This window comes from Watersipora subatra, chromosome 5 (genome assembly GCF_963576615.1).
Source record: "Watersipora subatra chromosome 5, tzWatSuba1.1, whole genome shotgun sequence".
In the NCBI taxonomy this organism is placed as follows: domain Eukaryota; kingdom Metazoa; phylum Bryozoa; class Gymnolaemata; order Cheilostomatida; family Watersiporidae; genus Watersipora; species Watersipora subatra.
In genome coordinates this window covers 45,496,523-45,560,508 of record NC_088712.1, presented here as the reverse complement: position 1 = coordinate 45,560,508, position 63,986 = coordinate 45,496,523, and the positions used below count along the sequence as shown (strand labels likewise).

The window sequence follows — 63,986 nt, the reverse complement described above, 5'->3', positions numbered from 1 at the left end:
GAACTTTCCGTTACTACAAACTTTACTTCAGCATCCCGACGCCTTCACAGTGTTTTCAACTTAACAACTTTCAAAAGGTTAGTTCAACTCATTCAATAGCTCCTAAATTCTGTGATTTCAATTTTTTTTTGTTCTTTTTTTAGACCTGTAACATAAAACATCTTTTGGTTTATAAGTATCAACAGCACTAAAATGTTATACATGCGTACAAAATAAAAACCTACAAACAACTAGTGCTGGGACGATATTACTATATTTCGGTATACCGTCGATATCACTTTCTGATACCGACCGTACCGAGTGCTTTCTGCCCATATCGAAATATCGGATATCGTCGATCTTTGACGATATCAACGATAATATAGATCCATCGGTTTTTTTGACGTCATCGCCCTGTTTGCACATGCGCTCGTCTACGAAAAAGCCGCCATTTTTGTAGAAAACGATCATCATTCTCTTGATTAATAGTATGTTAGTTAGTAATACTTAATTTTGTTGATAACAAGTTAACAAAAAGCCTCTATTTGCAAGCATATTATCAAATGAAATGGAAACTGTAAAAGTATCTTGAATGCAACATAGTAGTGAACAATTCATGTTTAGTTTAAGATTATTTGTGTAAAAATTACAAGAAAATTTACATGAGATGATGACTTCAAATAAGTAATGCAGGATAACTTATACAAAAATAAATTGATTGATACTATATACAAGAGTTCAGGTCTGAAGAATAGATCTTCTATAAGTGTTGATTTGGTTGTGGCAAGATTGATTTTTATTAATAAGTGGATGACTATAATATGGTCTGTATCATCTGTTTGTGTAAGTATCATTGATGTTTAAATGATTAATAGTATTTTTTGGTGTTGTTTTGATACTAAAACAAAAAATTTGCAAACAAAAGCATTGTTTGCAAATTTTATTTGCAGAAGCTTCGTGTTTTTAACGATAAAAGTTGTCCATAAAGATGGCAGACAACGATAGAATGACGTCACGAAAATACAAAGGATATTCTATTCGATTTGATACCCGATTCTTCAAAGAATTATACTGGTACATAGATTCATTATGGAGTTGTTTTCCGATGGCAGTTTTTCTTGACAGGTACGACAACTCCAAATAACATAACCGGTATTTCGATATATCGGTTGACTACGCCATCATATCGTATCAAAACGAATTTTTGATATCGTTCCAGCACTACTAACAACTATGATCTAACCGAATGTCTAAAATTTATTTAATAAGAAAATAATGTGATCACAAATATGTTAATAATTTAATCACTTTATATAAAAAAAGTATTAGATATATATACACTGTAGAGTTTAAAAAAATATCAAATGTGCTCAAATTTATCAATTTATATACATGTATCTATTTATATACATGTACCGTTTTATACACATGTTTTATACACATTTTTATACATGTATATGTTTCTATATATACAGAATCGTGTAATACGAACCATGTATTTTAGCTCACTTCACTCCTACACATCACAAAATCTATTAAAACCACAATATCTCTTGCTTGCTCATTTCTGCAGTTGTCTTACAGGTAAAAAACTCTGCATAAAGCATGCCCAAAATATTTGCATTTATCTTCCACACATATTAAAAGTGTCGCTTTCTATTTCGTGACACAAGTACATGTTAAATGAAAGCTTCTGTATTATGCACAAAATTAGGTGTTTGATGTTGAATTTCTTGACACCGTTATTTGTGTTAAGTATCACATTTTTACAAACTTGTATATCCAAATAATTTAGTATTGTTAATGGGTGTTTAAAATTTTCCTCATACATTCTAAATTTTAGCAACATGAAATGAGGATGAAGTTACATGTAAATGTTAATTGTATAATACTTTATATGAGCTTTTGATTAAAAAATTTACTACAATGAAAATATACAATCAATTGAAGTTATACAGTCAGAGTGATTTTTTGCATGTTTTATATGATGTGCTGTAGAAATAATTGATTCTACTGGAGAGAGTATAAATTTCTACTTGAATTTCCACAAGTGCACAGTTTGGTTGCTGGTGCAAGTATGAGAAATAGCAAAGGAAATAGAAACCTTATAAACCATCATTCATACAGTATGGGTGACATAGATGTCCCTGAGATACAAGCTGTCCACATCAACTAGATCAATATTAAATGGTATCAGTTTATAAAAAACATAAGTAAGGCAGGACATAATAAAATGTACCAATATAGTACAACTTCTGAGCATTAAAAACTAAAACTCTGAAAGTTTGAAAAGGCCGCATGTTTTTAATGAATATGACATTTCCAAGATTGTCCATTTATTCTAGCATTGCTCGGAGTAGGTCTACTTTTGTACATAAAATAAAAGATAGCGAGTCTTCTCTTGTAACATTTCCATCCTACGAGCATTTTTTAATCATGAAGCATCCCTCTTATTGCAAAACAGTGGAACGAGGTTTAGTGGCGCAACTGGTGATGTCACTCTACCGATCTGAAGGCCTTGAGCATGAGCCCCAAAAAACAATATTTTACTAAGCGCCTTAGTTACCACCTATATCATTTCTGTTAAATATCTGTTATCATATCTTCAGTGCAACGATTTTAGGTGAGATTACATAGTTGTTTAAATCTCCATATTGTTAATAAGTCATTTTAATTGCCAAACCTTCTTACAGTATCAATATAGAACAACTTATGTACACTTAAAACTAAGGCTATGTAAATTTGAGCATGATGTTTTTCGGTATTCAAACTCTTCTATGAAATCAGTTAATACATCAGCATGCATCAGTCTCTGATTCTTAGCTTAATTGTTTTGAAAAAATACTTAAAAAGCATAATGTTGAGAAAATTTGTAATAAAATAGAAAAACAGACTTTCACGGTTGGTTTTTACAAGAAAACTTTGAATGCTGAAATCTTATCAGTTTGTTGTTATAGTAAGACTAATGACTACATGAAGTTTTGAACTTTTGAAAGTCTACTTTCAAATCAATTTATAAAAAACTGACTCAATTATTTACAATATATAAAAAGATATGTTGCTCATAGAATCAGCATTAAGGTGGTGTTAAAAGTGATATCACTATAGCGCAACACTCCGACAGCAAACACCTTTGGCAGTTTGTTATTTTGGAGAGCCTACTGAATTGTTAACAGCGAATGAACCGGGTCCAGGATGGTAAAATCTTTACAACAATTATAAATGTGTTTGTCAAACCACTCTATAAAACTAAACAGCAGTGACTCTGTCAGGTTAAGTTAATGAAACCAAACTTTGAGAAAGCTCATCGTCTACACGTACATTAATAAAGCTTACTTTTTCTTCGTTTAGGTGCGAGTTTGTATGCGCGCATTTGTTTGCTAGTCTACGTAAACATTATGAATTTCCACATTTTTTGCCAGTTTTGACCAAGCTTCACCTACATATTTCTCTGCTTTCTGCCAGGTCGATAGAAGTATTGGAATTCAAAATTGCCAAGTCATCCTGGTTCCTGAGGACCAACTTCTTAAGTACCTCTCAACAGGAGACCTTAAGAACCTCTCCCAATCTTTCAAGCTCCTACCTGTGGACTATTGGATTAAAATGAAAGAAATCTGAGGCTAAGCCAATCTTCTTGCTAGTTATAAGTACAGAAGCTTGAAGTAAATAAGTAATCTATGTCAATGATTTCTTGTTGCCAAAACTTTTGATTTTTAACCTCACCTAAAATAAAAGCAAACATCTGAATAGACAAACTTTATCTTAGTCAAGTTGCTGCATAATAATTCAACATTAACAGCTGAAAGTTTTTAAATAATAAACAAAAAATATAAAGTATAAATGCTACTTAAAAGGCAATTGTGTTGTTTTAAAAAGTTTTATCAAAAAGTATAGATGTTTGTATATCATTTTTTATTGTCCCAGGTGATCTGCACCAACTAACAATTTTACGTTCCCAGAACGTTCCAGGGAGGTTCCGAAAAGTCCCAGAAACGTTACATCGTAACGTTGTCACAAGATTATTTGTAGACACATTTTCAACGTTCCAGCAACGTTGTGGGAAAAACATTGCTGGAACGTAACTCTCAAAACGTTCCATCAATGTTGTGGGAATTACTTTGCTGGAACATATTTCCCATAATGTCCTTACAACGTTGTGGGAAATACGTTGCTGGGACGTATTTCCCACAACGTCCCAGCAACGTTGTGGGAATTACGTTGCTGGAATGTTAGCAAATGATCCTGCATAACATTCCCACAATATTGGGAGAACATTGCGTAATATTCCACGAACATTTCTTACATAATATTGTCTCAAGGCTATTAGCTAACATCCCAGGAAGGTTACGCATAGAACATTGGTGGGACATTGATGCGTAGGGATTTCCATCTTTATTATATAATTTTCCTAGCTACTGAGCATCGCTTTCCATGCCGCGGTAATCTCGTTGAGCTAAAACGAAATATAATTATAAGGGCATACAAGTTAATGAGCAATGGCTTCGCTCTACTAACGAAATGATTTACAAACGCGTCGGCTTGTCAGACGACACGTAGCGTTAATCAATCCGTAGATAGACTATCACCAACCATCTGACACAACATGTATATGTGGCGACTTGGTCAGTTGCGATGAGTTCACACTGTCGCGTCTCACTTTGACCCGTTTAGCGGATGGACAGAGCTAATGGAGCCTAGTCATTTTTGCGATATGTCTAATGAAGTGCGAAAATTAAAATTTGTAGTGACTTTTCATTTCATTTACATAAATCATTCAAATTTATCATTATTTTTTTTCATTATTTTGTTTGTTTTTATATCTGTAATGAAAAATCTATAACATTTTTAATTTATTTCATTTTAAATAATTTTTTGTTATGAAAGGGGGACAACTTCCAAAAAATGAATCATGCGTTTTTGTACCATTCTAGCTAGAACGTTAAAACGAGGAAAAGGTTTGCTAACGTTATTATAACGTTGTTACAAAACATTGTTATCGAATGTCCCAGCAATGTTACAGGATTGCTACTTTGAAATGTCTGGGTATAAGCATTCACATAATATTGTCTTCTAATATATTCGGAACAGTATGGCATTTCACCATTATGGAACATTCAGCAGATGATCTGGTGCAAAATTCCTGCGACATGGGGAGAATGTTACAGAACATTCCACAAGCATGCCTTTCATGATGTTGCCTCCAAGATATTAGCTAACATCCCAGGAACGTTTTCGTGCAGAACATTAGTGGGGTGTAACTGTGTAGACAATTTCTAACATTTTGATGTTTCACAGAATGTTCCTCTAATGAATTGCGTACAATGTTACTATAATGTACCGAGCATAACCGTCGACAATATTCTTTCCTTAAGCTATACAACATTCCACCAACATTACGTCTCCGAAGCAACCTAATTTTTCTATAATGTGCCATGCTTAACCTTCACACAACATCTCTTCTCAAGGCTGACGGACATTCAACAAATATTGCACCTTAGATATATACGAAGACTTTTACTAGATTATTCTTAAAATAATCTTTGTGAGCATCTCAATAGTTAGGGCATGGTTCCGAAGCTGTATATTTTGGTACAAACAGTTGCATGATATAATAACAAAAAATAATATGAAACACAATAAAAATATAGCTATAAAATGACTAAACTCTATATATATTGTCATCATCAAAACATGGCAGAAAAATACCACAACCTTTACACCAGAATAAATTATATATCAATGATACACAGAGACAAACAAGCAAAGCTATGATCATATTTGTGAATAATGCTACAGTCCACCAAATGCTTTACCACATTAGACTAAAGTTTTTCCAGCTCGTCCGTCCTTGGATTGTGGTGGCGAAGGCTGTTCTTTCATCCAACAATTCAGATTACAGTACAATCCTTTAAGCCCTGAAATGTGAAGAAGCATTTATATTAGCAGATGAGAACTGCTAAAAAGTACAGAATACAAACAAAGCGAATATGAGTATAAACTAAATATGGCAACAACCTGTTAACAAAGTAATTATGAACATCGAGGTTGATCTGCCACATCACAGTGTCACTTGCTAGATACATGAAATAGTACCAGCAATACTTTTCTTTTCACTATTTGTGGGCACTCTATAATAAGGTAATATTGTCCACTCATTCAAGCTTTTGGAATCGCGATTCCTCATAATAGGCACAGGTGGATACAAGAGTGCACAACCACCATATTTTCAAAATCATCCTAATCAGCTTTTTATTTAATGGCTTCATAACTGAGCTTCCTATAAGGCTGCAACTTCAATATTATGAAAAATGCACAAGCATATCATATTTAGGGTTGCGCTAATAGTAAGTTTCTTCAGAAGCAACTAATGTCCTAGTCGCATTGTTCTTATGCTGAATTATCATTTTAATAATTTGAAATTTAAAAAAGAGTTGTTGTAGAATAGCAATGCGGTAAATTAATTAGTAAATCTCATGTAGCAAAAAACACGAACTTGGACATATCCATTAAAAAATAATAACAAACTGTAAGCTAACAACTCCGCATTAGTCGAGTTATTTACTTGGAGGTTAACCTTTCTGATGAGACGCTATAAGTGCAAACAGCTATATACGCAGGTAAATGAGAAGCACTGCTAATGCTATTGCAGATTGTTCCAAAGCTTTAAGAAACGCCGTGCAGATATTTAATGAAAAATTAAACGATAAGATTTTGTAAGTTTTAGTTGATCTAGAAGTATGCGAGCAGCCTGCCTTTTCAATTTCCTTTATAAGCTTGTTTGAATTAGCGCGTACACTCTTTTAAAAATACATAGTCAATCGGCTATTGTTGCCTCTTACATATTGTCAAATTCTTCAATCATACCTATCTTATATCACAATCAAATAGCTGAAAATCATGTCATAAAAAGAGAAAAAGAAATTACATCGCACTACTAGCTCTAAGTTGACATTTTGGTAAAAGGCAGCACGATTCTCAACCTAACATGCTTATCACAAGTTATACATAATCTAACACAATGCAAACTTTCAAGAGTTGCTTTCTTAATTATGTACACGTGCACACAACTCTTAGATTTCCATATTTTCTCTGCTTAAAATTCTGATGTGCTAGGTAGTTAGTGTTGAAATGTGCTTCCAATCTGCCAAAAAAATCTACGTTTTGTACTACAGCATTTCTAAATTTGAAACTAATTTTTCCAACTTTCAATTACAAAAATCACAGTTAAAGGGAGAGTAACTATAGATCTATCGTAAATTCAAGGGTACAAGTCGAGATCTGAAGTTTGGTTCGAAAATCCTGGTTTTGACATGTACATACCGTGACCTCTTCCATGGCTCAAATCTTTTATTCGCTAATAGTTCAATCGGGATCAGAGGCGGGCAATGCGTAGCTGAAGAAATGGCATTCAAAACACCATCAGTAAGGACGCCTTTTTTGGCGCCGTCGGGAATACTACAATTAACAAAAGCCTGAGAGTAGCATGTTATAGTGAAGATCACAGAGAACAAAAAACAAGCACTTAACCAACGTACTGGTTCACCTCAATACAAGAACAAAACCGCTACCTCGGATAATAGGTATTCAACAGAGTAGCAATGCCGCAAGACAGATTTCTGTCAGAAATCGTGATTCATGTACAAGAAAAAGGTGTGAATGCCCAATAGTGGATGTGTCAAATGGATTACTGAAGTGTGGCCTTGTAGGCAGATACTACAAAAACCAACATCAAATTCAAAACATATCACGTAATTCCAGAGAGAATCCTAGTGATGACATTTCGAATGGTGAATAATGGGGACCTGGTGTTCCAATCAGCTCACATTGAGTAGGATTACTGGTATTTCACTATTTTATAAATAAATTCCTATATGTGATATCATGTAATTTTGATTTGCAACGGTTTTTTGAAGTTGAATTTTACTAGAAATCGTGCCATGAATTACATTACCGTCATATTTTTGTGCAGACACCGCAGCAATACTATTTAAATTCATGGAAGAAACGAAGTCACTGTTGGGATTCAAACACAAATGCTCTATGGTAACATCTTCCAGCGCAGCGAGCTAGAAGCTTGTAGGTGTAGCATAAATACACACTGGTCAGTGCGCGAGGCGACATTGCAGTAGAAGGACTGGTCTTATGTACTGAATATTATATGGTATGTTTATCGAATTTGATATGGTTGTCACGACGTTAAGGACTTAGGGCACAAATAAACAAACTTTCCATGTAGCTGAATTAAAGCATATTGATAACATATTAGTAAGCCTACAACATGTATAATAAAAACACAGACATGGAAAATTTGCAATAGTGATGGAAAAATGCAAGAAATATGTCTAGATCTCACCTGTCCCACATTTATTGATACCGATTCAATTGGTTATGGAGAATTTACTGTTGAGCCGAACCGGTGTATGGTTGGCAAATTGACCATAGTAGTGGTGATTGACTAAATAGCGATTAGACGATTAGTTGCAAGGATAATGGCCAGATCTTGTGAGATTCATTCTAAAAAATCGCAAACAAACCACATTAGAGATCTTGCAAACAACAAATCGATAAACTATCTATATGGTAAGAATCTAATGGTTATGGACTTGGACTGAGATTGAACCGATAACCTTGTAGTTGCAAACCCTAAATCTGGCCACTAAAAACTGCTGGTTGGTCACTACTAATATTGCTCAACATTTTCCAACTGAATAACAAGTTTAGTAGCTCAGTGACTAACAAACATGTCTTTACTCATTTGATATATGCGTATAGATCTTCATCTTTATGAAATTTTGGAGACAAAAATAATGGCAAAGAAAGAATTCTTCAAATTAAGTTTAGGAAATGGCGTTCAAACTTGTATCAGAGTTTGTCACATCAGAGTTGTCTTCTCTATTTTATGGCAGTCAAAAACTATTAATGATTCACCATTACTCCGTTTGTACACAACACACAGTCACTCGCAATGAGATTTATTATCAACAATGCCTCTGAAGTAGGTAATGAAATCAAAAGATACATGCTACTACTCAGTAACATGCTTTACACATTTTTCTACGCATATATGGCTTCAAAGCCATTTCAATTCTATTAGCAAAAGCTCGCTCAACCAGCAAAAGTGTTTTTATCAGTTATTAAGACATTCGATAACATCGCTGTGATACGTGAAAAAAATCATATTAAAAGTTGTACTTCTCTTAAAGCACAGGGGTACAGTTAAAGAACGAAAGCAATATGTAACCCTTTTAGTGCCATAGGCCTACTCTTTTTGATGAATTCCTGTTTACAGAAGCGTGACATTTTAAAGACAAATTATATCCATTCTATGACTCGCAAATGCTTTTCAAGCTGTTTTCCAACGTCAAACGCATCCAAGAACGATAATCCACTGCAGTTTACCACCATGGAGTGCAATTATTTAGAAACACAGTCTTTAACACTCGGTTTTATTTACGGAGAAAAACTTGAATTTGTACCAATGCAAAAAACTTTACTCACCGGCAATAACGATCGCAAAGAGCGTCAATATCATTTATTACTATATTGTCAATTTTATTGCAAGTATTGCAGATGAGTTAAGCATCGTTAAATCATTAATTAAACTACAACAACTGGAAAAATAAATCAGTATGGCGGATATTTCCTCCTCCTAGTTTTGCCTTGTCCGATATTTTCAGGCATAATACGATGTAAATGCATACCTTCGAAATCTTTCGAAGGAGTACGATGCGGATTTTTAGCTTTCCCACGCATCGAACTTCATAAATTCCGAAAAGTTATAACTAAATTCTATGTATATGCCCACAAACAATCTCGGTTGATATTTTAGTTCATTATACAGTAATACAAAAACGCGTTTAATCTCTTTGTAAAGATTTAATAGACGTAAACTGACAAAACGTCGTAAAACCACGGTTATGGAAGACCAAGCGAGTCATACTTAACGCCGAATACCTGTTGGAGATTCCGACAAGTTGGTGATTTTTTCTGAAACTACCGATGTGATTACCGCTGCCTATACTCATGATGTTGTGTTAAAACTGCTAAAAGAGTTCTGAATAAATATCGCCGAGTGATTTATTCACTACTAATGGACGTGATTTGACGCTATTTGGTAAGAAACCTCAAATTGTTGATCAGTTACAAAACTGCCTTACACAAAGCCACTGCACACTCGCAGACCTGCGAAAATGGTGCCCGAAGGGTTGAAATCAACTTGATATCGAATAATGAATACCATATTAGCTTTGTGGTGACCGATTTAACTCATGCACTACTATAAGCCCCTCTGTGGGGCTTACAGACAATTTAAATCAGACGGAAGCCCCTCACTGGAGCTTTTTTATATTATGTGGTTTGGTTCTCTTTTTGTAGCTACAAGTGAATGGATTCAAATTTTCTTGGTTCAAATGCTTAGTATGGAGACTATTGTAGTGTGTGCTCATGTGAAACTGTCAGTAAAGGATTCTTATAAGTATTATATATATAGCATTTGTATTCATTTCATGTGAAACGTTAATTGCGGATGATTCCCAACATCTATAAGCACAAAAGCTCTGAAACGCGCTCGTAGAGAGCATAAGAATTTCATCGCATCTGACGAAGACTTGTCTTGTTTGGCCTGACCCATTTTGTGAGCAGCTGTTTGAATGGCTTTTTGTTGATACAAATTAATTATGTTCAACCTAAAATGAATTACGTAGTGAATAAGTTGAAGACCCTTTTATGAGAAAGAGATTTTGAGGTGATTTTTTGTGAGCAGTACATCATGTTTATGTTACACAACTATTTATTGTACTGACTGAAAAGAAAAACGAAGTTGCAAGTTGTCAGTCAAGACTCAATAATCATTTTTTATTTACAGCATGAAACTTTGTTGAGTCCAAAAATAATCCATCAGACAACAAGCAAAGCAACCTTTTCACTTCTAACATTCCTTGCAAAAAAACATAATTTTCAGTGATTTGTCTGCTAATATGTTACACAATTCTAAGAAAATTTATCTTTGCCAAAATTATTTAAGCATCGCCAAGTGGAAGTAACTTTATGCGGATCCATGGTCTATTCTAGCAAATACATGTAGACTAATTATTATGACATGACCATGTAGTAACTGTAATTTTTAATTTCTGTAATTTATCTAATTGTGATTTTTACAATTTGATATAAATGAGATAATCTCTCTTCGAGTTAAATTCAACAACAAGATTGCATAAAGGTTTGGAAATTTTTTTGAAGGTGCATCCCCCTTTTTCTTATTTTGTAAAGAGCAAATCTGACAATACAACAATCATTTCAACGGGTATGTGAACTGACTGTTTGATATAGCCGCGTAATTGCCTTTAAGCTGTATAAATCATCTATGTGAGAATTTTCTGCAAGTTGACAGGCTCGGTTACGATGGTTGTTTCTTATGTCATTACTGACCAATGCCCCAGATGGGCGCAAACTATTTTGTAATTGCAAAAGGAAGATTTGTTTAGTAAATTGACAATGTCATATAAGCAAGCTAATAACAATAACTGAACACTTCATTGTTTTGTTAATTATTTGTAATATCTACTGTGACAAGCAACGACAAAAACTGAGCCAAAGGTTTCAAAAGAACAGTGAATATCACACTGTATTATTTAACACTGTTTACGAAAACCTACAATAGGTGTTCTCGTCATTTCATGAACAAAAAATAAGATTGTTATATATGACCTATTGTTAAAGGTTGACTTGCAACAAAATTCACATTACAGTTATTTGATATCAAAAGATTCACCATGTCTTATTCTGTTGTGTTGTAGGTGCAAATTATATGGGAATGTGATTAAAAGCTTTTAAAAGCTAAAAAAAACCAACAGTTAATCGCAGCCACATGAGACCGCCGTAGTTTGAATTCTCTTTCCAAAGCGGCTCAAATGGGACGTAGTTGTTACAGGATGGTTTCTGTTTACACTTTCATGCAACCTCATTCGTCGAAATATTTTCACAAATATATTTCACACATTCAATAAAACCAGGTCTATTGTTCTTACGCGTCTATTTTATCGTCATTGTAATGCAGTCACTTTTAGCTCTGATATATTATAACTTACCGTAAAAAGTCGTTAAACTTTCTATCCTTAGTTCGAAGGCGTACATATCATTGTCTGATAATCATGACGAGCCTGTTGGTCACATGTGATATTCGAAAATTGCTGCAAAAATTATTTGCGAAGTATTGGGTCACATGATCAGATTACGACTTGACGATTAGATCAAGCCAAAACAAAATTGAAAGTAGCGCGCATCTATATTTGATATGGGGTCTTCGGTAAAACCCGAAGTGTTTGTCATAAACTAGTGCTACGATAAGTTTTATATGGAGCTTTTTATTGGCCTTTCAATTCACATGAGAACATCACGTAACAAGACAATAACCAAACTGTCAGAACTACGTCAGAGAAATAAACAGATTCCAATTTACGGCGGCTTTTCGTTTTTGAGCTTTCAAGAGCTTGTAATCACATTTCCACATATTTGGCACCTACAACACAACAATGTAAGACATGGTGAATCTTTTGATACCAAATAACTGTAATGTGAATTTTGTCGCAAGTCAACCTTTAAAACTAAAACTAAAGCTTTGGAGGCTAAGCTGCTTTTCATCAACAACAAAAACTTCAGCTTTTTAAAATTCACTCTCAGAGTCGTAGAGCTCACATGTGTGCTATACGGCTCTGTTCACGTCTAGACATACTGTTGCAACAATAAAGCTATCTCTCCTTGGAGCAGACAATTCCACTTCTCCGGTAACTTTTAACTACTAAACAGCTATTGCATTCGTTAAAAAGTATTAGTCAGCCCAGCTTTTAGCTCTATGGTGACAGTTTTGTCTTATTAATAGAAACGCACATGCAATAGATTGAAGGGGAGTCTATGGGTGATCGATCCGCATGATGCCACACTATCACAGTATTATCCAAGAATTGTATTTCAATGGGATTATCGCTCAACTGAGCAGTTACCGGTGTATCTTAGACTCGCAGCTTACAAATTTCTTACTCATCAATACTCTTTAAGGGTGGTCAGTGGTCACGTGAGAGCCGAAACGAACTAAACGACACAAAACAACGTCGCTGTCAGTTGTAAACTGTTCAGCCGAAGACATTTCTGGCTGAAACGAACCATTTCGATCCTGCTCGAAATTTTGTGGTCGAACCCTTGCGTTTATTGGCTGGTTAAAATTCTACCGAGCACTCGTCACATTTCTATTTACGTGCGTGTGAGCAAAGGTAAATAGAAATGGGACGATCTTTTTATTTGGTTAAATAAACAACATCAAACAATTTATGACAAGGCTCTCCCGGACTTGTGATTGTGTTGCATGAATGTAAGATGTTGTGCTTGAGTTTTGCATAAATGTTAAAGAATGGTTGTGGTTTTATTTCCTGTAGAATATAAGTAATGTGTCATACTCATCCTGATGAATAATCGTTGCCTGTTTTATTTATGTAAAACCACAGTACTATGATGAAGACTGTTTTTGTTTGTTATGTACTCAGCATAGAAAAACATTCATATATTAACAAAAAGTATAATTTTGTTGATGGAAGGTTCGGCAAAATTTTTCTATCGAGTGATTTATTCTGAGCAGCTGAACGATCTTCTGATAAGTCTGCTGTGTAATAATAATTAATAATTGTTCCTCAAAGTTTTTTGTTTACAATAGAAATATTTAGTTTAAATACATAAAAACTACCAATGAAACAGTGTCCTGTCTCCATGCGTATGGTATCTAGGAGGCGAACTGACTTCGGATGCCATGTGACATGTGGTTTAGCCGACCCAAAGTAAACTAACCTCCAAACCTAAGTCAGTTCGGTCATCGCGTGACCACGGCTTTAGCGTGTCACCTTTGCAACATTACTAAAAGGCTGTGTTTCAAGTAAGCGAATCTTTTACTGGTGCACCTTCCATTACATCACGTGGTCCATACATGCATACATAGCTGAGAGGTTCTATAGAGGTCCGAAGGGCTATACAATATTACATAGCCTTTTGCAGAGGTCTCTCCAAAGTCGTTCTGTTATTGAAGATGTCATTGGCAGCTGACCAAAATTAAAGTAAAACAACCATGATAGTTAGTGTAATTAATATAATTATTCAATAAGTTAAAGCAATGGTAAAATAAATTGTGGCAATATGTTACAATGCAATACTGTTAGCAGCGGACGACATTCAATCTATATATAAATGTGAGCGTTTGTCGGTCGGTCCAGTTGTATACGGATAGTTTTAGTAATAAAAAATTCGCTTCGCAGAGGATTTAAACTTGCGAAGATTGTAATCGCAAGTTTGCAAACGCGCATAACTAACCACAAGATTGTGATTTTCGGCCATCTTTTTTTCAGTATCCGTATTGCGATTGTAGGTTACTAACTAAATGTATATGTAATTTTTACTATTAACTAATATTACCATTTGTTTCATTTTTATAAAGTCATTTTAAAATCCATTACCTCTCTTTTAATGTGACGTTTCAATTTCAGATGTCCTGCTACACTCCTATTTTCGGTTTCTTATAAAGCAATCGCTAAATCTACAAAGTACCGTGGTGCGCTTCATTGCTATACATTTGTACTGGTATCGTCCATAAAAACTTTTTCAATAGTTTTTCAAAGTAGCTTCTGCTGCAGCAGTAACCTTTGTATACACACGTTTCTACATGTATATAGTCACTGTTATTAATAATTCAGCCTAGTCATGATTTTTATTTTATTTTTTCAATTAAATAGTGCAAGTGCTCTAGAATATCGAATATCAGAATAGGATGAGGTTAAGCACTTTACAAAGAATCACAGCCATCTTTGGTACTAAAAATGATCAGTGCTTGTCCAATTACTACATGAATTATGATGTTATACTTATTTCTTTGGCAATTAGGCTTATTTGTGCTGTTTGTCCGAGGTTGGAAGGAGCAGAAAAGCCTCTGACCTCTTGTATAGAACGCACTAGAGTTTGCGCAAGCAGAGTGCCTCAATAGTTTAATAACCTAACCAGTATGGACAATCATTTGTGTCGCTTTGGTTGTCCACTAGTTTATTGAATGATTCATAAGCAGTTTGTTTGTGTGTGTGTATGTGTGCTCTGGTCACTGCCTGTTCCCATACACGTCGCAAAGTACTGGCGACAGCACCGCATGCTATTAGCGGTGAAATGGGAACCTATGCGCCGGGTACAGCCAAGGACCGCCGATGGCTGCAGACGGCCTCGCAATAGTTTAGGGCTGTTCAAATGTCGCAAAAGGCCGCAGGCAAAACCTTCATGTAATGCTCGTACAGGTGAAGGTCACCATTATAGAAACGGCATGACGAGCGAACATTTTATGTGATTCCTCGATTATGTTTACCGATGTAGCTTATATGTGAACATATGCCACCGAGCCTAGTGCCGCAAGCGTTTTGCTGCGCAAGTTACCGCCAGAGTTTCGCAATCGATATGTGAACCAGGCTTTAGTATTAAGCTGCGTTCAGATCAGCCATTGTGCAGAGGCCAAGTTTGATCTGAGAGTGGGTGATTTTGTCCGTTTTTTATTTGCAGGGTCAGATAACTTTAGCTGATATATTTTAGTGAGTCACTCCTTGAATTTTGCTGACTGTTTCCTACAATGTTTTTAGTGAACTTTTTTAGCAAGCTGCCTGATTATTTTGCACTGCTCATCGCTAATAATGGATAACCATAAGGAGGACGATCTTTTGCTAACATAATGTGCTTCAACTATTATAATAACAGCAGATACTTCAATTAGCATGTGGTTGCTATGATAATTGAACCTGAGCAACAATTCCACAGCAGTTTTCCGGGTTGCTGTTACTCATGAGTGAAGCTATGACAATAGCATACACAAGTGTGAAGACAAATATGGTGTTCATATTAAAGCCTGATTTCCATATGACAGCACAAGGCCGCGACGTCCTGCGTGCGTAGGCCAGCTGTGATATGGAAACTTCAACACACGACGATAGCGCGACGTGCGTACGCTAATCGCAAGGATCCAACAGAATGGGTCCTTGCGATGGGTGCGCACGATTATGTATCCCACAATACACCGCTAGACCTTGTCAACCCATCCCATAATTCAAACGGAGGGCTGTTTTCCGAAGAAATCTGTCTCTCCTACGAAAAAGTAAGGAAATTATCCACTCTGTCCAATGCAAGCGTGGTGCCCACGCGCGATATGGAAACACCGCATCGCGGCCCATGAAATGCATTGTGCACGATCACTGGGCTGCGCACGATCATTGTGCTGTCATATGGAAACCAGGCTTTAATGACACTATGACTCACGGTAAAAAAGATGTCATTGGCTACTCAAATAGAATATCGGCTTTGAAAAAAAATTTTCTCTTTGGACTATATCGGTATCAGGCTTGTTTGCGCTGTTCACACGATACGATTCTCTGTCAGTAGAAAAATTGGTCAGAGAATTGACCCAAAATCGGCTGCTGTGACCGCAGCTTTAGTCTGTTAGATTTAGCTTTCTGCTTTTAGGAGGAAACTTATGTTATGCAAAAGCTATTATAACGAATATTGTTGGTTGGTCACATGGTGTATCTGCTCTAGTAGGGCAGTGGTGTCAGGTTTAATGCTTATTAGTTTGTTGTAGGGGCTTAATAGAAACTGATGTTTTTTTTCTTCTCTAGAAGGTATTCTCAGTAGAAGCATATATCTGACTTTAGTTCATTTTTGGCAATTGTTTCCAGTTCTAATTTATTGCAGCTTCAGTGGTAGTGTCTGCCTTTGAATTTTGAGCTAATATAATCGTGCATTGTGGTGCCATTTTGTGAAGCGACCAGCATTTGTAATCTTTAGTTACACACCCCATGAATACTTGTCATTGTGAAACAAAGGAACTCATCATGTTATTCAACTTCTATATTAGTATTTATGCATCCTGTCTTAAGAGTATTATACACCTCTTACATAACCACTCATCCCCTTTTATTTAACCATTTCTGATGTGATTAGGAAACAGCTTTCTGGACTCTTGCTAGCTAGCCTGGGCATGGCTCTCGTGGTGGATATGGAGAGAGAGCCTGGGACACATAGCGAAAAAAAGGTAAGATAACTTCTGCAAAACGAGCGACATATGTTACATATGACGCTCAGACTGATACTAATGGAAGCGTGTCGTTAGATTCGTATCTCACCATGTATTAGATGTGGCGCGTTTAAAAGCCTATTGTCACGGTAACGTGACTTGATCTAGTAAAAAGCGCTATTTTTTTGATAGGCTGGGTGGTTACGAAATACCTTGTTTAATAATAAAACGATAGGAACCATAGGCTACTATTCTCTTGCGTTTTCACGTTAGCAGTTTCATTTCCTATACTGATAAAAATGGAGCCATTCAAAAATTACTATCAAAGCTAGGCATAGTTGAGACCAGAACAGTCTCAAGCTTTACAACATATTATCGCAGGTCTTGACCAATTTATAGTTCTTCCTACTGGCTTCGGAAAGAGTATTTGCTTTCAGATGGCACCGTTTTGCAGTGGTAGGTCTGAGTTGTTCATAATAACTGTCGCGAATAATAATACTCGTGAGTAGAATAAAACTGAGATTACTTTTTACTAGATAAACATTTCTTTACTAGCAGCGTGCAATTCATTTTTGTTGTTCTATTGCTATTCGTTTGCTATTTTTGTATTGTTATTGTGAATTTTTTTTATTCAATTGATTCAATTTTTTATTATAATTAAATCAAAATATAATGAATTGAACATATGAAATAATATAACTGTCGTTATTGATTTATTATGCAACCAACATTTCGTACTTACTAACCAGCGTTTGTTTGCTGCCAATTCAGATTAAAAATAATACATAATACTCGCGTAGATCATAAATAAGACCGTCACATGATACTCCTTCGGAAATAACGATTGTGATATTAGTGACTTCAGAAGTCGGCTTTTAGAGTTGTCTTCCCCGCGTGTTGCGATGTGTCCCAGGCTCTCTCTCCCAATCCCCACGAGAGCCATGCCCAGGCTACTTGCTAGCCTGACACGCAGATTTATTATTCCAACTTCCTAGCACCTGCTATTTTACTGCTTAGCATAAATGTTATCTGCTTCCTTGTACTTACTCGCTTACTGCCTAGGAAGCTTTGCAGCGCCCAATCGTCTGTGATCTACGGATGTGACGATTGCCTGACTGATTAGGCAAACATATATAAGCCTGTGTAGATCAGAAACAATTCGAACTCCATATTTTACTCACGCTCTACGTATCACTCTGCTCTTGTATCACTCTTTATATTTTTAGACTTGCGCAATGAGTATCGGCCATTGACTTGATTAGCCTTCATATATTTTATGTTTTTGCAATTGAAAGTTTGAATTCTTAATAAATATATTCTGTTTTAAAGTTTTTTAACTAAAACAAACCAGTCTAATTCTTGACATTAAATCTACACCTAAAATACAGTCCTTTATAAATTCGCAAATCATAAACCAACTACTTGAACCACCAATCCAGCACTTATAGTTAATAATCCTTTAAACAGAGGGTCATTACAATTTCTATGTCATCAGTCAACTATTCAATTGACAAGTTCATTACTGAAGCAGCATGTTTGTGGTGGTTGTAGATAGTAGTTTGTGATTTTGCTGCCAGCAACTTTCTAACAGCAAATTGTTTCCAGCAAAACTGTTGAAAATCTGAGTGTATTGATCTTAACTATATACATTGTATAATAACCGCAAGTACATCACTAACTTCCATACTATACTCCACACAAGTTGCTTGTAAAACTGTGTATCTCATAACTGAATATTGTAAGATGGCAGATCTCTTCATGAGTGTTTCTATTGTATTCTCAAAAATCTGGTTAATCATTGATTGGCTTGGTTTGCTGAGCATTAGTATCTTTGTCAGACTTATTATTGTTGGCATAGGCCTGAAATCCTCAATTGCTTTATTTGTTTTCTCTATAAAACATGTTATAATGGAACTCTATACATAACAACCCAAAGGTAGACAAATGTGTTTTATTTTATAATTTTAAAAGTATAGCACTATGATTCTTCGTCTTAACTTATTAGTATGCTGGACTTGGTAGATGGCATCGAAATCTGCAAGCAAACACATTAGCAATCAAATATATTACAGAATAGGAGAATGTGTTCTAAAAATGGTAACTACCCTTGTTGCTAAGCTCGCACCTATTTTTTGGATCAGCTTTAAAATGGCTTTTTTGCTAGAAAAACAGCAATACTGTTTCTAGTGCTTTTTGATTCAACTTAACTAGCCCATGTTTATTACATTTACTGTGACTAGCATGCTCACTTATCACCACTTGCGACTCTACTACATGCCATTCAGCCACCTAAATGCTGAGTATTATTTAATGTCATACGGCAACCAGCTTTATGGATGCAAAGCTTTTATGTGAATTTAATAATATTTTTAAAATTAATTGCTATTAAATCTAAGTGGTAGGTACAATGGCTGGTTTGGAAACTTTGGATAAATTTTGGCACAGTATTCCGATGTCACTCATGAAAAGATCCTGAGACCTACCGAAATTTATTAAAAATAGCATTATTTGCAATTGTGTTATGCAATTAAAACTTGATTTTAATGACACAGATGGCTCCTGCCCCTACTTCTCTCATCTAAACCAAGAAAGAGTCATGTAGAAGGTGACGATGACTTCCATGATGATTTGGAATCAAGCGAACAGCTGGAAATCGAACTGTCAAGGTCTGGCTCGAACATAGTGGAGTGCATCGGTAGGTAAATATGACCAATATATCCAGGTTTTCTACAAAACAAAATATCTGGCACACATTGCAGCCTTGCTGCATATGCTAAACTGCATGGCTGCTCATATTGTGGTGCATAATTTGGGTATATAAATGTATTTTGGTATTAGCTACTTTCACTTATTGTTAGTGTATAAAGCAGATATACAGAAAGCAGAGTGGCTTGAAATAATACTGCAGCAGATCAGCGATATGTAGTTAAATTTATTTTATGGTTGATACATATGCTTTTTATAACAATATTAGCATATGATATTTATTTAGCAGGTTATGAGGTACAGAGCTTAAAACTCAACTGCAATGACTGCACCAGCTTTATAGCCTCCTGTCCAGGTTTACGCATCAGGGGATGATGCGATACTAATCAGTGTAAAAGATAGAGGTGGTATGTTTCCACCTCATCCTGTCATCACAAAGATATGTCTAGGCTCAGAACTGAGCATACGGCAGGGTGTCGACTTACAAGGAATCACTGCAGACATACACAAGCTGGTGGTCACTCAAACTCTTTCATCGGTTTTACAAAGCAATTTGCATCAGGGATTTCCATGCTCGTTCCACTGCGCAGCGCAACGTTAGTTAAAATATTACCTCCAGATATTTCAGGATTATAATTCATCAGGAGGCTACAAAGGTAGCAGCTAACAAGGGAATCTCAGATCAAGGCTCAGCCGACTGGTCGTCTTTAGTCATGTGTAGCCTTTCACAGTATGTCTAGAAAAGTGTACCATTTGTCGCTTGTTTTCTACGAGTTTGCTGATGCTGTTTGCATAACACCCAAGACCCAACATTTATATTCATGGCAGACTGCAATCAGCGTACGATGTACCAGTGTGTATGCATTTGAAATCAGTTTGTACACCTAGCTATCTGACATGTTAGCCCATAGCATATGGCAACATTGATAATTTTGCAATATCTTTTGGAATACATGTGCATCAATATACACTTTTACTCGCACTTTTTATATGAAATATTCAACTTTATGTTTATAAATTTGCAGGGTAGGAAATACATAGTGTATAAGCGTTGTATCTAAAATTTGAAACAAATATCTTGTGTGCTTTAGTAGTTATATCAAATTACATGTAGCAACAAAAATGTCTCTTGATTCTTTCAGTGTAAACAATGATGACTCACTTGCCTGACCAGCTGCAAGTGAACAAAGCATTGCCCTTCTGTCACAAAGCATGCGGCTATTTATGTAGGACATCACGGCTTTGCATTGCCCAGTCTCCTATAGCTAATAGGTCTTAAATAGGCTCGTAAATGTCATCTTCAAGAAAGGGTAGTGAGCTTCAGCCAGCGCATTGGCATTTAAAATACACCAAAGGTCAAGCTGAGAATTAAACATGAGTAGCAGTACGCAGACCAACACACACAGGCACACATACATATTGAGCTATCCCTGCTACTTCACTCTGTATGGGGTATAAGTGGTAACATCACTTATGAGTTCAATATAGTGTCAGGGTCAGTCATGTAGTAGGACACTCCCCTGGTCATGAATATAATCTCCAACATATCTATGGCAAAACAGTCTTCAGCCATTTTGCAGCTGTTTAACTATGTGAATACAATTGTGAGAACTTTGCAAATTTTATGCAATTCAAGTTAGTTTATTTTTATCCTGCAAAGTTCTGATCAGACATCAGCTGTAATCAGCAATTTGGATTTAAATGCTCTCTGTTGTGTCCTTATGAGGCTTACAGCGTACCTGTACCCGTGGTTTTATAGGACTATTTTGACTATTAGGACTAAAAATGGCTTGAGACAGCTGGAACAAACATTTACTGAACCAAAATGAATCGAACAATATTAGAGCATGAGCGTTTAAGTAATCTAGCAAAAGGGCTACCCAAATATTGCAGCAGTAATATTAGGTGCTCAAAATTAGCCAGTTCAACCTTCTTAGGAGGGTTTTTGACATACACTATTTTCCCATGATGCGCAGTGCTTCGGAGTTGCGCCCTTTCCGAATCATGGAAACGGCGTCTTCGCACTGAAATCACTGCGCACTGATCAGTGCGAAGTCTGTGCAAATTTGCAACAAGGAAACAGCAACTGCGCAGTGGCTGCACATATCTCCCATGCCATGAAAACGGATTCTTCGAGGGCCATGAAATAGTACAAAAGCTATCCTGCTAATCTTGTTTTTTTTAATCTGATTTTCTTTCACCTATATTTAATTATGGTCTGCGCCCACAAGGATGAGGTGATTACTTTCCCAGACTTTGTTATCGATGCCAACACCTTTCGAAAAACAGGAGGCACGTCCTAAATAACGTTTAAATAATATATTGCTTAAAAAATTCTTATTAAAAATATATTACTTTGTAAAAATTGTGTAAAGTTTTGTAAAACATTGTGATTGTGTATTGTAAATAAAAGTATAATGATGACAGAAGCATAAAAAGACCTTTTCTGATGTTCGGTATCCATGATCGATTCAATTTCTCCATCAGGCGATTCGATTTATACAATGTCTCTTCTCTGGCTAATTTGCTGAAAACCACTGCGCAGCATGGTAACGTGTCAATCCCTTCGACTTCGGAGGGGGCTGCATCGCAGTACTGCGCACCATGGAAACATAGTTATAGTCCTTTTAACATTGCCCTAACAATAGACCGATCTTTAAACAGAGCAGCTCGTTTATTGTGAACGGTATTTGCAATAAGGTTTCCTTTTATGCATTTGGAAAATTTGCAGGTATTTTATAACCATAAAACAGCTAAAGATTTTTGCTTAGATTTTAAAATAATCTATCTAAAGTTTTTTAAAAATTCTGCAACTGAATAAAGCATTGTTGCAGAAAAACAGTGATATCTTATAGAGAAGTTGTTTTCATTGCATGAAGCAAGACTAAAGCTGAATAAGGATACTTCATTAATAATAATTTTGTTTGTGTTTTAAAGAGCCTTGTTAAATATTAAAATGGTTTTCTATTCTGTGCTAAAGTTTTGCATGCAAACAATAAAATAGAAGGAACTTAAATGACAACATAGGTGAAACAAATGCAGGCCTCGATTGAGTAAAATGTTGGTGTATTGTACCTAAGTTCACTTGAAATGTAGAAAAGAGTAAATTGAATGTAATAAAATCCTGCAAAATTGCTCTCAACTTCAATGAGGAATTAGTACGAGTGACTGCGCGTTACAATCAGAGAATATGAATAATTAAGCATTTTGCTATGTACACACTGTACTCTGCAATCGAGCGTTTCAATAAACACTTGCTGATGTGGATTTAACACCAGGCTTGACCTCATAGGTCAAGTACTAGCCTAATTAATGACTCAATAAATAGCTAACCAGTCTTGTCCCCGCTAAGCTTAGCAGCAATGATTCGGAAGGTTGGCACATTGAGACTGCTGAAATGGAAATAAAAACGACTGAATCGTGAAAATGTTTTTAATGTGATTGTCATCGATATTCTAATGCACATTAATAACACTAGTGCCGTTTCCATAATTGGCAAGAACAATGGATTCGATAATGTTTTGTAGATCGCAAAACTCGCTTAGCTTGCGGATTTATGCCGTTTCCATGACGCAGATAACTTGTGGATTGGCTCAGTTTGCAAATTATGAGCGTCATGGAAACGCAGCTATTGTCTGTTAATTCTCTAGCATGTTGAACTCTTCTCTAGTTGAGCTCTAAGAGATGAGCGAATTAATCACATCCTTCAAATAGCACTACACTAGCCGGTCTCACTGTCAAGGACTGTTACACAGGCTGAGGATGTCTGACTGCTAACACGAGCTCAGTCCGTTGACTATCTATGCGTTGACTATCTATGCCATCTCACCGTGCGGCGCATGGGCCATCATCTTAACCATAATGTTTTGGAATGTTGCATATATGTTACAGCCATTCTGAAAATAGAAATACACACAAATTTTTAATAATCATTTTGATACTTATGTGGCTACAACATATAATGGCACTGTTTTGAAGCTGTCTTCCATTATAGTTGCAGCTGTGTCAAAGGTTGGCTTGCAATAAAATTTACATTACAGTTATTTGGTATTAAAAGATTCACCATGTCTTACTCTGTTATGTTGTAGGTGCAAAATATGGAAAAGGGATTACAAGCTCTTAAAAGCTCAAAAACGAAAAGCCGCCATAGCTTAGAATCTCTTTATTTCGATGACGTAACCACGAAGTTTGGTTATTGTCTTGTCACGAATGTTCTCACGTGAATTGAAAGGCCAATACAAAGCTCAATATAAAACTTATCGTAGTATTAGTTTATGACAAACACTTTGGGTTTTACCAAAGACCGCATATCAAATATAGATGCTCACTACTTTACAGTTTTGCTTCGGCCTGGTCTAATTGGCAAGTCATAATCTGATAATGTGACCCAACACTTCGCAAATAAATTTTGCAGCGCTTTTCGATCATCAAAGGTGACCAACAGGCTCGTCATGATTATCAGACAATGATATGTACTCCTTCGGGGTAAGGTTAAAATATTTAATGAACTTTTGCGATAAGTTATAAGATATCAGTGCTAAAAGTGACAGCATTACAATGATGATAAAACTGACGCGTAAGAACAATAGACATAGTTTGATTGAATGCGTGAAGTATATTTGTGAAAACATTTTGACGAATAAGATTGCATGAAAGTGTAAACAGAATCCATCTCTCACAACTACATCACGTTTGAGCCGTTTTGGAAAGGGAATCCAAACTACGGCGGTCTCGTGGGGCTGCGATTTTATGTTCGTTTTTGAGCTTTTAAGAGCTTGTAATCACATTTCCACATCTTTTGCACCTACAACTCAACAGAGTAAGACATAGTGAATATTTTCATATCAAATAACGGTAATGTGAATTTTGTTGCAAGTCAACCTTTAACAACTAAGCACCTGGCCAGACATTTAGTTGTGCTGCCAAAATAGATGACTATGGTATATTTACACCCACCAGTCTCATGTGCATCGCATCTCCATCATTCGCTCATTGAGCAATGCTATGGCTGTCCCAAAGTAGGTATTATTCATGGAGTAAGCTCTATGACTGCATGAACAGTAATCAATCAAAAGTTTACTATTTTAGTCATGTTTACCAGTTTGCCTCTTCGCTATGACATCACTCAATAGGCTTACAGTGGAAATGTCTTACGGTGTGTTTACACTGCAGCAACTACTATCAATTTTAGTTGCACATGAAATTGGCTGCGATCACATAGCTGCAACTTCCTACAACTCCACCGATGATTGCACAGTAAAATTTTAGATTTACCAGACTTATTTGTTTTTTGAAACATGTAAACAGTTAGAATTTATATTTTCAAAGCTTGATGCAGTTGCACGAGTGCATTGGACGGAGTCATTGACTATCTTTGACATCAAACATCTTTGTAAGCTTTTGCCCTTACAGATGTTGTTACCCGCAGCTAAAGCTTGGAACATCAGCAGAATTTATAACAGAATCTTTGTGATTGCTTTTGTCATGTTATGGAGGATTTTGTTCACCCAACCTCAGACAAGCTGACTATTTTACAGCGCTTACTGCTTGCTGTTTGAATTTTTCACCTTTATTGCTCTTCTATATGAATAAACATGTTTCACCAATCAATGCAAATGCTAGTTGACTTTGATCATGTCTCATCGCTTTTCTTCTTTTCACAGTGTATGACTTAGTATGAGGCTTCCTAGTTCATCTACTAGCAAAGTTATGGTAGGGATACTTAACAATCACTTTCAATACGTCTACTTCATTTAAAAGCTACAGAGTGACAAATCTAAACATCTGAGGTATGCATGAGTTGACATTAACTGACTTGCCCTTAATTCGATTATGGAGCAAACTTTGAAGGCATGGTATCAAATGAAACCATATACATGTACCTCTGAAAGGTGTTATGAGGTCACTTAAGTTGAAGTTAAACTAAGCCAAAATAAATTTGGGCCTACAAAAACAACACTTGAGCTAAGGTTAAAATGGTCCGCTGCTTCTGTAAAAAGTATTCACAAAATTAGCCATTATTCTTCTTTGAGGTAGGTTTTCAGATAATATGTCACATATTTCAAACATTCATCTTGTTCATTGCTAATAAGACTAATATGCTCATTACTAATATGATTAATTTATCTCTGCAAAACATTCCAGTTCATTAGAACATTGTCAAGACATGCACAACGCTTCATTTATTACTAGGTGAATGCCCTGCGTTGCAAGGGTAATAGAACTGCTTATAAACACTACATTACCTACTACATTACAATTACAGTACATCATCTGCAACTGTTTATAAGTTGTTTTATTACCCCTGCAATGCCAGGCATTCAGCTAGTGAGGCTATGAGCCCTGAAGCTAGATGGTAATTATTATCATTGCTATAACAGGACTACACTTAGACACAGATTAATATATATATATATATATATATATATATATATATATATATATATATATATATATATATATATATATTGTAATGGCTTGGCCCGGTAGCTGAGCCAGCCTTACTATCCTAACAAGCCGGTGCAGCCTGAACTCTGGGCCTTCCCCTCGTCGGCCTGCCTGACACACCTAGTGGTCTGATCAGGCCACGGCTGGTTGCCCCAATCTCAGGCTCACTTGGAACGCTAACACAGCCTGCTCTCTGAGACCCTATTTAGGCTAGTCTAGGTTCCGGGCTAGCTCACTGTAGGGCCTGATCTCTAATGCTATGGCTTTTCTGATCAGGTCCTGTTGTAGCGTAGCCAACCCTTAGCCTTCCTTAGGTATCTCCCAAGCAGTCCTTACTTGAAGCTAGATCAGTTTTGGTAGAATGGTCCTGACTAAGCCACCCAGGCAGGCATAAACGTGATCAGTCGGTGTGAGTGAATTTAGCCTATTTATTATATATAATCATGAATACATGTTGCACAGCGTCGCCCACTTACATAATGATTACATAACACCTAATTACGTTGCGGCAGGCCTGTGAGGCAGGCCTAGATATGCAGTGTTACATAATAGGGTATAATAGAAAAGCTCACATAAGGTTGTAATACAGAACATTGATATCTAAGGATAAGAGCATAGTTAATACATTTGTCTAGTCCTCCACAATATATATATAAAAAAAATTGTTTCCTCACCCCGGATACCCCGTATGGGTGGTAAATTCTGCTCTAACTCGGGTCTCCTACCAAAGACCTGAGAGTTTGAGCACTCGCCTCAAGATCTTAGCTGTTCCCAATAGCGCACTTTTCTGCAACTCACCTGAGTTGATTGCTGTTGGTATTTGGGCAAGCCACATTTTATGCGCCGCTGTTATTGCGCCCAGTGCCCCAATGACTACTGGGATTACAGTTGTTCTTACATTCCAGCATTTTTCAATTTATTCTCCAGAAAGGGAGATATTAATATATCTATATATGTATCTATTTATATATCTATTTATGTATGTATATATATATATACTTATATATATATACATACATATATACATATATATATATATACATATATACATATACATATACATATATATGTATATATATATATATATATATATATATATATATATATATATATATATATAGACTGTTGTTTATTCATTAGGCTCAGCTTACTTTTGTAGTCTATCAAGAATCACATGTAAGCCCATGTCTATTATTTTAGTGACATCTGTGATTGACTGGTTTAGAACATCAACTAGCCAGATATGCAAAAAAAAACAGAAAATAAACGCTCCATTTGCAGATTATGGTTATGTACATAGTGTTGACACAAAATTTTGCATAAAACACGCAAATAAAATCACATGGAAAATGATAGCAAGTAGGCAAGCAAAAACCAAATGTGTCGACAAGCCTGAACAATGATGTTGTGTCTTCTAATATACAACCCTGATTCCTAAAGCTAAGAGCTGTCTGATGTGGACTACTGAGCCGTAGCGATACTAACTGCTAGTCTAAACATTTTACTTGAACATTATCTTTATGGTAAATGGATTATGATATACCTTAAATGCACAAACCCTATTACCCAAACAGACAATAGAAAAACCATTTGTGGTTGCATTGTACTATAGCCATTTTGCTTAGTATCAAATCTATATATGATGTATTTTAACAATTCTAAAGCCAAATTAATCTAGCTTATCCTTCAGGGTCCTATTGGGATCTGAACTGCAACATGATAAAAATGAATTTTTTTAAACTAATTTAATGTGAACTTGTTAAAGATTTTCATAAACATGACTTGACTTGTAGCTCTCTACATGCACATGTATTTTTCTATGTAATGCAAAAACACTGATTCAGTTCAAGCATGTACTCAGCTGCAATCTATTTCAATAACAGATTACCCAGTTTTTTCCAGTTAGAGTTTTCCCTCCTTGGAAGGTTGCATCTATGAGGTGTTAATCATGCCTCATAGCATTTCTTTAGAATTACTAGCAATTATCTGATACAACCTTCGGTAACTTCTCTTACAGCACCCTAAAACTTATGCTTAGTACCATGTGATTTTGCAAAAGAGTTGAAACCTGACAACAACAGAAGCTATGAAACATCCTGATAAAATACACCACAGTATAACAACTCCTTACCAGGTCTTTAGTATAACTACTAAATTGATGAAAACTGCCATATTTGGTAAAATCATCATTTATTATTATTCTAACATTATGACAGAACTAAATTATTTAGCGGAATGAAAGGTATATACTTTCGGTACTATGTTATGCAAATAAAATGTATGAATAAATCGAGTATTGAATAGTAATTTGAAAGTATTCAAACAATGTTGTTTTGGTATAATAAATCAAAACTCAAACCAAAAATGTTTAAAAATATTGCACAGGCTCACAACAGCAGACTCAAGTCTTTTGAAATAATTTCAACAAAATACATTTTTAATTAATTTGTTGAAAACATTTAACTTACAAAACAAAATGTAAACATGAAAAATTTGTTTAAAATGTACTATTACACATATTAAACTTACTTGTATTTCGTCTATATAATTTGTAAAATCTTTTAATGATAAAAAAACAAATATCTGGCAAGCCAATTGAATTATCGTTTTTGGAATTTCAGTACTTAATGCTACAATTTTTAAAACCTTGCCGTAGTATTATTAATTCCCCTAAAACATATCAGTTGATGTTACACACATAGAATCAAAGTACTTGTTAATAAAATGTCGTTTGTCAATTTATATAAAGACTGTTTTTTGCATCATCATTACTTCTAAGAACTACAATTGTAGCTGAATGCTTTATGCCTATTTACCAAATGTATATGTAGAGCAGTCTAAATAGATGCAACTACTGTGAACTAGTAAGTGCTGCAGCTTTATAACCTCGTTACATTTATATTACTGCTACACTTTCCTCTTTAGAAACTCTTTGTTTGCATTCAAACTACTTTGCGTTGGCCTGTTATCAAATTAGCCAATGTTTTACTTTTTCAGCACTCTCTGAAGTTAGTACCAGTACCAGTACCAGTTGGTATTATTTTTGAAATTTGCTCTTTTCAACTATATTTGCATTTATCTCAAATTTTTAACAGGTTACTAATGAGGTTTTAACTACATTACTAATGAGTTTATGGTCAAAACGCATACAGCGATAGTCTGTCATTCTTGCTATAAACTTTGTAGTATTATTTTACATACCTAGTATTTAGGATCTTCAGTTAATAGCATCTATAAACTGTATGCAAAGTGAATACAGTGTCTTTCTTTTCGTGAATTTTAGCAAGTCAATAATCTTACTTTCCATTTTATTGACTACTGCAGTTTAACTATGTTAGTTTCAAAAACTGCAAGCATCAACTATTATAGCAATTTAATAAAAACGAGTTAATGTGAAACTAAAAGTTGTCCTTCTGTTAAAGCGTAGTGGTACAACTCCCAAATTATTAAAACATCACTTGAAGTTACTGTATCTTGCTGCAAAATGAGAAAGTAACTTCTATGTAATTTTGTATGCAAAATATAAATATTGTGTGGCGTGCTCCGAGCAAATATGTCAACAGCATTGTTGCTTTTAGATGCAAGCTCATAATTTGTTTAAATAGGTTTCTTTCTAAATATCATTGCATATCTCCCAGTTGAAAATTTGGGATCTAGAAGCGACCACTAGCGGTGGAAACCATCATGGTCAGGATACACTTGCCTGACCATAATGTTCCTGATTGCAACTCATAATTAATCACATTTGGCTAATATTCTAAAACTCTCTGTACCATTGTGCTCGATTTCTCAAAATAATGAATATCGATAGAGCTATTAATAATTCCCATACAAAAATGAGAAAAGTAAAATGATTGCAGACAGCTGTTATGATGAAAAAGACAAATGATTGCTATCAATTGGTTTTAGTCAAAACAATATTTGCATAGGAGGATGGCAAAATGGGTAAAACTAAAATTAATCTTTTTTTTAATGGTTTGTTGTTCGCCTATTTATTAAACTACCAACAAAAGCTCTAATAGAACCAGTTATACAACTATGTACATATGTTACACCATAATGTTATAGCAACATAGCAAGCCAATGTTATACGCATGTTTACACTCCAACATACCAAAGTAATGTTTTTGTAACATTGCTGGGACATTTATTTGAAAGTAAAAACAATATAACACCATAATGTTCTAACTACATTGCAAGGCAATGTTATATAAATGTTTACGCTGGAACATTCAAAGGTAATATTTTGGGAATATTCCTGGGACATTCATTTGAATGTAAATATGATGTCACACCATAATATTCCAACTACATAGCAAGCCAATGTTATATGAATGTTAACACTCGAACATTCCAGAGTAACGTTCCTGTGACATTTCTGGGACATTCATTTGAAGTAAATGATGATGTCACACCATAATATTCTAGCTACATTGCTAGCCAATGTTATATGAATGTTTTCACTCGAACATTCCAAAGTAACGTTCCTGGGACGTTCCTAAGACATTCATTTGAAGTTAAATATGCCGTCACACCATAATATTCTAGTTACAATGCCAGCCAACGTTATGTGAATGTTTTCAATTGAACATTCCAAAGTACCGTTCCTGGGACATTCCTAAGACATTCATTTGAAGTTAAATATGATGTAACACCATAATATTTTAACTACATTACAAGCCAATGTTATATGAACATTAACTCTCGAACATTCAAAAGTAACATTCTTGAAACATTGTTGGGACAATTATTTGAATGTAAATATGATGTCACCCCATAATATTCCAGTTACATTTCAAGCCAATGTTATATGAATGTTTTCACTTGAACATTCCAGAGTAACGTTGCTGGGACATTCCTGGGACATTCATTAATAATGTTCGCTAACGACATTATGACAACGTTTCCAAAGTATATTCTTGTAACATTCTGCTGAACGTTATGATAATATTATTGCACAACATTCTATGCAACGTTCCTGCGACATTGTTGGAACATAATTCCACAATGATCATCAAATAACGTTTGTAGAACGTTATGACAATGTCTTTTTGGAACGTTATTTCAGCGTAACGTTACGGAACATCCCAGGAATGTCGTTGTTAGTTGGATATCCTGGTGAATGACAGGAGTTGCTCATTGTATTAGCAATTGCAAATGCAGTATAGAGTAGATATGCTGCTTTTACAATTATATTATATTCGTGAATAAACTAACTTCTATTCATGAATAAAATATCAAATATATCCTGGGACATTCCTATGAAATTCATTTAAAGTTAAATATGATGTTACACCATAATATTCTAGTTACATTGCAAGCTAATGTTATATGAATGTTAATCCTCGAACATTCCAAATTAACATTTTTGTAACACTGCTAGGACATTCATTTGAAAGTAAAATTGAGGTAACACCATAATATTCCAACTACATTGCTAACCAATGTTATATTAATGTTTGCACTCGAACATTTAAAAGTAACATTCCTGAAACATTGCTAGAAAATTCATTTGAAGTTAAATATGATAACACACCATAATATTCTAGCTACATTGCTAGCCAATGTTATATGAATGTTTTCACTCGAACATTCAAAAGTAACATTTCTGTAACATTGCTAGGACATTCATTTGAAAGTAAACCTGATGTAACACCATAATGTTCTAACTACATTACAAGCCAATGTTATATGAACATTAACTCTCGAACATTCAAAAGTAACATTCCTGAAACATTGTTGGGACAATTATTTGAATGTAAATATGATGTCACCCCATAATATTCCAGCTACATTTCAAGCCAATGTTATATGAATGTTTTCACTTAAACATTCCAGAGTAACGTTCCTGGGACATTCCTAAGACATTCATTTGAAGGTAAATATGACGTCACACCATAATATTCTAACTAAATTGCCAGCCAACGTCATGTGAATGTTTTCACTTGAACATTCCAGAGTAACGTTCCTGGGACATTTCTAAGACATTCGTTTGAAGTTAATTATGATGTCACACCATAATATTCTAGTTACATTGCAAGCCAATGTTATGTGAATGTTAACACTCAAACATTCAAAAGTAACATTCCTGAAAAATTGCTAGAAAATTCATTTGAAGTTAAATATGATGTCGCGCCATAATATTCTAGTTACATTGCAAGCCAATGTTATACGAATGTTAACCCTCGAACATTCAAAAGTAACATTTCTGTAACATTGCTAGGACATTCATTTGAAAGTAAAATTGATGTAACACCATAATGTTCTAACTACATTACAAGCCAATGTTATATGAACATCAACTCTCGAACATTCAAAAGTAACATTCCTGAAACATTGTTGGGACAATTATTTGAATGTAAATATGATGTCACCCCATAATATTCCAGTTACATTTCAAGCCAATGTTATATGAATGTTTTCACTCGAACATTCCAGAGTAACGTTGCTGGGACATTCCTGGGACATTCATTAATATTGTTCGCTAACGACGTTATGATAACGTTTCCAAAGTATATTCCTGTAACATTCTGCTGAACGTTATGATAATATTATTGCACAACATTCTATGCAACGTTCCTGCGACATTGTTGGAACATAATTCTACAATGATCATCAAATAACGTTTGTAGAACGCTATGACAATGTTTTTTTTGGAACGTTATTTCAGCGTAACATTACGGAACATCCCAGGAATGTCGTTGTTAGTTGGGTGGTAACCAAGATGCTTTAAGATTAAGTGCGACGAAATTTGATTGTAATCAATAATCAATATGACGTTAAGAGAGACATGCGGGACTTTTCCAAAATCACATCAGACCAAATTTGATAATAGCTAATACACTCTCAAGAAAAATACGTGCCAAGACTTCTCTAAAATTATATCAGTAGTCAGTCGTATCATTTATAAATGATAAATATACAGTCTCATTGCCATCAGGTACTTATATGACCACATAGCATTTAGAGGAAAACAATGGGAAACAACCATCATTTGGGAGAAACAGATGCGACCATTATTATAGCAAATATTTGTACTGCGGTAGTTCAATACACCAGGAGACATCATCAGGCGTAATAACTATTTGCACAACTATTACAAAATATAGAAAGGTTTTGGAGTGGTTCAGGTGGTGGTATGCCTGGCTGGGAAGCTGAATGTTGATGTGCAAGTTCCGTGTGATGCGATCGCCTTTTAATATCTAACCGTGGCTTCACACATATGGACTTGACTACTGTTATAGTAAAGATTTCATGGCTTGATAGTAAGATTGTATCCTTGAAATGTTTTAGGATAGTTTACTCCAAATTATTATAAAATCTATTTGAAACAGACTGATACAGCTCTTGTTAACGCAAAGGTTTCATGGTTTGATATTAAGAGCAAGCCCTAAGGAAGATTGGAGATAAATTGCTAAAAAGTATTGTAACACATGACTGTGAGTTGCAAAAACCTCACAAGAAAACACTTTCTAAATATAGAAATTTTGATTTACTTGCACATTTGGTGGCATGATCATTTTAGCTCAGTAGTTCCCTTAGGTCAACAAGAACAAAGTTTAAGAAAGGTCTAAAACTTTTCGATAACAATGATTTTTAGATGACAAAGTTTTGGCCAAAGAGTAACTCGTCATGTGTACAGGTTCATAAAATTTTATTATCTTGAAAGGCTGTCCAATTCTAAGCCAAGGAGTTGAACAATAACAAGACGATTATGATAAATTTATTATAAACTTCCAACAAACTTGAATTTAAAACTATTTGCAATTCACTACTTTACCAGTATTTTTTTAGGTTGCTCGACAGCTTAATGGCTAATAATTAGCTAATTATTTTGTAATTGGCTAATAAACTTGAAAATATATGAAACGATTCAAAACTATTTATAGATTTTGAAGATTTCTCTGTATGCTGCTTAAAGACAGTCATGTACAAACATAATTTAACACTGGGCACTGTTTTTATTAATCCCACTTCAAGAAGCGAAACGTGAAAAAATATCAGAACAACGTGAAGAGAATGATTATTTAAACATGAAGCTAACAGAACGATTACCAGAGAAGCTGCGACAAACAAAATTTGCAATGTCTATGTAAGACACCAGCTGGTAGATTGGATAAGTTGGGGTAAGACAAGCAGCGCATTATAGTATCCTTGCTCATGACAAAGCATTCTAAATAACATTTGGAGTTTTTTTACTTGTCATTTACACGCCCATAAAAATTGGTAAACTGGTATATGCTATTTGTCTACTAGAACCTGAGCATTTTCAACACAAGGTTTGACAAATCTCAAGCAGTTGAGTTAATAAATTACACAGCAGTTACCACTAACTGGATGTGAGTAGTTGTAACTGGTTTGTACAGGACGCAGAGAGAAAATGTTAATGATTTATTTTGGAAGGGAGTTTTCTGGAGAGATACTTTTGGAGAGATTTGTAGATGAATAAACTCAACAGATATTCACAGAGAGAGACTATCTAGCATGATGCTAATCAGAATAGGCAGTTGTCTTATGCAAGACAGTAACTAGCAGCTAAAAATATAACTAAAAACAACAAATCCCATGGATCAAACATGTTAGGAAAAGACAAACGGACCATTTTAGTATCCTGACATATGACTGCATGTACTTAGAAAGTGGAGTTTCACTTCATTTGATATATCAATCTTAAATGTGGTACAATTGGCTATTTCTAAAGTAGGCTTATATATTGATAGCTAAACTAAGAGCTGGCCAATTTCAGACGCCTTAGTTAGGAAAGTTACCATTAATTATGTCCAGTTGGACATCGTATAGGCTGTCATTGCTAGGTATGTTTGGCAATAAGGCTTTTATAGAAGCGTATGTATGATTCCGGAGTGATTTGTATTTGAGTGAACTGTATAACCTTGTATAAAATGGTATAAGTGAAATTGATAGGGTATGAAAGTATGTGTATAAAACGGAACTGTTATGAAATTGGGCAAAATAAATGCTATGAGATAAAAGTTGACACTAATATTTAGCACTGCTATAGCATTAAATGCTTTCTGAAGCTACAGATACAGCGCTAATAGCCTCATCCTCTAGTGGAGAAGGAGAAATACTGACACTGCGAGCTCTGGCTCATCCACGAGAGTTGGAACTCGAGCTACCAGATCCTTGGCTTCCAGCTGCTGCCGAGCTTCCAACTTTAGGAGAGATGGCTTGGTTAGGTGCTTTATTATAGGTAACCCCACAGTATACTTGACACAGACCCTTTCCTTGGTCAGTATTGCTTTCATACCTCCGGTTTAGACCAATTTATATTGCTCGCCAATTAGGTTAAAAAAACTATGGGTGTCCAGTCTCAAAATGGTGCTTCGGATCAGGATAGTAAAATGTTACATGGTTGTTGCGAAAGCGATAATATGTCCAGCTAAAAATATGTGGCAAGGTACACAATTAGAAATCACGAAGTTTGCTTGTAGTTTTTTGAGTTTCACTCCTTGTAAATTTGAAAAAAGAGATCACGAACTCAAATACCTACTCTAAAAAAAATTTTCATCAACTCGTTTTTCCAAATCGCTTGTAAACTTAGTAAACTTACCAAAGCAAAATGGTATCAACTCAATCCATACTGAATTATTTCAAACTTAAAAAAGAAGAAACTAAAATTTTTGGTAACTTTTTTACAAAAATTAAGGACCATAATTTTTATGTATGGTCATAGTTTCAACTAACCAGCAACTGCTTTGCCTCTTTGATGACAAACCTAACTTCTCTAACAAGACAAGCATGAAGCTTTCGAATGTACTTTTTTTGTGTATAGCTTAAACTAACATCTTCAATGTTTAATTTACATAACAAACCGGCATAAAAACATATGTACAAGCAATTATGTGATTCTTTAAACTGTCATTAGTACCAACTAGCAATGAGATATAGTTTATACTACCTGCTACCATTTGACTTGTAGGCATCACTGTATGACCAATAGCTGTAAGCGTAACGATCGTGGGATGATGCCAACTCAGGGGAGATAATATTTCTTGTCCCATTTTGTTCCACAAAAGCTGTTTCTGATGCTAAAATATGTGTATAACAAGAATGTCACTTTTATTGCATCAGCCAACCTAAGTCAAATATTCTGCCATCTTGTTATTTTAAAGACAATTCATCAACTTTAATCTTCACCAGAAAACTATATAGAATGTGGTTTGAATAAGCATTATAATGCCGACTTGCACTTAATGGAAGGAAGTACGTACAATGTAAGCTTTGAGCATGCGCAAACAAGAATGATAGCAATTTTAACATGGCTTTGCTAGTGCATGTGAGAAAGCATAGCGAGCAACAGCAAATAACCTTTAGTGCTAGCATATATTTATGAAAGGTGTAGACAATCTTCCCTAGGATGACTCATACCGCTGATAAAATACAGTGATCCATGTAATCAGCAGCTTTTTTGAGCTGGTTGAGACACAATGTTTGAAATTCTATTGCAGTAGTTTAGAATATTTGTTTTACTGGTCCTTTTGGCTACCCAAAATCAATTTTAGCTATGATTATTAAAAATCCCTTTTGACCATGTTTCAGTGAAACAACACACAGCTTCTTTAAGAAGCTGTGTAGAATCATAGGTTTACTTGTGACTGGCTATTTTTACACGCATGTCAAATGACAAGAAAAGTCATAACCCACGAAAAGGCTTAAAATGTACGCTAAATATTTTTGCGTAAAGTTTAACACCATAGATTACTCTCATAGTAATTAAAATCATGGGAAATTTTGTAGAGGAAAACATTTGGTTGAGGATTTCTGGTTTTGAAGTAGCAATAAAAACCATCTGAACCTCCACTTAGCTCTACTTTCAACCTGTAACATCATTAATCAATTTTATAGATACATTAATTTGGTTAACAATAAATAATTCCACATTTCCACATAAACCCACATTTAGAAACTGTAGTAATTGTTGTCAGAAAAACTTGCTGGCTTATCAATCAAGGAACAGCTAAAAATGTAAACGTCTTTGTTAGGTTAGTATCAACTGTTTGAAAGTATCTATTCAAACTTAAAAATAACTCACTGGTAATTACGACGACAATTCCAGCTAGAACCAAGAGAACTTGGTCGAGGCGTAAAATAAAAGTAATGTCCATTTGCGGAGCAGCTAGCACCCATTTTGAGGTTGCAGTTTATTGACGAATGTGCTGCTGCCAACGCTAAAAAATTAAATTGTTTTATAACAGCTTACAGTACAGATCAGGAACTACTTGCAGGAGATAATGGTTCAAGCCATTTCACAATGCATAAATTAAATTCAGTTTTAGTGGCAGGGTTGCAAAACAAGCCATTTGACAACTACACTATTTCTTCAATGCAACTTAGTAACAAACAAGTACTAGCTCCATGTCCTTCGTGTTGCTACACCACCTATCAAATATTTATTTTCTTCTCAGAAAATTGACAATCTAATGTTCCAATTCCAGTTTTGCAATATATAATTTTCACAAAAACTTGTAAAAGTTATTTTCTATATAGACAATTCAAAATATATGCTATAATGTGTAGCAACAAACAAACTTTTCTGAAGAAACTAATATTGTGAATACTAGACGTATCATCTTCTCACTCATTGCCAGACTCATGTGTTTGCAGATACAAGCTTTAGTCATATGCACTCAGTTTATATACTTTTTCATAGCTATGTACAGTCTGCTCTTAGCTGATGAAATAGGATCATCTCAGAGCTGTTCTTAGGATACTTTAAATGTGTCTCAGCTATTTCAAATTAAGAAAGCTGGTAAACAAAGTGATTACTCTAATCAGACCATCGCTGTTTCTACGACTCCATTAATACGCAAGTTTGCGTTATTCAAAGAACGGAAGCAGCCAAAACCTGCAAGTCAAGCAATTTTGTTACTCACCAATTTTTACAAATGCTTCATGCTTGTGAAAGATGAAACAATTCTTGCTAATGACACAAAATAAAATGTGGCGTGTGAAAGATGAAACAATTCTTGCTAATGATACAAAATAAAATGTGGCATCACCTATTCCACTTTGAACGTTTTTTATACTTCGGTCATTCCAATTTTGAAAAGGTGCTGCTAAGTGCAACAAGATTGCACGGCTATGACCTCTGGCATAGAAATTCTCATCTTTTTCAACAAAGCGCCACATTAATCCGTAACATGGGAATGTCCATTGAAACAATTGTCACACTGTAACTCAATGTGCACACAACTCCAAATCTAAATCATTTGCACCATAGCAACATAGTGAATGAGAGAGTGTATTATACCATGCCCTATAATTTACTTCTACTTTACAAACTATCAATCAGAGTAGTAATTACTACCACATGGTTGTATGTAATCTACAGACTCCTCCATGTTTTACACAAACTACATAACCACTAAACTAACTTTTTTGACATTACAAAACATCAAAGAAGAGACGATTTCCAACAGTTAATTTTGAAACTGAAACGTTTGACAATTAGCTACTTTGGTTGAGAATAATTTGGTTTGGCTATTTACAACTTGGCTTATATTTACTTAAAATTGGTTAGTATTAAATTCAAACCATTATATTAGTGGAATTTGATACTATTGTATTCAAATATCTAAACATCTTTGCAATGGAATGATATTTGAATTTTATTCTTTCTTTCATTTTGTTAGCCTTCTTGTCATGTTTGATAGAAACAGCTCAAATATTGCAAAGAATACAAATAGAAAGTTTTAGAATAACGTTACATTCAAAATAAATTATTTATTGTTTTAACAGTTGTTAATGCTACAAATCAATATTATTATAGCCATAAACATCTGCATAAATATCCTGTAATGCTGGAAGTTGCCTATTTGGTGCAGTTGTTCGAGTGTTAGTCTACCATGTAATAAGCTGTGAGTTGCAATCCCATGCATTGAGATATTTTTCACCAACCTCGACAGTGGCTTTATACAGACAAACAGACAAACTTGGTCAGCTCATATGATAGTAAAGATAAATATTTCTTGTTGTTGTTATAATCCAGCATGTACTCTGTATTCTTACGGCTGCTATTTAGTCAAATAGAGCACCATTAGCTCAGACTTTTTGTGACAACTGATCACTAACTTTAGTAGCTTTAACTAACACTTGACTTTCTTACAGAACTTCTGGTTCTACACACTAGTGTTCCCTGTTTAAGTGACTATAATATTTTGCCATTTTATTTATATTACTATAAGTATTTATTCATAGTTGTGAGTAGTTAAACGTATAACGCTTCAAACAGAAAATGATAAATAATTATTTTATGTCATCAGCTTTTATTTAGGAATGGTTCTCACCTATATTTGGGAGTTGCTACCGATAATAGAACTAAGAACCCAAATATGCTCCTCTGAATTTTATGTATAAGGACAATAGTTAATAAGACCTACAGGGTGCTAGAGGTGGAACGAGACAGGTTTTTTAAGCTCGAGACGAGACTCGAGACACTGTCTTGTAAAACTTCGAGACTCGAGACACGAGACAGCAAAATAATGAGCATTTGGTGATGATTTCACTACACAAGTACTAGCTACTTGGTATATATAAAATTAATCAAACTCTTTTTAAATTGAATTTTCACCTGGTGTAAACGATTTAAATACAACATTTTAATAGTGATATGCATGTAGTTTTTGTAAACAAAAGTGACACAAACAGCTCTAAAATACCGAAGTTATATATTCTAAGAATTTTGAGCTTGATTGATCATAATTATTATAAACATATTGCTTTGTACATGTATATTTTTACCATCTATTGAATAGTTCTTACTTTTTAATGTAATGTGTAATGAAACCGATAGCCGTCGCTCTACAAAGAAATACCGCAACTAAAAGAACACACGATAACACTTTCATTCTTATCATTTCATTAATGTTAAGTTTTGTTTGTGTATTAGCCGTAGTATGTGAATTATATTTAAATTGTACTCATAAAATTATATTAATTACTGTATACATGCACATGTATATTCTTATATTGAGCTAACAAGACGTCATTGTTAACCGAACACGGACTATGGTCGACACGGCCTTTCGTTCGTTTCTCTGTGTCCGGGCAAGTTTTACCCGCGATTGGTAGTATATACGTAAAAGAGGCCCAAATTTTATGAAGGGCAGTTGGTGTTTAGACACGATACGATAAAATACAGACATTTTACCCAGAAAGTCTAATTTATTAAATTGGATTATCCGAAGAGTAATTAGATACGACCCTGTATCTGTTTTAAGGACACAGTAACAAACTAAAAAAATAACAGGGCCGTTGTCCGGACTACATGATTAGGCTCAGTTGCCAACATAATCAGTAGCAACAGGTAGTAATGGACCGGGTATAACTTTAAAGGCAGTTGCCCGCAATCCATTACAATATATGGAGTTGTTGCTACCGCAAGAAGCCATGTTTTAACAACCGTGCGCAGGCGCTTTAGTTCTATTTCCTGTCTCGAGTTTGGCAATAGTTAAGTCGAGACGAGACCGATACGAGACGAGACAGGTCGATACTCGAGACGTCTCGTGTCTCGTTCCACCTCTACAGGGTGCTGCTATAACAGTCAATTATTAACCTCAGTATAACAGTCAATTATGAATTTAGGCAGGCATATTATATAGCAGCATTTTAGCATTTCCAATGAAAGCTTTTTTCTGAAGTTATGTGATTTTTAAACTTTCTTTTCTTTGCATTAGTTTTTGCTTTCACAATAAAAAGGAGAGTTGTCCCAATAAAAGTTTTGATTTATAGTTGAATTCAAAGTTGCGCCTTTTTGATATGGAGTTAGTGACATGACTCTGTTACAATATCAAACTGTTCAATAACCCTTTGTCAACATACAAATTTGTATTAGGTATTGCTAAAATGATTGTTTTGTTAACATCCCACTCCGCATAAGTATAACTTTAACAATACAGCACTATCTTTTTTCTATCTATAATTGTATGAGACATGCAAACAATTGAGGTCTATAGCCATTAATGCAACTTTAGGGCTATTAGCGAGGTTATTTATTAATGTTAAAGTAAGAGGTGAAGTAGAAGTGATAAAGTAATTTCTAGCTAAGAAGTTTTCCTTTTTCCCTATGTTATTATTTTGTATATACTGGCTGAATGTCTGGCGTTGCCTGAGTAATAAAAATGATTATACACATAAAATTTCCTTTTAACCAACATTTACCATTCTAACCTTTAGACGAAGGAGTATGTTTGTTCCTGTGTACTGTGTTTATTTCTGTGTACTATGTTTATTTCGGTGCACTGTGTTTATTGCTGTTAAAATTGACACTGTACGGGCTGCAGTGACTACTAAAGCTCTATACTGGCTGCAATAGTCTTGCAATAGTTTAAACAATTTGCTTCACATATAGGCACATACTTTTTAATGGCATGGCTTCACGCATAACGCTAAGTGAAACATTAAACGCTAAATCATGAAAGCTTGGCTGGTGTAACAACTATGTGCACAATCAATTTTATGGTATAGCCAGTTGGACTGCGTAGTATATTGGATAAATACCTGTCTGCAAACCTGGAGGTCCTGAGTTCAAATCTAGTGCACCGCAAATTTTTCATTCACAAATCTTTTTTGCTATAATTGGACAAACAGACACACATACGGACATCAAAATTTATATATAGATATACATGGAAAATATAAATTATATATATAAATATATATATATAAATATATATACATGTATATATATATATATATAAATATATATATAAATATATATACATGTATATATATATATAAATATATATATATATATGTACTCAAGCTACAGACAGTTTTGTTTTGGCTATTGAAGCCTCATCAGTACAGCTCAGAGCTTAGCCAAGAGACACAAACCCCATTACCAATGAGACTCGACTTCCTGCCATGAAACAACTAAGTTGCCTCATTAATATGTAGATGTAGATATATTTTAACTATTATCTTTAAATACTTGGAAGTATATTATTATCTGCTGAACAGACCACACTCGCTATAGTGTTATGACTACTCAAGTTAAATTTCCTGCATGAAAAATGAGAGAGTGTATGTGCTGTATCATATCAGAGCTAGTACTTATTAGTACAACAGTGTGAGCAATCCCTTGAAGACTAAGTATGATGCTTGCTTAGCAAAGATGCATGCAAAGACTGCGTGGGTTTTTAAGAGCATTGTTGAACTAACAATGGCTTTTTCAGCTTGTTTGGACATGCTTGAGTTCAGTGGCAAAAGAATCCTTACAACTAGAGACAAGTGTCTAGTACAACATTATAAATCCTGTCAACATAAAATGCGCAACAAAGAACTCTTGCATAACACTTTCATGGTACATTTTTATTTAGTTAGATGTAATTCTTGTCTGGTACAAACATTTGGCTTTAATAAAAATTAAAAGCAGATCTGAAACACTTGCGGAAGCAAAGCTATAAAGAAATAACATTAATCAGTTAAATTTAAAATTACGATATATTTAATATGAGATATAGAGTTACAGCCAGATGTAGCAATTTAGCTGAAACTGCTAAAAAAACAGAGTGTTACTGTTGCGCGGGAGGAGGTGCAATGCTGACATTAGCTCCAGCTCTTCCTCGAGAGTTCGAGCTTGACGGACCGGGACTTTCAGCAGCAGGACTTCCAGCTAGACGAGAAGCACCTGCACTGGATGATGGGAAACTTGGAAAGGTTGTAGTAACTTGGCAGTAAACATTACAAAGGCCCTTTCCCCGACTCACTCCGCTCTCATACCTCCTGTTCAATCCAATGTATGTTGTCCGCTCATTTGGTTCAAAAAAGTAGGGGTGGCCAACTTCAAAGTAGTGCGCAGGAAAAGGGTAGTAGAAAGACAGATGGTCTTTGCGGAAGTTGTAATAAGTCCAGCTGAAATAATACACCGTGTGTAGTCTGTACAGTTTGAGACTAACACGTCTATCAACCATGAAGCTTGAAAACTTACTAGCTTTTCAGATAACTTGTTTTATAACATTATTTGTGTAAAAAAATATCCTGCATGTACATGTAAGTCTATTGTGTGTACATGTAAGTCTACTGCATGTACCTAGAAGTAGATGATAATAGATTTCTGAGTGCGTTTTGCTATAGCATTAAATATTCAAAATAGGATTGGATGTATCACAAAACTCTTCATAATGACACTTTGCAATAAGTTGCACCTAATCCCACTAGAGAGCTATATCCTCGACTCCAAGCATGTTCAATTAAGAATCTGAGTGTTTCAAATGATTAATATTATATTGAAGCAGGCTTCTTACTTTGACAAAAATTTACGAAAAAATTCTAAAGTACTTTTATTTGAGAGAAAACTAAGCACTTTGTCAGCCACGTTGCAAACCCTTTTCTATAATATCACCTAGAATCTGTCACCTTTTGCTTACACACTTCAATGGAAATTTGTTACTTATTTACCTAGGCAACAAAGTGATATTATTTGAACTTTTATCAGTCTGGAATTTTGATGAATATAGATCATATTCCAAACTTGAATATGATTGGCTAGTTTTTACACCTAAAATGTATAAGCCACTACATACAGAGATCCACTTTCATTTATGTTTCTAATATATTACCAAAAAACTAAAAAGATTTTCAGTTAATAAATTTTTTTCCTCTTTAAATTTAACTTCTACAATATTCAAAACAAAAAATTAGCAACAAGAAAAATATGTTAATAGAAATAGTAACGAAATTATAAGGTTTTAAATCCATTTACAAAAATTAGTTAAAGATTGAAATATGATAAAAAAATTTTCCAGTAGCCTTAAAAATTAACCTCTCATTAAACTATTAAAATCTTTTTTAATAAAACACTCCTATTTGTTTGAATCAAACGCATCATGTTGAGTGTAAACAATAAAAAATATGGCTAACATGACAAAGTATGTAAAAGTTATAAATAAAGGCTCAATTAGTAATTTTACAAAATTTGCAGCAGATTATACAAACAACAACTGCTAATTTTATAAACAAATGTTTTTAGATTTTATTTAAATGAGTTTAAAATTATTAACCTACTTTAATTAATGGAGTTATAACTTGTATCTAATTTAAAAATTACTGAACTGAAAAAGTTTTTAAAAAAGTGGCCTTTAAAAGCAGATATTTTTTGCATTTTTTTACAAATTTAAATATAAGTTACATTATTAATACAGCTTTGTCATATCATTGGAAAAGTGTTAAAATCTTTCACATCTGCTTCAACTCAAGCGTTTGGTCTCTTTTATCTATATATACATGTATATATATATATATATATATATATATATATATATATATATATATATATATATATATATATATATATATATATGTATATATATATATATAGATATATATTTCTCAAAGTATTTGGATATGTGTGTGTGTGTGTGTCCCTCAGCTGTAGCTATTAAATATCTTAAAATGAAGAATTCGTACCAAAGAAAATTTGATCTCGGACCCCATCGTTCACCAGCCTGATGCCCTACCCGATAGATCACAGAGAATGAGTTGTTAGCATGCCGATATAAGTTGCTATATGGGAACACATACCCAACGGTATGTTGGGTATGCATACCTTTTCATACCACGCAGAGTGATAGCGTAAGTGATTTTCATCAGTTAGCTTACTAACACTTTCTATTGGCAATCTGCCAGGTTAATAGCAAATTACTTCTATTAATAGCTAATAGTTCTCATTACTTCTCATTGCTTATAAGGTAATTTTTAATACTTGGGCAACGCCGGGTAGCACAGCTAGTAACAGATAAAGTAAACAAAGACAAGCAGCAGTTTGTACTTTTGTATTTTTCCTATGTCAATATTATCAGTATAGTTGCCATACCTGATAGAGACTGCATGAACCAAGTTTTAATATGTTTAAAAGTGGGAGAAATGTTTTATTTAGCACCTACCTTATTTTCAAGTTTAAATGGAAGCTTATGCCAAATAATTTTCAAATGAGTCGAGAAGTTGTTTTTTTAATTTTGATTTTGTTTACTTCTCTCAATAATATCAGAAGCGTACTTGGTAAAATAAAAGTTCCAAAAAAAATTTGATTCGAATAGGCAACCAATAAAGCTGATAGCTCAGACAATGACGTCTGCACTTATCTTTTTGGAGAGCATGTAAAAATGTGCATATATCTCACAAGTCAAAATTGTGATTTACCTGCTGCCAAATTGCTTGTGAGCATCACTGTATGACCAAAAGTTGAACGCATAAGGATTTTGGGAAGAAGCCAGCTCAGGGGCGATAGTCGTATCAGATCCGTATTGCTCCACATAGGCTGTACCTGATGCTAAAATGCATATTTATGAGTTAGAGCAATCTGTAAAGTAGGTATGCTTTTCCACCTTTGCAATTATTAATAAAAAAATTTTATTTTTGATTGCTTATGATTGATTGATTAATTATTATCGATTATTAACAACAATTATTATTCATCAATTGATTATTAACACTTACTAATTATCGATTGATAGTTAATATTGATTTTTAATTGATTAACAATGCAGCGAAGTAATGATATTTGTTTAACTATAGCTTATGCTAAAATGATGGATTGACTTTAATAATTGTAATGGTAATAATATTAATAATTAAGATCCACATTTACAAAAAGTAAATCTAATCCACTATAATGACAATTTAAATAAATTTGCTGATAAAGTTATTATTTTCCATACAAACTTAGAAGTTTATATTTCCTAATATATTTTTTACACTTTACAAATAGTACCTGCATAGTTGTCGGAGTCATGAGAAATGGTGTAAATGTATTTATTAGATTGAGGGTTGTTGGTCTCGAAGTAACAGAAAAAGCCATTAGGGTCTTCTGGTAGCTCCACCCTCAGCCTGGAACAGAAACCAAACACATTAAAATCAGTGTACTGTGTCAATAAAACCTAAGTAGGCCTATATATAGTTCTTTGTCAATAATGCATTACTACTTTGGAGTCTAATAGACCTACCAGCTAGAGTAATCATTTTATTCCAAAAGCGTAAGAATGTCAAACTATTTTTTAGAACTAATTTTATTTTAGCTGCAAACAATCTATATTAATAAACCGTGGTTTGTCGCTGTGTCTGTACGTCTATGTCTGTTGTATATGCGTTTCTACATTTTTTGGCCGTTTTAATCCTAACTTTACACACATATGTTCCAAGCCTTCCGTTAAGTCTGCAATAATATTTGGTTATAAAACAATGTCTGGTTCCGCAGAATCATTATTTTAAACACCCATCTGCAGGCCATCTGATTGAAATAAAAGAAATCATAAGCATGACTAGGCATATTGCTAGTGTAATTATAAAATAATATTGTATCAAACTTAGCTTTACATCTTAATGCCGAATATATTTTTAATCGATGGTTTGAGTTGATTCTTTAACATTTCAAGTTAAATTTAAAGTTGAATTTAAATTTTCAACTGACAATATTAAAAGTTAACGAACGCCTTCTTGAAAAACAAAATGTTTTTATTTACAAACTACTTCAAGCATCTTCAAGCATTCACGACATCTACTAGTAATCAGAAATTACATAAAAGATGTTTAATTTGTTAATTTAAATAAATGTTTAAATATATTTGTAGTGCTAATCGTGTTCAATTTTTAGCCAATTGCAAAAATAACTCCCCATACTTTTTGAGAGTTAGTTCTGTTAAAAATGTTCTAAAAACAGCATTCAAAAATACGAATGCGCAAACAGAAAGCTAAAAAAAATCTAAACTTACTTTTAAGATAAACCTTCCACTAATAAAAAGTACATTGTACTGCACAATGAAAATTAAGACTGTTCTGGAAACTTTGTTGGCAAAAACAATTAATAATAGAGGTTTATGGTTGTGTATGTGAGTTACTTCTGCTTACCTATTCTCATAATCGAATGGTACTGAGAGATGCGTACAAATAACTTACTGGTAGTTAAGGCGACACTCCGAGCTGGTACCAGGAGAGCTAGTTTGAGGTGTGAAAAAAAAGTATGGTCCATTGACATCACAACCAACACCAGTTCGAAGGTTGCAGTTTACTGATTCCTGCGCATTTATCAACTCTGAAATAAAAACTTTTGGCATAAAAATAATATAACAATAATATAACAAACAACTATCATATGGTGAACTATTGAGGCTTACCATTTATTGAACAAAATCCTTTTTTCAACATTTCAACAGAAATCATATTTGTATAATTTCAATTATTACTAACAATTTGAAAATCTTTAAAGATGCTGATATATAATATATTATATAAATGTAGTATATAAAAATATATGATATATATCATATTATGGTTTATTGTCATCTTAAAATAACTTATTTATATGTATAGATCAATGCTTGTCTGTATTCTGTGAGTTCATCTGTCGACTTATAGTGATATACAATAGGTTTTAAGAATTAAAATTAGCTGCAAACTCCCAAGCTCTCGCTTTGCAGACAGGCATTTATTTAATATACTACGGTGATGAACTGGATATACTACCAAAAAAATTGTGCATATTAGTATTACATATGCCAAACTTTCATGGCTTCAAGCGCAACATTACAGCTGGTGTTAAGCGCAAAAACCATACCAGAAAAAAATGTGTACTAATAAGTGAAGAAAAATGCTTAAACTCACTTAGTCAACAAGACCGTTGCAATACTACCTATGTAAATCTGTATTAAGCACTGCAGTGGCTACAATATGAAATACACGGAAATGAACACAGCACCCCAAAAATAAATGATACACTGAGCCAAACACCTTCATTTAAAGGTTAGAAAAATAAATGCTGTATGCTTTCAGTATTAACAAATTTTCTGTACAAAAACCTTTTATTACTTGGGCAACGCCGGGCATTTGTCTAGTATATTTATATATAGATATTTCATTATAAAATTTCGTAGATAGCAGTAGAAAACAGGCTGACAAGGACAAATGAATATGCAGATATACAGTTATATGTAATACAATTTAACCAATAGCTGTAGAAAATCAGCTGACAATGAAATAATATCATAAAGTTAATTCTGTCGCTCCTTACGGATCGAACTCACCTGATTTGATTTTCTGTAGAGACATCAATGTATTTACTAGGCACCTATCTAACTAATCTTTCCAGTACTTTCAACTGCCTGACAGCAATAAACAACATCATCAGTTAATTTCTAATAAAAATGCCAAAATTTATTTTATTCAAGCTAGCAAAAAATTATTAAACATCCCATCAAATTTTGAGAATTGTTTTAGTAAAAATTTTAACAGTAATCAAAATACACTTAGAATTCAACTATACAAAGATCTGCTTCTAAAAAGTGGTAATTATAATATTTCTGTTAAACTATACTCACCAATAGCAAATACCGTGGCAACGACAATGAGAAGCTTCATCATTGCTGCTGTTTCTTCAGATACTAAACATCCTCAACTCACGAACCCTTATATACCTCTATTCAATCACATAGCCTGAAACCTTAACTAGTCACTATTACTTATTTGAACCCACCTCCGTAAGCTTTTAATATGCTGTTGAAAACCTCAGTCTACCTGATACGGATTATAGTCATTAATCACGTTTATGTTTGCTATCAAAGAAAACTGATAAACTGATAAACCGATAAACATTAAAGCGGAATGTATAAAGCTTATGAGGAAATATGATGATATCATCTTTGAAAACGGAGTTGAGCGTCTGCTTGGGCTATGGCCTTTAACCAGTATTTTTCCTTCTAATTTATCTGGTTATAAGGAAATGTTACATAAAACTGTAGAAATAGACCATGAATAGGTCTTGTGAGAATGCCTTTTTGACCATAACGGCAAAGCAGAGCTAATGGATTGGTACTTGGTATGGTTAAGTACACTTTTAATGTTAAAGGTTGTGGCAAAGCTTGATTCACGTTGCAGCATTTACCTGTCTTGATAAATAAACTGTGATACCTAATTATAAGCAGCTGATCTTAAAATATTACGAAAGTAAATGCAAAAATCTACTTTTTATAATAAATGCAGCTTTGAACTAGCATTTACTTGAGTTTTGTCAGTACAGTTTTAATTCTGAACAGTTTGTATTTTCAAACTTTTATTCAGTTGGCCAAATTGTCAACTTTTAATTGAAACAGTTTTATGATCTCAGTTTAAATAAGTTAGATTTCAAACTTGTTTAAAATGATCATCGCTAAGCTGAGAATTGTAAAATCAAGTGGTAGCTCTATTCAAAACTCTGCTACTGATATGCTGTTATATTGAGGAGGTTTAACCCTTCTGCAGGAGAAACGACCAAAAGCTCGTTTACCGGTTGTGTGGGGAAACGACATTTATGTTGGTTTTGGTAGACGTTTATAAAGCTGTCACCTAGTAACGTTAAACAAAGGATATGAACACTAGTAATTATTAAATATCATTAACAAGATATCGGCCGATGATTTACAATATGAAACGCACAAGCAATATCTGAAAGGTGTTGTTAGTGCTAAAAGCTAAACAAATCGCGCCTCCTTGGAAAAAAATAAAAGTTGGAAAAACCAGTCAACATTGGCTCAATTCTCAAAACGGTAAAATAAAAGATTATTTGACCCTGCGATCGTTAGTGATTTTTTGTCTGATCAGAATAAAAATAATTCAAATGATAGAAGTGATGTAAACTTTTTGAACTTTTAATATACTTGGAATACACAGAGAAAAAGATTGTTATGGTGGCTCACACGGCTACGTTTCAGCGTTTGACTCTACCGAAAAAAAATGCTTCCAAGCATTTCATACAGGGACAATTGCACATGGTTGTATTTTTTTAGTAGTAGATATGTGAATGAATGTTTATGTACAAAAAATTTTGTTCATAAAAATAAATTTAAGATTTGAGCTATGCATGTTCATAAAATATTGAATTTATTTACTTTTTGAAAATAAATTACACAATTTTCGGTTGTTTTTTGGGGGGCTTATACATGGCCAAAAGGTTAATGTTAGCGAAAGGTTAATAAATATGGAGCAGCTGTAGTTCAGTGGTTAGTATGCTGGCATGTAATCAGTAGGTCAGTGGTTTGAATTACGGAAAGATCATAGATGGTGTTAGGATAGGCATCAAATCACAATTTATTTTGTGCAGATGGTCACAGTATACTTAGTTCCAAGATAGGTCTGGTTAAAAATAAAAAGCCATACATGCAGCAGAGAGGTAATAAATCTTGATAGTAAAATTAAAACAACATGTGGACTACGTGTGATGGCTCATTAAAATCAATGTTAAGGTCAATTAATACATATATAAGGCTACGATTGCCATGGTTGGTAAAAATCTGTAGGTGAATAGATGCAACAGGTAAAATGTAGATAGTGTACAATGTATGTAGTTATTTGTACACTGGTGACTTCTAAGCAATATTTTTTCTTACTAACACTTCCACCTAAATATTAAGAATTTTTCATATCAAGCTGGAAACTGAACTAAAAAGAAACTTCACACAAAATTCTAATAACATTTAGGAATTTATGCCAAGCTGTAAAATTATAACAAGACTGGCACCGATGTAGCGCTTTATACTAACTGGAACTGTCAGCTGAGTGCTGATTTTCTACTTTGACTATAAAAACCAACTTTATCCTAACTGTATCGTAAATCAGCTGTGATATACGAATGGTAAGCCAGAATTTTCTAAATGTATTTAAAATGACCCTATATATGATTATACACTAAGATATCTGATAACAACTTTTGCATAATTTAAGATAAATTAGCACAAAGTTTTAGTAAATTTTATAAGAAAGTATCAGTGTTTTTTATTGTTTGTGGTTGTTTTTGATGCCTGAGCTGATCTGACTGCCTGGAAGTTTCAATATTAAATTGACCAAACTTGACTGCGGTTAAAACACTCGGAAGCGAAACACTTGCAGTATTATGTCACAAACTGGTTTCGTTGTGATAGTTGATATCAGTTATTGCGTTCAAGTTTCAGCATTACACTTCTCCACTATGTTGGCTTTTTGCTAGTATAGGCATGACAATAACACTTTAGATTGATTTTAGCATTTTAATGGCCATCAAGTTTTGTTGATTTTAATCTTGAAGCATCCTGGCAGCCAGATCACCTCAAACAATAACAACAATACCAAATGGTAGAAAAAAAACTACACCTTTTTTATAAAATTTACCAAAACTTGGTGCAACTTACTTTTGGAGTAACCAATACGCTGATTATTATTGAACACAGGATGTTTACTGTTTGTACATCAGTACAATGTTTTTATTTATGATTCTATTTAATTTGTTATTAAATCACTTTTCTATATTTCTTTAAACTGCATGCCATACCTAATATAGCTATGTACACATAAATGAACATTTACACAATAAATACATCTGCTATACACTGCCATGTATACGTATAATTGTGAAAAGTGTGCATTTTTAATTAGTATTAGGTTATATAAATTATGAAGTAAGCTACAATGTATACAAAGATTTGCAACTTAGAGAAGCTTACATAGAAAAACACCACAAAAAACTTCCATAGAATATATGTTTATATAAAACCTTCAAGTACACAGAAAATAAATCTTGAAAAGTTACAAGTCAACGGTTTTGGTATAAATATTGACTAGTTCAGGAGCAAGCTAAGATATGAAGCAAAACCATTGTAATAAAATTATGATAAAAATACTGGTAGTTATGTTTAAAATCACTATTACAAAGACTATAACACTGATATCTTTCTAGTTTTAGATGACCGTTGGTGCCTTACTATTCTTCAAGTTAAGTTAAAAATATTGGCTGAATATAAATTTCATCAACTATTTGCTGCTTTTTGGCTAGTTATTGACAAACGATACTGATTATTTACTACCAGATAAATAACTGGTAAAACCTGCAAACTTGTTTAGTAAATACTGAGTCATTCAAAACAAATATAAACCACTACTCAAAATGCTAACCAGCAGTTTCAATGCAATCTGCTGCTTCAAGGAGAAAATGGTTCTGTTGTGAAAAAATTTTGGCAGCATAAATAGTAATCTAGTGTTTTAAATTTCTGACAGAAGTTTTTCTCAAATTTTTGAATTATTTTTCAGCTTGGTAAACATCACAGTATTGTACATAAGCCTTGTTATAACAAATGTTTAGCTGTGATTAACTTCAACCTAATAAAATATTTTAGTGTTCTACTGAACCAAGCTTCATGGAAACTGTTTAAAATCAAAGGAAATTAAAAAATCACAAGTAAGAGTTAAATTAGTTTCAAATGTTTGTTTGCCATCAAAAGCTCACCTATAAAATTTCAAAGCTAATTTATTGACTTTTATTGCATTCGTGTGCAAGTTGATTTGTTTGAATGTCTGGCTGTCAAAAAGGAATAACAGGGTTTGTGAATTTGGAACATTCATCAATTATAGCATTGATTTAAAATTCCCGTCTCACCATACCAACAATAGAAAAGATTATTTCTCTTAGAGAAATCTATACCGAAATTTATGTACTCCCGGCTAATTATTTTGGCTCTCTTCATTTCTACCAATCACATCACAAAAGCTTTTAAAATCATAATATCCCCAACTTGCTCATTTCTGTGGAAGATTTGAAAACTCCGCATTAACTACGCGTAGAACGTTTGTATTTATCTTTCTATGCATGTAATAAACATCCTTTTCTGTTTTGTGACACCAACATACTGCATCTACCATTACATGTCTAAGTTTATGAACTTTTTGTTACTACAGCCTTCAGTTAACTATCTGACTCTTTCACAATACTACTAGATTACCAACCTTTAAAACTCTTTTGTTTAACTAAATAGCACCTGATTTCTGTCTTCTCATTTTTGTTTTTGACATGTTATGAAAAACATTATTTGCTTGATGATTACTAATACCATTGAAAGTTATACATGCATCAGCAGATAACGCATAAATTAATAAAACAAAGAGTTTGAATAATTTGAAAAATAGAATGGGCTTAAGATCAGTTTTCTTGTAAGATCATTCTTTATATATTTACATTGTCAACTAGATAGTTGACCTCAGTTTGTCTCCAAAATGAGATTTGAGGAAGCAAAATAAAATGATACCTGATGCTTTTATTAAGATAAAATTAAGCAAGTTAAAAGGAAAGGTTTTTTTAGAGAAAAACAGAAATTAAAAAAGAACTTGCACGAAAAAGTTGTTGATTTTATTAGAAATTATGCATATTTTTCTATCTTTTCTAATTGTTTTTGTTGTTTGAAGTTATCTGAACGCCAAGATGTTTTGAAATTAGACTCAACAAAACTTTGTTGCAGTTAAAATGCTTAGATAAAAATGCTTGCGAAATAGAATCACTAGTTGTGATCGTTGCTATAGTTGCGATTCCTGCTATAGTTGCGATTCCTGCTATAGTTGCGATTCCTGCTATAGTTGTGATTCCTGCTATAGTTGTGATTCCTGCTATAGTTGTATCAGCTAATGCGTTCAAGTGGCTGTGTTATGCAACTGTATTTTGTTGGTTTTTTACAATTATAGACATCATGATTGCATTTTAACTTGAGCTGATCTTGATTGATTTTAATCTCGAAACATCCTTTTAGTGAGATCAACTCGAACAAAAAAAAAAATCATAAATGATAGAAAATTCCGATACTTTCTGATGAAAATTACTATAATTTTGTGCAGGTTTATCTTTAAAGACAGAATAGTACAGATTGTTTAATATAAATTTTTGCAAAATTGAAATTACTAAACTAGTAAACACATGGTTTTTGTGATTTGTCGCAGGTAGTCACATTTTTTCTGCTTACATGCGAATTTAAGAGACGAGTCTAATCATGTGAGCTTTTATTCCTAAATATCGCAACAAACAGCTGGTAAAAGCTATCCGAGACTGTCGGAAGTTTCTGTGGTTTTGTTTTTTGTACTATGATTCACCCTTTTCCTTATTTTTAAGCGTTTAATCCCATAAGCATAAATCTCTTTATATTTGTGAGCCAATAAATATGTCAAAACACCATGTCTAGCCCGGGCCAAATCTGTTGCTACGAAACATAAAAAATTGCTGTAACTAAAACTGTCAAAGCGGCAGTTGTCAACAACATTCCAATTAAATAGAAACGTGCACTGTGTTTAGTGAAAAGATAGTCACGTCTTTACTCTTTGAGATTTATGCATAATTTGTGCTGATTTATGATTGTAAGCTTTAGAAATTGCATCAAGTGTTGAAAAAGTTGTGTGCTGCATTATGGGAAGAACTTTAAAGACAATTTTAAGATTTGTTCACAACTACCTTCAAGTGTCAAAATTTGGCCGATACTTTATCTATTATCCACTAATTTTCTGCTAGTCAGATCCTGTTTAAAACTTCCGGCAAATGTCAGATCTTTGTCAGCGAACTTTCCATAATTTACCAATCTGCTGTTGGTCAAATCTTAGGTAAAAACCATACATGTCTGGTCTTACGTGATTATTTATTACTAGTATGCTGGCAGTTTGGTGCGCTGTGAGAAATCGTCTCGGGTAATAAACACGTGCATAACCTTTCTACAGTGCAATCAGGTGATCGAGTGGCACGGCTTGTAGTGTGCCTGGCTGATAAGCTAAATATCCGAGTTATTTTTTGTGTGATGCATTTTTTTGTTCACCTGTAAGCGTGGCTTCTGGCAAACAGATGAACAGACATGGCTCTCATTGTCATAAGGACTGGCCTGGTTGCTGCAGAACTATGTAATTGCTACAATGCATTATTTAAGGAACTATTAGTTAGTAATCTAATACATGTTCCTGATTAAGAATATTTCTTAACTTTAGACAACAATCTACTTTTGTCCAATTTAGTATCAGCTGTTGAAGATTTAACAAATTTAGTACCCTGGCAGTCTATTAGACTATGAGAGATTGCCTGGTGTAATAAGTGTATGCACAATTATTCTCAGCAACCAAAAGGTGGTTGATTGGTGCAGGAGTTAAAGTGTTATTGAATAAAATCTAGTGCAATGTTTTCTTTTTTCTGAACTTCTAACCTTGGTTTTGAATTACTCTAGCATAACTTTTTGTTGGTGAAATTCAATGCTAAAACTTTGAAGCGACAAAATGCTATAATATTTATTAAATTCACGTGTTCTTGCTCTTGATTAGCTACATATTATAAAATAAGTTTATTTGTGAATCTTTTAGTTTGCTCCACAAATAATAAAAATGATGAATTTTTAAAGTTGTTGGTTTAAATGAGCCTTCCAACCACAATTATGTGTGATTTTATGATGCAGAGGATTGTCTACTCTTTTTCAATTATTGGCTGGAGGAGAACAAAAGATAATTATCTGTATTATCATAGGCCTTTGTCCTTATGCCTCCTGCCTTTTTCTGTCACAAACTAGTTTTTGTTGTCTATCTGGTTCAATTATTGCAAAGCTTTAAAACTGATATTAGCTCAGGTGGTCAGAGCCTCAGTCTAACAAGCTGAATGGCTTGAGTTAAAGTTCCTAGTTGGTCGATAATATCCAATTTATTGGCTTAAGTGATTCCTTATTGGCCAATGCTTAGCTCTCAGTAATTGTATATACACAATTTTGTGATTGTGTAAAAGTTTGCTACTGTACAACAATGCAAGTCTGTAATGCAAGTATTAAAAGGTCTTATATCTAAACTGCAATTTTACATTCAAAAATTTACCCAAAACCTCCCTTTATTAACGTTCTGTGTGTCACCTTATATGGATTTTAAATTAAACTAAATTTTTAATGTTTCATAGATTCATCTGTTTCCTTTTTTGTCAAAATTGATGTTCTTTATTGACTTGATTTTATTTCAATTTATCCCCAATTGTTTAAATGGAAAGGTTAATTAATGGTTTAATGCGGCCCATCAATTAAAGCCATCTCTTTGCCTTTCTGCTTTATATTGAGCAGAAACTGGTAATTTAGGAGCATTATGGAGCCAAACAGGACACTATGAATCTCATCCATACAAATGTGTAAAGAATGCTTAGGTTTTAAATAAAAACTTAACAAGGCTCACATTTAATTGACAACTGTAAGACAACTGTTATTGTGATTCAAGTAATAAAAGGCTCGGATATTTATACTGCTATTTTGCATTGAAAATTTATCCAAAACCATTTTTATTGACCATGCTTTTGTGAGCCACCTCAAATGGTTTTCAAATTAAACTGATTTTCCGGTTTTTCATAGAATCATCCATTTCTTTTTTTTTCGCAATTGATGTATTTTTAACGGATTCATTTTAATTAAGTTTACAATATAATTGTTCAAATTCAAGTGTCAATTAGTGGCTTAATACACCAACTTAACTGGAGCCATATTTGTGCCCTTCTGCTTTATTTGGACAGAAACTAATAGTTTACGAGCATTTTGGAGTCAAACGGTACATGATGAGCCTCATCAATGCAAAGCTATACAGAATGTTTAAGTTTTAAATGAAAACTCAATAAAACTCAATTTTAATTGATATTTTGTGCAAAATACACTCACTAAAAGCATATATTTGATTGACATTTATCTATATAAACCATCTACGCTTCAGTTGGTCGACTGGTAAAATAAGCTCTGTGTCCATTGCTTATCATTGAATGCACTATTTCTATCATTCTTGTAAGTTATGATGACAATCACATCTTCAGACGATTAATTACTTTTTTGCACCTGATTCACATGACGCCAATGTGTCATAAATACCAAACAGTTTAGAAACGCAATATTGACTTCATACATTGCTGCAAAAAGTGACTAAAACTGAACTCAACATTACTAGAGGAGACCTACATAACCTCGCAATAAAATGCTGATAAAGTTCTCCACATGCTTTTTCTTGCAGCATGCAAACATTATAGCTACTGGGTTTCTATGCTTTGGATAGATTTACAGTTTCTTCCACTTCGAATGATAAAAACAGTAAAATTTGAATGGATTCAACTCCATTTAACTTTGCAATATTTTTTCATAAGTGTTCACAGTGAGACTATTAATTGACACCATGGAAACATGTGCTGCTAATGGATTTACATTGATAATACCCAGTTAGGCTTTTCCCAGTAAACGTAAAAACAATTCAGCGCATTTCATCACTTTTTAGTACGATTATATTATAATTAATAATAATTGCGGTTTTGGCAGTCTAGATGTTATCTCGCTCAAGAGTAGCATAAAAATCCTTCGTTTTATTCAAATCACTCTAGAGCTCCAGCCATTCCAGCTTACATCTGAGCAAGCTATGCAGCAAAAATGATATAGCGGTAGACAACAAATGAAGCTATAAATGAAATTTTCAAAAATGTACATATCAAAGATTCAAAGTCTTTTAGAAGAAGCAAGTAAACTAAAAGTTAATTATAGACCAACAGATACCATCAAGCTTTAGCTAGTATTTTGGTTACGAGCAAGTGCTTCTAGCGTGGCAAGATGACATTTGTATAAAAAACACAGGAGGTAAGTTACCTAGAAGTAAGTTACAAACAAAAAAAATTATCTAATTTCGAGTGAGCAGTTGTGCAGCCATTAATCTACTTGAAAGTGCTTGTCTCATGAAAAAGTGAACAAACAATCTTTTACCTATCACTTTGTGCCACTTTTTGAAGCAAAAAGCGCTGCAACCGCTAATGATAGCTACAAATTAAGTCTTTTTACAAATTGTATGGAGTAATTGCAAAGATGAGGCAGTAAACAATTGCAATTCTCTCGCCTCTCACCACTTTGATAACATTCTATATTCACAGCTTTCCAACTATTATCAATATACTAATGAGCATATTCAAAAGTATACACATGTATGTAAGAGATATGTAGTCAGCCAGGCCTACGGCTAAGCTCCTACCGCCTATCGTGAAGTGTTATAGCTAACTAGAGTGTTGGAATAGATTAACGTTTTTTATCTTTTTTCTAAGTTGATGTTTTTCTTTGGGATAACGAAAGGTCTTTTTCAAGGTTTTGCACTCATCTGGTGACTTACAGTATATTATATAACGTAAGTCACCAGATGAGTGCAGAAGAACGAAACAGACCTGTTGTGATCCCAGAAAAAAACATCAACCTGAAAAGGGATAAGTAACCTTAACCTATTCCCACACACTAGTTATTTATATATATACTAGCTGCATTACCCGCCTACTGGAACAGATTCACGCGCAGCATAGGTTTATTGAGAGTTGTCTTTCATACCGTATAACAACTCCAAATATGCAGTCTACTGAAATTGTTGCCCTGATGTATTATTACGTAAATTGTCTTCTGAAATTGTTGCCCTGAATATGCACACACATATTATATGTCAATAATGTTGGGAAGAATAATGGAAACCAGCAATGTGTTTCACAGCTAGATGCATGTAAAACCTAGTAAATATTCTAGATTCATGTGTCTAGATTCATGCGTCTGTCCATACCCGTCTTTGTTTGCAGTTGACGATCGCGCACTTCTGCCGCCGAGCTCTCGCCTTGGCTGACCAGTCTTTACCTGCCGGGCAGTTGACAATCGCGCTTTTGCACTCGCCTCCCAATTAATTGCTTTGCACTCACAGTCAATCGGCCCGCACTCGCCTCACAATTAATCGCTTCGCACTCGCCTTGCAATCGATCGCCTCGCACTCGCAACCAATCGCCTCGCAACCAATCGCCTTGCACTTGCAACCAATTGCCTCGCAATCAATTGCCTCGCACTCATCTTGCAACCAATTGCCTCCTACTTGCAACCAATCGCCTCACACTCGCAACCAATTGCCTCGCACTTGCAATCAATCACCTCGCAATCAATCGCTTAGCACTCAATCGCCTCGCATTCGCCAACTCATTCATTCGGAAAGCTGCGCCTGGATACTCTCGCTGCACTCGGGTTGAAAAAGGTCTCCCACGCATCCCGTAGTGACGCCACGACCCCAAACCGAAGCTGCCTTACCCGTCCACGAGAACAGATTCATGTACAGCAAGAGGTTTATTGAGAGCTGTCTTTCATACTGTAAAAAAACTCCAAATATGCAGTCTACTGAGATTTTTTGCACCGATAACACTATACATACAAATATGCAGTCATATATGTCATTAATGTTGGGAAAAAAATGGAAATCTGCAATACGTTTTACAGCTAGTCTACAATGCATCAGTCTCAAACCACTCAAATCGGCATTGCCCTATTTGTCTACAAAGAACTGATAATGAAATTGACATTGCTAGGCAAACTGAAGTTCTTCAAGCTGGCAGTATTGAAAAGTTTTGCATCTCCTACAAAATTAAACAAAATATTTTGCTACCGCCAGCATTTATTGAATGGAGACTACATGCTCAAAACACTAATCATAGCTCACCAGTTTTTTGTCTATAGCCTGTGTTTTGACATGGTATATACAAACAGTAATGAGGTTGTGTCGATAAAATTTTATATGTATAACAGCACAAACAGAATGATGTCAAGGCAGATACAGCATTAGCACCTCACAATAATAAAACATAACGCCAACATGATAGCCTTTTTATGAGATACAATAAGGATAACGAATGCATGAAAATATATATATATATACTGAAAAATATGTTAGAAAATGCTGCATGTGGTATAGCAGAACATGGAGAGCATAGCATGACATAACAATAGCACAATGTTAGTTCAACGCAACACTTGCGGATAGACAACATCTTTTGTCTGTCTGTCGGGTAAATGAACAAACAGTTTTCGCCTTGTGCCTACTTTTTAGCAGGCGACGTACAGCTGGTCATGGCTAAAGCAGGGTGACAGTAAGTCGATACCAGCTGCTCTCTTTCTTTTCACCACCGCCTATCGCAACCCTCGGAGTACTCGTGCAAGTTCTGTAGTAGTAAGTTACGGTAGGCCTACTTGTAGCTGGAAAAAAATTAGTAACTCAGCTGCTGAAGGAAATGAACTCGTCCCACTATCACAAACTGGCAAATCCAACGTTATTAAGTAGTTGAGGTGTGGCAATTCATAGGCAATACAACATTGAATAAAACGTACTAACATTTTCAATGTAGAAATTTAGTAGGTAAAACGCAGTAGCAGTACCAGTGCAAGTTCTGTAGTAGCTGTAGTTCTCTAGTACTCGTAGCTGGAAAAAAGCAAAAGTAACTCAGAAGGAAATGAACATGTTCACTATCACAAACTGTGGCAAATGCAACGTTTTCAACCCTTTCACCGAAGTAGACTCATTTATGCGTTTTTTTATGGTCAACCGCCGTAAACACATTTTTGCGACTTTCCCAGCAATTGCTAGTAACTGAATTTTATTATTCGTTGATAACATGACCAACGATCTTTAGGACTTTTATGGTAGTGACAGTGTTGTCCTAAGATTTTTCTATAAAATTAGCCGAAAGTTTAATACAGTGAAAATCGGATAACTCAAACTTCAAGAGACCGAGCAAAAGTGTTCAAGTTATTAGAGCCCTCAAGTTATCAGGACAGTCATAAGTGCACGTATTTATCAGTAGATGCATGTACATATACAAACTATATATAAATCAAAAGCATAGATTGCTTGTTGCAAGTTAAAGGGTCTCTCGTGTGAAGTTTTAAATATTTTTAATCAGAAAGTATAAATATTTTTCTATCACTTGAGATTTGTTTGTTGTTTTAGGTGATGTCACTGCCAGGACATTCTCAGATTAAAATTGGCAAAACTTGATCGCGGTTAAAACGCTCAGAAAAAATACATACGTATTTTTCTACCAAGCATTTTAACCAAGATCAATTTTGCAGTAAGTCAGTTATTACAAAACTGCTTTACTATTAAAAACCCATTATCAATTTTGTCGATTTTACTTTAAATTTATCAGAATTTTACTTGCTTTTCTTGCTTTCAGAGGGTTATCGCTAAACGGATGTTTGGTAAAATTTGATTTTTGCAAACCTTTAGAAAAGTCGTTAATGAAAATATTTTGCCGATGTTGGTTATAACGAGGCCGAAGAACTACTAAAAGTCTATGTTTATCTCTATGGCTTGGAATAAAGTGATATTCTAAAGCGATAGTAACAACCGTCTCGGTAGCCGTTTGGCAAAAAACTGTTCGAGCTAACGGAGTTTTGGTCGAGTTACCTAAAGCCATTTATCATTGCGTGGAAACAGACCAAACAAATACGTTCAGTTAACCATGTTTTCGAGTTATCCAAGGGCGAGTTATCCAAGTTTCACTGTATTTTAATCTTTGTTTGGGGATTTTCAACTTAAAGATGTGATTGCTTCAAAAAATTCAATTTAATGAAATTAAGACCCATAAAAGGCTAAAACATCAGCTACAATTTGATGCTATTTTTGTCTTTGTAGACTCACTCTGTCCAGAGATATATGTGTTTGAATGAGGCCCTCTTTTAAAAAGCTCATATTCCAGCGGGTGCTACTTTCGAGACGTCACAAGCAATACATCTGAAAAGAAACCATGAGCGATAAATATGAGGTCGCATCTTTAGCCAATCATCAGCGCGAAATTTTAATATAGGCCATAATAAATGTTATCACTCGTAAAACGCGTTGTCTGTGATCTCAAATTTAGGGATTTTACTCTATTATTAAATCGCATGAACAACGATATTTACTAAATTAATTAACATCATTACTTTAATGAATTACTCGATCGACACATTTTATTGGCGAACAAAATAATTGTAAAAATTTCTGTGGAGTTACTGCAAAGGTGACTCCGAGCTTTCTTGGCACCAGGTAGTTAAAGTTCTACGGAGAAAGATCGTAGAATGGAGGTAAATTTATCTTTTACTTTGAGTCTCCTATAGAGTTTCCTGTTGAGTTTACATTCAGATTATATTTCCCTGTTTGAGGCTAAAATGTAATTTCCTGCGCGTGCGAGATACGTATGTAAAGTGAGTTCTTGACGGCTTCCTTTTGATTTTTAGCATCTAGCAATACATTAGCTTAGATTGATAAATATACTAAAGGTAATATTTTAGTACTCATTAATACATGTACTAATTAATAAAATTGTAACTTTTTGCTATCACTAATCATCGTTTATATTTTTTTATCGGTTCACCTAGCTACATTTGCTTCAAATTTTCTGTGGCGGTTTTATTTAGTAAATTAGATTTATGATTTGACTTTAGATGTTCACTTCTCACTTGTAGAAAGTGAAGAAAATTGATTGATCAATGCAAATCTTTAACTTCCAGAACCAAAGCTTCGAATCGTTGGCTTGGCGTACTTGTGCCTTTGTTAAACATTTATTCGTTTTTAAAATTACACTCGTAATTTATCAAACTCCCAATTTGAAAGCTTTCAGTAGATACGCTTTAGAATGACATATCTATGAATGACATATATTTATTGCATTTGTTTTACTAATTACAGGATGTTTATGTCATCCCACCAGCCGAAGCAGCTTTGTCAGCGTGGAAACTGCTATAAAGGGGAAAGAGAGACTTGAATGTGTGCTGCATAAACCATGATGTTTTGTTTGAGTTTGTTGCAGTAGATGAATTTGTCTTATTGTATCAGCTAAAACTATGTGAGTGGCCACGATTTGATGAATATTTTTAATAAAAGCTTTATGCCGAGATGAAAATATTTTTGCTTGTAAAAATTATAAGGTAAAATAATATTGTTGAAGATAATGCAAAACATGATTTGCAGAATATTGTAGTGAATTGGATACGGTATATAGATATCCGCAGAACTGGAGAATGTGAGTTCAAATTCAGTTTGCAGCAGACTTCTCATCCTCAAAACTCTATCCCTATCTATATTCTTTTCAAAGACGCAGTTGCTCATTTTATTTACGGTAGTAAGAAACTAGTTTTCGGTGTGGGCAATGATATACAGCCCCGCCCCAAAGATAGGCAACAGACATAATGTGGGCGGGACTTTTGATAGGCTGTATATCGTCAGTGTGGGTAGCGGCGGAACTGTGCTGATACAAAGACCGTATTCTACATAGTTTGCTTGACGGAATTACCGCAGACCGGTAGAATTGGTAGTTGGTACTCATATGTTTACACAGCATTTGGAGAAAGTGAGTAAGACAAATTTTCAATTTTCGTTATTTGGGGCCATTGAAACATTCATAATAATGTATCTGTAGTTGGGTTTAAAATTTTATTCTAACTAACATGAGCAAATACAAAATAAAATATATGCCAATAGAGCCATGTAGGACTAGACTTTTATCGCAAATAGCCGATGTGAATACGAGATATATTGACTGATAAGTCGCGTGTGACATCATTTTGGGCAAGTCTGGGCATGTTTTTTTGGCCTGAGCATTTTTACCGTGATCAGATTTTTTCAATTTTAATCTTCAAATATCTTGGCAATGATATCGCCTAACACAACAAACAACATATCAACTGATAGAGAAAAAAATGCTTTATTTTAAGATCAACTCAAATTTGACGCAGCCACATCTTTAAAAACAAACATTTTTGTGTAAGTTCATCAAAGGCGTCCGAATTAGAAATCAAATAACTACTTATATTGATGACATTATAGCCGATTCAGATTTTTGTGATTACACATATTATTAAAAAGCAATATCAATACTGACCCTGATGGCGATGAAAGTAATGGTTTTGTAAGAATAAGGAACATTGTAGAAGATCGTTTTGCTTTGTAGCTTCACATCGCTTTATTAATGCACAAAGTATAGATACAACGACCTTTATGTATAGCAGTGCTTGTTAACATGTTAGAAAAATAAAATATATAACCAAAACAAACGTCCTAGATGGAGTTTGAAATTGAAAAAATATTGTATACATATTAAGCAATATCGGCAAAATGGCTGGCAGTAGGCCGATAGCAAAATTAGCACACGGACGCAAGTGAATGGGTTATGTAGTGGAAATGTGGCAATTCATAGACAATACAACATTGAATA

General features: G+C 34.2%; 1 protein-coding gene and 2 long non-coding RNA genes across 3 annotated transcripts; 1 reads left to right on the top strand and 2 right to left on the bottom strand.

The window, feature by feature from the left end:
- Positions 1-5,543: 5,543 nt before the first annotated feature.
- On the bottom strand, positions 5,544-9,179 carry LOC137396565 (uncharacterized). Its single transcript, XR_010978576.1, has 3 exons — positions 8,333-9,179; positions 7,300-7,434; positions 5,544-5,894 (listed from the first exon to the last, which is right to left on the bottom strand). It is a non-coding gene; the product is annotated as an uncharacterized lncRNA (long non-coding RNA).
- A 744-nt stretch (positions 9,180-9,923) lies between these two features.
- LOC137396240 (uncharacterized) lies at positions 9,924-20,300 on the top strand. Its single transcript, XR_010978504.1, has 4 exons — positions 9,924-10,093; positions 16,981-17,071; positions 19,606-19,748; positions 20,046-20,300. It is a non-coding gene; the product is annotated as an uncharacterized lncRNA (long non-coding RNA).
- A 22,219-nt stretch (positions 20,301-42,519) lies between these two features.
- Positions 42,520-48,579, bottom strand: LOC137396239 (uncharacterized). The gene is made up of 5 exons (XM_068082423.1): positions 48,538-48,579; positions 47,120-47,255; positions 45,939-46,054; positions 45,368-45,497; positions 42,520-43,081 (listed from the first exon to the last, which is right to left on the bottom strand). The coding sequence occupies exons 1-5, from the start codon at positions 48,575-48,577 to the stop codon at positions 42,742-42,744; spliced, it is 762 nt and encodes a 253-aa protein (XP_067938524.1). The 5' UTR covers positions 48,578-48,579; the 3' UTR covers positions 42,520-42,741.
- Between the last annotated feature and the right edge of the window lie 15,407 nt (positions 48,580-63,986).

Bases quoted from the DNA above. Each gene is read 5' to 3' on its own strand.
- LOC137396239 (XM_068082423.1), bottom strand. From the start codon at position 48,577: ATGAAGCTTCTCATTGTCGTTGCCACGGTATTTGCTATTG. The intron at 45,498-45,938 runs GTACTATTTGTA...TATGCATTTTAG, and splicing joins TGACTCCGACAACTATGCAG to CATCAGGTACAGCCTATGTG. The intron at 43,082-45,367 runs GTAAATCACAAT...GTATTATTTCAG, and splicing joins CACAAGCAATTTGGCAGCAG to CTGGACTTATTACAACTTCC.